This window comes from Gnatocerus cornutus, chromosome 1 (genome assembly GCF_029298725.1).
Source record: "Gnatocerus cornutus isolate USDA-ARS CGAHR chromosome 1, icGnaCorn1.1, whole genome shotgun sequence".
Classification (NCBI taxonomy): Eukaryota; Metazoa; Arthropoda; class Insecta; order Coleoptera; family Tenebrionidae; genus Gnatocerus; species Gnatocerus cornutus.
Window position 1 is genome coordinate 24040333 of NC_142233.1, and position 72089 is coordinate 24112421.

At 31.7% G+C, this 72089-nt stretch overlaps 1 protein-coding gene across 1 annotated transcript; it reads left to right on the plus strand.

Annotated features, from left to right (window-relative positions):
- Nucleotides 1-9212: 9212 nt before the first annotated feature.
- LOC148180889 (uncharacterized) lies at nucleotides 9213-51484 on the plus strand. Its single transcript, XM_088042516.1, has 2 exons — nucleotides 9213-9709; nucleotides 50961-51484. The coding sequence occupies exons 1-2, from the start codon at nucleotides 9690-9692 to the stop codon at nucleotides 51250-51252; spliced, it is 312 nt and encodes a 103-aa protein (XP_087898642.1). The 5' UTR covers nucleotides 9213-9689; the 3' UTR covers nucleotides 51253-51484.
- Nucleotides 51485-72089: the final 20605 nt, after the last annotated feature.

Consider the following 72089-nt stretch of genomic DNA (forward strand, 5'->3'; position numbering starts at 1 on the left):
CATAAGGTTTTTTTTCAGGGTTATGATTTCTGGGACACCTGTATAGATGATGTTTTTAAAATGCATGTACAAAAGAGGGTGGTAATTTTTTGTCACATATTGAGCCTATTAAGAAAAAAGTTTTGGTAAAAGTCTCTTTGTTTTTGAGAAAAAATTACTCAAAAATTTCAATACATTTGCTTGTACTCTATCACTTATCAGTTTTTGATTTAAAAATAGGTTTTTTATACTTCAAACTCTTTCTGGAATAGCGCAAAACTGTTTATACATGCATTTCAAAAACACTCTGTATAGAAAGTGGCCTTACTTAAAATTTTCTAGTTCAATATCTTTGTTATTTATGAATAAATTTTATTGAAATTTAAAACCAAGATAGCTAAAGAGATAAAAATATGTATACGTATACATTTAACCAATCAGACAAATTTTTGAATCATTTTATGTAGTTATCTATTCTGAATCTAATGAGACCCTTCGTAGTTCAAGGCGGTTATTCGTTTTCGCGAAATTTTTTCCGTATTTTGTCTATTTCGCCCCACACTGTGTGGCGTTGCATCAATAGAATCCTAAACAATTAACACTAGTTATAAGTTTCATATTCAGTTTCTCTCACTTTAAAAGAGAGAAACCTTAAATCTTAAGTTAAAAATGCAACTAAAATGCATCATTATCACTTATGTGCCATTAAACTTAACTTTAGTCTTTGGAAAAATTTTCTACTGTCGACGCTTATGACGGCGGCTATTCTTTTTCATCCGCGTATTTGGTGGTTATTTAGTTTTCACGGATAACACCTATTTAATTGTTGACGTTGAAATAGTTATTAATTTTTATTTATTTCTCTAAAGTCTACCTTGTATTTATTTAATGCTGGTTACGCTTTAGATTACCTAATTATGTAAAAGCGCAATTGAAAGCTTTTGCTAACGAGCCGTTCAGTTACGACTACGTTTCTTCAAGATTTGCTTGTATTGCGGTTTTACTCATGTTGGATAAATCTTTTCATGACGTTAAAGTTTACAAACCGCTCTTTTATATTTCATGTGAAGGCATTTCTTTTGTCAATCCAACAATAAACCATAATAACTACGTACAGCAGTGGTATTAGCATAGGGTTGACAAATCATATCATTATTGTTCTCAAACCACCACATGCCACGTCATTCTTACTTCACCCTCACCGACGCAACATGTGCATCAACCCACATCAAGAATTTCCGAACGGATTCCGTCCGTCGATTCCAAATCAAAGAAATCCTCCACGCAAAACCAACCAACAAAGAGCAAAAAATCCGCAGTTCCACGCTCTTAATGATACCATTCGAATGTGGTATCGTTTTTTTCCCCACACAGCGTCGGCAAGTGTACAGCAGTTGCTGTTTATGATGCAAAAGTAAATGTAAGACCGGTTGGGTAACCCTACGGCCCCGATAACATGGCCGTCTCTACCACACTGCCGCGGGTATGGGCGGTACCATAACCTGGTACCATAACGTGGTACCACTCGCTAACTCACATGATGTTCGAAAATCGAGCATAGAGACGTCAGGGGCCACCAACAGATTATCTATACGCATAAAAACAGTTACGCACGATGGAAAAATGTCGCGCTTTTATCAGAAGCATAAATCATAAGGGATATGGTAATCGGTGGGAACAGATTACATCTCAGGCTTATGGAAAGGTGTTTGAGGCTTTTATAAAAATCGACGCTTGCAAATAGCCATAAACACTGCTACTATCTAATTATGGTATGGTAATTAGTGACTAGAGCTGTGACCGCAATACTTGGACAGGGTAATTAGTGTGACGAGGACGGGAGCTTTGGTCCAGCGATTGCGAATATGTTAATACAAACTTGGGTTTGAAATGGTAATGACATTTCGTGAATTGTAAATTATCAATTAGGCAATTTGTCATAAGCAATTATAACATTCTTAGCTTTTCGTGAAAAATAGTAAGAGATAACAGTAAATGCTTTAAATTCATGGAAATTATTATACCCGTACAATATTCTTTCTCAACTGAAACATTAGCTTTTGATGAAGAAAAGAAAAATAAAAATATAAATTTGATCACATTAGTTTATAATTTTGTTGGATGGGTTTATAACGAGTGTCTAAATAAAAATCTGGTCAAGAATGTAATGCCACCAGCTTTTGTTTTTTTCCGTATGTCGTCTCCTAAATCAGTTTTGACAGCCGTCATTCGTTGAACGTGATTATTATTGTTCAAAAATGGCATTCTCTAGTGAACAAAAAGCCTTTATGGTTGAATGCTAGCACAAAATGTTATTTTGGAGAAATAACCTATAATGTGTGACAACGTGTTGACAGCCGTTGAGTTTGGAACCGACATACGGAAAAAAACAAAAGCTGGTGGCATTACGCTCTTGACCAGATTTTTATTTAAACACCCGTTATTAAAGGAACTAGATGTAGATTGGATGCGGTTTCAACCACGAACGTCCAAATATTGTGTTGTCAGCACCTGAAATTATTTCTTTTCCTGCACGTTGCAAAAAAATTTAATCATTTTCAAATAAAAAATCTAATTTTGATAATACATAGATATGTACTTTGAGGTAGGTATAGTATCATGCGGCAAAGCACTGACAATTTCTGGCCGCTTCTTTTACATATTGGAAAGTTCCGAATTTCAGTTATATGTAGATAGAATTAAATTTGGTTTTATAGTTCCGTTTTGCATTAAAGTTTTATTTTTAGTACCTTTCTAGTCATTGTATTCATTTTCCCAAATTGGTGTAATTAAAATGGAAATTCGAAATTGTTATGTTGTTTCTTTGATCAAATTATAATTTAAGGGAGGGAGTTGCATGTAAACAGCACAGAATTTCAGAACAGTTGCGGGCTCTTTTAAAATCGGTTTTAATTTAAAAATACAAATTAAAAAATTTGCATAGAGTTACAGTTAAAGAAGCTCTAGAATCTGATCAAAACTTTATTATTATCATGGATAGTTTGGCGTCACAACACCTAAAAATTGTACTTTTAGCAATTTTCGAGTTTTTCTGCAAGTACAGTACAACCTCGATTATCCGTGCTTCTCCGGACCAGAGCCTGCACGGATAATAATAGAGTTGTTAAATAATACGTGTAAGGCAACAAAATTATGAAGGTTTTCATTGCAAAAGAATTAATTTCAAGCATTTTTAAGTTTGTTTTTATTCTCTGCACTGATTTAAATCTTATTAAACTACCCCAATCGTCACTCCTGAAATTCCAAATTTTCTAGCATTCGAAGCAAAAGTCCAAAGTAGTTGGTTTTCGATTTGTGTGTTTTTTGTAATGCACGAATAATCGAGGCACGGATAATCGAACGAACTCTCTTGCACGGATAATCAGCACCCGGATAATCGAGGTTTTACTGTAGTTGCTAACTTAAATTATTTTCGATATATCTACTTAATTGTATTTCTCAGTTTTTATTTTAAATTTTATTCAAATTGTGCATAAAATTTCAGGAAAAACGCGCTTTTATTAAGTTGATCATAAAGTAAAATTTGGGAATTACACCTAAATGTCACAAGTCACTCATAGCATTCTTATGAAGGTTAATTTTTGATTAAATTGGCGGTTTTTACGTTTTGAACACGAATAACTGTCTGAAGTGAATTAAAGAACATGACATTTTGACATAAATAGAAAACTGGTGTAATCGTAGTGTTAGACTGTCATGAGTTTGGAAACTAACTTGATAAGACGTATTTTTTTCAACACAATTCGCACAAAATTTCAAATAAAAACTGAGATATTTTTAAAGTAGCTAGTTATATTGAAATAAATTTGGGATTACGATTGTTTTCACAAAAATCAAAAACTTTATTAGAGAACCTTATTATTTCACATATGTTTTGTCGTGAAAAATAATAAAACATTTCTAAATCCTGAAATAATAACGCATACAAGAATCCAACGTTGTACATTTTTTTTGTTTTTGTTATTATAAAATTGGAAAAGCATTTTGTTCAAAAATAGACTTAGCATTTTGACAACTTTGCTACACATCCCGACGTCAAACGGTAATAAAAAAAATGCGTTACATTCTAGAGTTTTGTCAGCTGTAAGCGTGAGCAAATTTTTTATTTTGAAACAAATTTTTTATTTTTAAAATTACGTATGAATTTGAGGGTGGCGACAAGTGTTGTTGAATTTTGTACCAACATATTGTGTTATTTTCTCTAGGGAATATTTTTTAAACCTGAAATAGTGTTGATTCGATAGCAATCTCACTTTTTATAGCGTTTTAATAAACTTTACGGTTCAGTAGTTGGCAAAAATGTCGCTCGCGCCTTCCGAGCTGAAATTCGTTATCATTCCAATCTTTCCGCGTTTTATTTATCGAACAATGAGACTAATAAATCTATTACAATTTATTAGGGGCAGTCCTCAGTCCGATACAATCAAAATATACCCACACCATGGGCACTCAATAATTCATCTGTCAATGAATTCATGAATAATACAATACGACCACGATACATTCTGCGTGTTTTTATTTCGTATCTTAATCATTGTAATTCCAAATATATAATTATAAGTCTCCTGAATATTTCTTATATTATACATGCTACTGTGTAGAGATATGCATTAACAATCACCCAGCTCGTTCTTCTGAATTAATAACAGTGGTGGCACTCCTCGCAACATTCCCATTATTCACTTGCATATTCAGACGCCTGGAGTAATGGTCCTGTTTTATGGTTTATGCTTTGGAATGGGGCTCGACATGGAAAATACGGACTTTGCCTGGGGGACTACTTACCATTTCACTAGTGCTGCAACGAGTAGGAATTAAATTAGGAAAAATTACTTATTATACTCGAATTTATTTGCATCTAATTTTCTATTTATTATGGGAATAAATTAAATTTCAGTCCTTTCTTACTATTTTACACGTAATTAAAATAATTACAAACTCTTTTACATCTATAATTGTGTTCCATCGTCGTTCTTTACTGCAGACATTTTTCAATGTGAAGGTTACTGTTTACCACCCAAGAGATGGTGTCTATACAACATTCTGAATAAAAACTTATGAAAATGAATGTAAAGAGGTGAAAAACGCGTAGGTCATTTATTATAAAAGCTTCCGCATTCAGTTAGTTTTATTAAGTGGATGATTAATGGTTGTCATTACTTAAAAATGATGACAATTTCTTTGCAAGCCACTTCATATAATATGTGTAATTTCTCTAATTTTCCGTAACAGCAATTTTGTGATAAAAGCAGAGTTAGTTCAATTTCCAATTCTTTTTGATAAAAAAATTGTACCTCTTACTAAAGCCATGTGGAAGCAACCCCTATAATAAAGCTAGTAAAATTGGCAATTTTGAGTAAAAACAAGTAAAACGCTATCACGTTACACCAGAGTGCGCGTACTCAATTACAAGCCAAGCCGTAAAACCGTAAAATTCCCGTTTTAGTAAACGTCTCATTACACCATCTATGTTCACCCTCATTCATCCCCATTGCGATTGATCGTCCATTTATTCCGTTGAATCGTTGACAAAACAAAAGAACCAGTCATTTTAGCAATACTCTCAATTGTACGTTCAATGTAGGTATATATAACAGTGTTTAGCTTCTCTTTTTCTTTTATAAAATATCAGTTCGAGGAAAATAGGTGATATTCTCTTGTACCCCTTCTACATACAATATACGATTATTATAATGGCGTAATTGACTCAAATTATCCCGACCGCATGAAAAAAGTTAATTCTGCTGTGGCTGTGTGCCAACAACGCGGACTTTCTTCGCTTCGATTTTCGTAGCAGAGTCGGACTGTAAAAAGGTAATTGCGAGATCTCGGCAAATCAAACGTATCACGGTGTTTCGTTTTCTCTGGGCAGACAAATACCTTTGTATGTTCTCCTATGCACACGAATAGCGTGAGAAAGATTTATCAATAATAAAATAAGCGGTAGAATGGTTTCACTTTGTTTAATTATTCACAATTCCCTGAAAGGTATGTTTGAGTTCGTGTTTTGGATTAAATTTTAAGTGAAAGGAAGGCACCGGTAACTGTCGGAAGGACGTCGGGGAGCTTTTTTCCTCGCCTTTTAGCGTTTTTATGTTATTGACAAAGTTTGATTTTTCAACACTCATATCTAGGTTGTAGTTTCTTATATGTTGTTGTTTTTTATGGTTCTTTTTGATAGTAATGAATGAGGCTTAAAACATGGTGTTACAGTTGACACCTGTTGAAACAGACGTTAAAGAAAATTAATTCTTTTTGAGCTAAACTAATTTTTCTGACATGCTAGATAAAAAATTGTTCAAAATTAAATCAAATTCATAACTTTAGTAAAACATTTGTTATCATTTTTAATTATTTTATAGTAGTATTTTTCTGATTAGAATTTAGAAATGAGATAGTAAATTTAAATTCTGCATGTGTGTCTAATTAGAGTAATAATTATTTATTTTAATAGACCAAAAAAGTTGTTTCTTTCAGTGAGCAAAACTAATTCCTGAATTTTTCTTAAGTCCTTTTTTTGTATTACCTTCTCTAAGGGGTCAATTCTAATTCAGTGCCGCAAATCGACTACAAAGTTGGGGCACTGTCAATTGCAAAATAAAATCAAGCAAAAATTTTTAAACAAGGGGTACTTGCACCATCTCATTTTGTGCTAACTTTATTTTTACCCAAATTTTGGAGTTAAATCTTGCTCAATTAATTAGCAATACAAGAATAAGATTGTGCAAGTTGTTTGGTCAACTGCTTGTCTACCCCATATTAAAAAAAATATCGCCGTTCGACACCGCTTTAGCCCCTTTTGCATCATTTTATTTTGCACTTGACAATGCGACAACTTTGCCGCTGCGTAACCGATTTACGGTACTGAATTAGAATTAACCCCTAATAAGTAAACAAAAACGACATTAATTTGCACTAATATTCGCACAAATCTCCACATCGCAATTAACGATAGCTATTGTTAGTGTTTGCACCATTCACTCTATGTTCTTTTCAGTACTTATTTTGCATATTATCTTTAGTTAATATCAGTCATAAAAAGTCGTCGTTAAAAACACATAAATTTTAAATACTTCAACTTAACTAGCACATAACACACACTTTTATCAAATGCATTAAAAACTGGCACTTCGTTAACTCGTTTTATTGTTAGAACAAATGATGTTTTGCTCTCTCTAAATATAGCTAAATAACAAGTAAATAGTATATTGTACAACGAGCATGCAATGGTATTAAATTCTCACGAGTATGAACATTCATACGAGTGAGAAATGAACATTCCAAGCGAGTTTTACCCAGTACTTTTTTTACGACTGTACATCTTTATTCATGCGCGCAAAAAAAACATACAACATACATATTATTCAATTTACTACATTTACTAACTACATATACCTAAATTGATTCACAAACATAAACACTTTTCAAAACAGTCGTAGATATTAACACAATTAAAAATTTTTGTTGTTTACTAATATTCGGGATACAATATTTAATTCTGTTCATTAAATAACGAATAAAAAAAATGCAAAATAAAATGGAAAAAATAAAGAAGAATAAATTAAAGTGCTTGAACAAAAACGAATAAGAATATCCTCTACAAAAGAAATGAATGAATGAAAGAATGACACGATTAACACCATAACAAATACGATGTGGATTTATAAAGATTAATATAAAGTGCTCTTAGGTGAGAAGATTAAAAAATGTTTTCACTAAAGAAAAGACTTCTGAAAAATGGACTTGTCATAACTTGGGGTCGATTTTTGAGCTTACGGGAAAAATTTCTACATAAATTGTCTCTCCATTTTGTCTTCCTTCTTGGAAATCTATTTTTAAAATAGCAAAAAAGTGGATAGAAAAAAATCGAACAAAAAAACTTAAAACTTAAAACTTGTGAATGGTAGAAAAACGTAAAAATTATAGAAAAGATAGGAAGTTAAAATAATTATACAAAGAAAAAGAAAAAACAAGACAACTAAAGCTTTATTTATACTATATCGAATTCGTTTTTTTCTACCATCACAGAATATTGACGTTCTGTAGCGATTTTGGGTTAGCCACTAGTGAAGCATATTGCAAAAGTCAACCAAACTACATTTAATGTCAATTTGCATAATTTGCCACCAGAAAAACGACAAGTAGAGCATTTATTGGAGGTCAAGCGCACTACATTTATTAACGATTTGCACTGTTATCGTCAAAATTTTGCATAGTTATTAAATGTCAACAAAAATGTTAGTCTAATAAAAATGTATCGTTGATTATAGAAGAAGTATGGTTTGCAAACTCGTTTGAAATAGGTATTCTGCATTCGTGCTCGCCAAGGGCAAAAATATGGGATATTCCAAGCTTCTTACAAAATATAATATTCTTTAACATTTTTACAAAATATAATATTCTGTATTCAGAGAAAGAAAGTATTTATATAAAGCGTTTTCAGAGCTAAATACAATATTAGATAAAATTCAGTTAATATTTTTAGAATTTAGTGCATAAAGTAAATGACCGATTGCGCCTTCTTCAGAAATCCCACATATTTTTTTAATAGTTCGACTAAGAGCACCACCTTTGCCTTTGCTTTTAAGATCCAGGTGCTGAAAAGTGAATCGATTTACCTCAAAAAGTTACCTGGCTTACCAAAAACATATAATTTTAGCAACAATCTTCGTTTTGAAAAATCTCTTAAATGCTCTTGAGTCAAGTCAAGATAACTATCTAACTACCTACCATTCATCAACGAATTTTTAATACTTGCGCGCTTGGAATCACACAAACAAGTGGCACAGAGATCTGCCAGAACGGAAATCTGTGTTTTGCACAAAAACGTGCGAGAAAAGCACCAAAAGAGTTCACTAACTCCGTTTACGTAGAACTTTATTTGAACACTAAATTAATTTGAAAATTTTTAGTTCTTTTGCGACAAGAAGCGTCCACATACAAAAATCTGTTTTCTTTCATTTTTAAAATACTGAGATTTAAATATTTTAGTTACGTATTATAAACCATACGGAAGAAAGATAAGTTTTCATCGCGTCTGTTTACCGGTAAATCTCTATCTCATCGATCGTCCACGTCGCCGCTCTATCGAACCCGAGAGTTGGCACACAGCCTGAAATAAAGAGTGTAGTTTAAGCGAGCAATGTAATTTTATAATTTTCCCCTTATTTCGTCACAAATTACTCTGGGAGCATGTTTAGCAGCCTACTTTAGTTCGATCGTGGCGGCTGTGGCGACAACAATGTCCCCGTTACAAAATTTAAATTTGGTCCTTGCAAAATTCCCCCAAATCCCATTTTATCAAAAACCGCCAATTTCCGCGCTCGTCCGAGTGAAAACAGTGTTGTAAACTATCCTAACCTATAAACATTATTCATCTGTCAATTGACGTCAGTGCAAACCTCTTAATTCGCTTTTAATAATTCTTTGTGTAGAGCGAAAACCCGCCAACCGTGCCCTCTAAAACCATAAAGTTAAGAAGTAGTAATATATCTAAGCACCGAGACTATAATTGTCGGTTACCGAATGCGCCCGCAGCAAGATGGCGCCAAAAACAAAACAAAGAAACAACGCTGCAGCGGTTACCGGAGCGGCCCTCTGGTGGTGTGCACAGTGAACTAATGATTAGCTTAAATGTTAAACGCAGTGTTTAATTACTGGCTATCTGCTAAGCTACCGATGGTTTGGGGATGCTGATGCCAAATACAGGGTGAGGCGAAAAAGGATTATATACAGCACATGAGCTTTTGTAAGCTTGCACCGGATTCCAGTATTGTCCAACATGCTTCTTGTCAACACATACTATTCTAGTACATGCAAACACGACATTCTATGAATTCGCTTAAGGGAATAGATAAAATTATGTTCTTTCAAAAATATTTTCTCGAACCAGAAACTAGGTAGAGTTAGATCGAAATTGGCATTGCAACATTAGGCGAAAGGCTAGTAAAGTTAGCATTTTTATTATTAAAGGTGTTTCTTTTTCTCCTCGCCCTGTATCTGCTTCTAATTTATAATTAGCACCTTTCCGGGTGCGCTTTTTTCCTTCTGTTCTAATTACCGACTGTCAAGAGATCACCGGACCTAATTAATATTCCCTTTGATAGATTTCGGGAAACGGAGGTTTTAATTTCGGGGGTGAGAGAACCCGATGTTTAATAATAAGGGAGCGGTAGGCTTAACGAAAATTATTGTTTTCACCGTTTTCTCAAACACCAATTAAAAATATTGTCATAAATTTTACGGACAAATCTAAGGCCTTGTGGATAATGAGTGGGTACGACTTTTACTCGGTGATACAGGTAGTTCGTAATTAGTAGCGTCGTGATGGTTGTGCATTTCAGACAGGATGCTCTTTTACAATAAATAATTATTTTTTAGTTGGTGGAGATGGGAGTTTTTGTACGTTGTCGAGGACATCCACTTGGCGTGAATTTATCGACGTTTTCAATTTATTTACTGAGTTTTATTATTTTGTTGTATAACGACGGAAGATAGGATCTAACAAGTCGTAAAATGACAACGTAGTGATTAAATGGGAATTTAAAACGAAATTATGTTCTTAATTATGTGGAATAATCGATAAGTCAGCACTAATGTCGGGAAACATCACAGTTTTTTTAGATGTCATGTGGTTTTATTATGCTATGATAACACGCAATTTTCATACTTTTATCATTGTTTTATTGCATTATGTTTTCATATAATAGTTTTGTAAATGCATTTGTGTTATATTGAATTAATTAGAAAAGTATTTTTTTGGCACTATTTGTTGGAATGCAAAAAATTACTTACTTACTTAATTACTTACATACTTACAATATTTTTTTTACTTCAAATCATGTTACTAAAATTATCCAATAAACCAATCACTGAACGCGGCTTAAATCCCGGAGAGGAAATTTGACTACAACGGTACCTTCAAATTGAGGAAATAGCAAATTTATTCATAATTCTTTCACTGATATTTCACCTGAACTAACTACAGTTATTGCAACATGAAATTTCATATCTAAATGACAACTAATCTCTTTTTCATCGAAACTGGTTCATGGACCTGAAAATTGTAATTGTTTTTTACAAAAAATTACCATAGTATTTTATTTAAAATATAGACCGTTAATCTAAAATTTCGCACCATAAACTAACTCAAAAAACAATTCATATTTAGTAGGGTATTTAGTATTTGAATTTGAATATAAGCCCAATTAGCGGGGTTTAATTAATTTTTTGTAACAATGAGCGTGATTTTGTAGTTCGTGTTCTGACATCTTAATCGTGGATTTATTGACTTGAAACAATGAAAGTTTTATGGTGGAGGTAAGCGACGGATAGTTGGTCGGTTTGAATTTTCTAGAGGAACAGCTTTGTTAAAACTGAAAATAAAATTCTAAAAAACAGAATTTTTAAAAAGTATTTTATATATACCTACTTACATAAAAGTCACATTACTAAAGAGGAACTGTAAATAGTAGAAATACGAGACAATTTGTACCGAATATTTTAAAACTCCGAGTCAAGTTGGACATTACCGTCAAAGGTTTGTATTAAAATTTTCCGGATATCGTAAAAAAATCGAAATTTTCAAACAAAATGTAGCAGTGTTTAAGTGTCACTTTGTAAACCTAAAATTTATATGTTGACAAGTCACTAGTAAAAACTTTACAGTACAATGGTAGGAAAATTCAATTTTACTGTGGATGAATAGACATAGAAACGTAGTTTATATAACCATCTTTGGATAACTAACTTACAGAACTGTAGAGTTTAGGCAAGAATGAATGAGAAATAAATCACAATTAAAAAACATTTATATACAGCCGCGGACACAAAATCTTAGACGTCTTACATTTTTCTGGCGTTTCAAAAATTTGAGTGTAGTCTGTGGTTTACTGTCATTGCCATTACTGACGTTTAAAACATCAAAGTATTGACAAGTTGACAATTAAAAATTATCGAGACTGAAGTATTTAAAACGAATAAAATTTGAATAGTATTTTTAGCACCAGAGCGGTATGAACTACAGTCAGTTCCTTGCAATATTATTAGAAATACCGAAAATTCTGAAATTAAAAAATTATAACTTAAAATTAACAATACAAAAAAGTAAGGTTACAAATTCTAGGTGGGGTTTTACACCATGCGACAATTAAATGACATTGACGTCTAAGATTCCGTCCGCGGCTGTATAAAAATGGCCATTATCAAGTAGCAACATTGTATGTATGTATTGATAAACTTAAAATAAATTAACATTTAATCTGAAGAACGTATAATTTAAGCTTAAGGTATTATTAATTGTCATTAAAAATTTGTTTTAATTAACCAGGCTGAGATTTATAGCTAGTGAAAATTCATGATGCAGAAAGGATTATAAACATTAATTAAGCCGATTTTTATTTATTTGCTTGGAATAAACTAGTTTATTCAGTTACAAACTCTACCTATTACAAAATTTCAGTGTAATAAAACAGCAAAATTTGATTCGTTTTTTAATACTTCCTTTTGTATCTAAACGATTATATTATTATTGATACTAATAATTGAAATTATCTTAATTTATACATTCTAGAAATTTTTATCATGTACTTTTTACATAATTTTTGAAATGCAGTATTTTATATGTTCAGTAGATTTAACTTCATTTATATTTAGGCAATATTGAAAAGTTTTTGTCAATTGAGTAATAATAGAAACTGTGCGTATAGTTTATAAATTGTCAACATTTAATTTTTGAGTTGGTCTAGTTCTTATTGCCCACCGCAAATAATTGCACATCAAACGGTACCTGCAGCCTCTCGAAGAAAATCTTCGTAACAAAACACAAGTAAAAAATCAAAAGGCCTCAGCGGCGCCGTGATCGTTTGTACAAAACACAAATTTGGGCCTAAAATGATAGAGCGCAACTGTATAGCGGCTCGTAGCCCCTGGCCCGAAGGCAGGCGAGCCAACTCAACAGACATATAATTATTACTTGTGTTCCGACGTCTACAGACGTACATATATTATTATATATTTTTTATGCCGGAAACGATGGGCATTCGGTTTTTCTAAATGTGACTGAAATTTCATTGTTTTAGAGGCGACCATCTCGCATGTCCATCATCCTCGACAGATGTTCGCGTCCGTCGGCTCGAAATTTATTTACTACAATTCTTTGGATTAGAACGACTTCGTGGTGATGGCTGGATGTCGTGTTTTGCCTTACTTAATCCTTGGGGGTTTGCTAAACCGGAAACCATGACTCCTCCAGTTCCTTTTCCTGCCGCAGGAGCGTGCACGGGTGTATAACGCGATTTTAGACGAAATTTATACTTTGCGGGAAACGACAAGTTTATGCTTTATACGCGGTGGAATATACCAACAATGCATACTGATACTAGAATTATCTATTTGGTATTTATAGCGCTTATAAACAAGGGTTTTCAATTTTCCATAATGAAGTTATAATGGACGACCACGTTCTAGCTACTTAGCACCAATGACAATGCTAGAATTACTGTACATATGTAGTTTTAAGTTCTTATTGAAGAATTTCTACATAAATTTAAGGACAAAATATGCGAATTGAGACATAATTACTGGTCATATCCTAAAATAAAACATTTCATATTTTTTGACGTCACTGTTGTAAGTTTAATAACGCAATTTTTATTGATTTTCACGTATTCAGATATTCACATTTACTTTATGAGTACCTACTTCTTAATTATTTTCAGATTTGGATCATTATAATAAAACTGTTTAAATTAATTTTAAGAATATTAAAAAAATTCTTATGTTCTTATTTTCTAAATTTGTTTCGAATACATTTTGTTGCATTTTAACTGAAATTCTTTAGTCAATTGATTGTAAATATTAAATGGTTTTTGAAATGATTCGAAATTCTGTTGTTTTTAAAAATTATACCAACGTATCTGATCATTCACGTCAGTTACCTACATATTTTTTGGTTTTTGCAAAAGTTGAGTTTTTTTTAATTCCATAGTCTTTAAGATTTAATTTCACCGAAAAATCATTTTCAGATTTATTGAAACTAAAAGAACCAAAATAAACTTAGATTAAAACCGTTTTCGTATGTTCATTACAGGCAGGCCTATACAAAAAATTGACGGTTGAACCAAGTTCTATTAAAAAAATTATAGTTATGATCATTTTGCTACAATTTCCAAAAGAATATTTTTGAATGGAAATTTTGTATATTCATATACCTAATTTATTTCCAACGTTTCCAAATTTTTGATGCAGAATTCGCATGCAGAAAGAGATATTATTCGCTTCTTTATGTGGTACAACTAGAATGATCATCAATACTTTTAATTTAAATAATAAATTTTTACCATGTAGGCAATTTAATTTGGTTGGTGTTGAAAAAATTTAGTTTAGCTTCCTGGCATTTCTGCATTTTTTCCAATCTTTAAAAATTCTGTGTTTTACAAAACATATTCTTAATAAGATGAACTTTCTTCAACATTTTTTTTTAAATCATAACGTAGATGCGTTTTTACACACAAGTTTTCGAATTCAATTTTCAATTTTTTAATTTGGATTAAATATTTAACTGCCATCTTAAAGTGAAATGTGACCATTTTTCAAAATCAGTTGTGATATAAGCTTAATTTTAGTCAAATTATTGAGCAAACTCTTCTCTTCAATATTATTTACAAAATTGAGTTTCTTTAATTGCCGGTCTTGATAACTTTTGATCTTTTTAAAACAAATTGTATTTAAGTCTGGTTAAACTTAATTAACTGAAAATACTGAAGTTGTCTAGTATTTCTCAATTTTTTTCTCATTGTTTTCAATATTTAAATTTACAGAATCAAAATTGAGAATTTAAAAAATTTTTGAAAATTTTTATTTGATCAAGTTTTGGAATGTTTAGAATCTAGCTTTATAACTACATATCTTATTAAACCTTTTATGAAATGTGGAAAATTCTAAACATTTACAACATTAAAAGTTTTTTAATTTCTTAGTTCTTTTAACTTTTACCTATTTATTTTATTAGCAAATTTGCAACATTTACTAAAACCGTAAAGTTTATTATTTATTATTTATTATCTCGGATTATCTCATTTTAGTGTACAACCTACAAAATTAACTAAATTCAAAAACTAATATAATTCATTTCTTTGATTGACTAAATTAATTTTTACAGAGAGCAAACCACGTGGAAACATTTTCAACTTTTATACGAAATTTGTGCATTGTTTAAAACGTATATGTAGTAAATTACGCAAAAAATAACTGAACTGGCAAAATATGTTGACATTGCTTTTCATAGCTCACTTTGTTCTTTTTAAAAAACCGTTCTACTATGGTCATTATTAAACGGATTTTAGACAATCAGAGCCGACAAATTCCATTATTGCATTGGATCAAATTATATATCAAATTATTAGGTGGTCATAGAGAAAGTAATTTACATTTGCACTAATTTATTAGATAACGATTTATTCCAATACATGAAAGATCAAAATAAACTGTTTTTATAAAATATTGTTTTCTGTACACCTGTGATTTCTAATTTATTAACCAACTTTAAATAAGTGTTTTCGTCTTTTTCCTTCTTAGAAAAATTCCTATGATTAATAATACGTTTATAATAACAAACATCATTTCTTATATTGATCGTTCGCTGAATAATGAATATTTTTTCATTGAGTATAGATAACTGCATCCAACCTTAAAGAAACATCGATAATGTTTGGAAAAGGTCATTTCAAAAACAATATTATTGTGCAAAAATTGAAAAATCCGTAAAAATAAAGGACTCAAATTCAGCGTATCACTGCCACAGTGTAAACTTCAATTTTTATTTGTAATAAATAATAATTATTCAGGAGGAAAAAACTCGCAAATTTAAAGATTTGCATGTTAGAAAAGGGAAAATGGATGTCATGTCGTATTTCCCATTCGCTGGCTTGTGACAACGTTAAATACACGTATGCACGGAAAAATCAATTTTACTTACTTACATCCTCCCTCGACTTTTTACTTTGTCGTTGAAACTGTCGGTATGAAAACAAACATTCGTGAAACGGTTGTAGAATTCCGATCTCCAACTTTATCTATCTAAACCGCAACGTGATACTAATAAACCCAAATAGAATAAAATGATTTATGTATAGTAGGTGAAATTAAATTAGACACCGCATGTCTTTCGCAATTTGTATCCATGGGAAAAAACAACCAAAACAGCAGTCCTGCCTCCGGATGAATTTATAAATGCAAAAATATTCTACTAGATTTTTATGGTGCCGCCACATGGCTCAAAAACCCAAAAAAAAACATTTTTTTGAACAAAGAGCTAGAAAATATTCCGGGGGAGGTTCGAGCAAAAAATGTTCCTGTTTTTCCTTTATAAATTAGTTACATTTTGACGCAGCTTTCATAAATCTTACTCAGAAAACTCCTCATACCTTATTCATAAATGTGATATGAAATCTACGGTTGGCCAGGGGAGTGGTCGTCGAAAAAACATTGATTTCATGTGATAAAGTCGTTGGTTGTTTGTAATAAAATGTGGGTGTGGCAGAAATATATTAACAAAATTTATTATCTGTCCGAACTTACCGAATACCGGGACGCGAAGAAAAAAACAAAAGAAAGAAGAAAAAGGTTGCAAATATGTGGAAAATAACATGCTTTGGTCCTGTTATCAACGATAAGTATAGCAATTTGTACTTAGTTTATGAAATAATAATGCCACTGAAAAATGTCCGCGTTTACACAGCGTTACTGCCCTAATCGTGCGTTATGAATGGGCAGTCATTAAATATTGACGAGGTTTTTGGGGACGGAAATAGTGGATTTTTACTGAAAACGATGGGAGTTTATTTCTTGATAAAAAGTTGATCGAAATCACTGTGAAGTAAGTGTCCTCTGGGAACTTCCCGACGGCAAAGATCACTGCTCTTGGAGTTTTAACCATTGACCCCAAACAAATTAAAAGTAAAAGCATACTCAACATTTCCAATTGTCACCTTCAAATGAATTATTAGTACCATTACAGACGTGTGCTCAATAATTAATTACGTCCAAGAAATCTAAAATCAATCATTCATTTACTATAATTTCGCAGTGCTTTTAAGAATGACGTAAAACATTCAATTCTGCAACATTAACTAAGATTTGTAATCGTTTTTAATTTATGCGCGCAATTGATTTTTCGATCATTTGAATAGCTTCCAGACAAATTCAGACAACGATCATGAGATGGCGCCTCGATTCGTATTTCGAACCAAATTCATTTCTAGCTGCTGGTCCTTGGTTTTCGCGTCTGTTAAAAATTAATGGAAACATTATTAATGTACATTGAGATAACGATTATTTTACTTTTAGTTCATAAATAAATCACGAATATTTAGTACACTTTGAGTGTGATTGTTGTATCTGATCTAAATTATTTTCAATTATGTTTATAGAGGGTGTCAAAACAAGGTTGTTTATAAATTTTTAAACTGAGATTAAATTGATTTGGGAAAGTCATGGTTGAAAGCAATTATTCTCATGCTAGCGATGATTTGTGTTTAGTTTTTTAGTCAATTGTTAAATACGAATGTTTTATTTGTTTGTCCAATGAATGACGTTCAATTTTGTAGTACACAAAAGATATTGAAATAGATGAATCAGTTTTGATCTGTATTAGTTACAGGTATTATGTATCTATTTAATTAGAAAAGAATAATTTGGCAAAGTCGACTTATTTACCTAAATTTTAAGTAGGTTGCCAGTAAAAATGGATTATTGATTTTATATTTTTAAACAGAATAAACGCATTTAATTAGCTACTGGTTTATTTTAAAATTCAAATGATCGTCTACTTCGTTCCAATAATAGTGCTTAATGGAAAAAAAAACATAAATAATTATCTACCTATAGAAAGACGTTGGGCATGTTGCACAAGTATAAATTTTGTAAATTTCGACGTTGATATGTTATGGTTATATAAATTACGTATAGTAAGAACATTACTAAACATTCTAAAAATTTTAAATCAAAGACATCCCCAAGTAATTAATTAAATTAGGTATTTTTACTTTACTTTACTTTCAGAACTAGGAAATTAGCCTAATTTGAAGATATGAATTAAAAACAACTATGTATTTTGAGATATGAAACGTTGACTTATATCTGATTTCAAATCTGAGTCTAATTTGACTTATTAATCTGGGTCAGCTAAACTAAAAATAAAAAATATCTTTGGGTTTACGTATTATTTTGTTTACTTTAACTGAAAATCGCCAAAAATAATTAAATTGCCAGTTAAGTTTTATTCATAAACTATGATAAATGAGACAGTTTTCATCGTTAGATTTAAATAGTAGATTTTGTTGTATGGCAGAAAAGTGGTACTTTTTGTCGAGCAATTAAATTGCAGTAGCGAAGCGAAGCATAGCGTGTGCAAAATTGCGAGATAGCAAAAGCCACTTTTCGGTCAAATAACAAATATGTACTATTTTTTCTCTAAACGAAAGATTTAATTCCACGACCGACAATGAGTGAACGCATATTGAATTATAAATATAGACGGCTAAGCATGTAGTTGGCATTGTGACATTTAATGTGAAAAATATTGGTTTCAAAGAATTTCAAAGCTAAGATCGTGCAAGTGCTATACAAAATGTAAATCTCAAATAGTAACTGTCACAAAAAGAACTTCTGCCTAGACAGAAAAAGTGTTGTCTTAACAACAAGCGCTTTTCATTACTTATAAAAAATTTGCCTACTTTATTGTCTAAAAACGACTAAATAATAATGAGTTTTTGTGACGTTTGGAAATAATAGTACATTATGTCATTAAGAGTAAAAATGTCTTTGTGTGCTGAGCCTGTTCGTGTGTTTGCCAAACCTAGTGACGTTTGAAAGTCAATTTTTTGACGATGTTTTATTTTTAGCATGTGCTAAGTTTTAAAAGTCTGCTATAGTCTTTACATGTTTTTAAGTATAAAAGTGTGTACGATCAGGTCTGAAAGTAAAAAATGAGGTAAGATCTGAAAACTGATTAAACTAATTTAAATTAACAAAAAATTGGCAATGAATTTTTATAATTTTAGAATTTTATTATTGAATGGTTCAAATGCACACCAAGATTTTAATTTTGCCATTTAAAGATTTATTATAATTTATTATTTATTACCGTCAGAAAACGTTTAGCAAAATTTTTTAAAAATAATGACCTTTGAAAATCTTTTATTAAAATCTTTATAAAATTCTCAGTTTAGCGTTAAATTGCTTCACATAAACAAAAGATTGATCAATCAAAGGCATGACTTTAAATTTCAAAGTCAAATGAGGATGGGATTTTATTTAATCGCGTGTATGCATTTGCATGTTTGTTTCTCTATTTGTGTATTGTAGAACGTGTGATTCATTAAATTTCCATTCGCAGTTGGAAAACAATTATGACGTAACTAACACCACCACAGCAGTTTTGACTTTTGAAAACTTTTTCACAGATTTGAAAGTTTTTTATGCATTCTGTTTACGATCAAAATTTAATGAATCACGCTACAAAAATTATTTATTAAATACAGGGAAATCTCTCTTATTTCTTTCGACAGGGAAAAATTGTCAAATTAGGTACCCCTGATCATAAAAAACTAGTAACTTAACCATAAATATAACGGAGAAGAAATACTGCACCAGTTTAAAAGTTCTTTGCACAAATATTCCACAAACAAAAAGTGAAACATATTTTTGAAAACAAATTATGTCTTTTTTAAATAAAAGTGTTGCTTACATAATAAGGAAAATGAGTTTCAGGTGTGTGATCAAGAGAAATGTGAAATATTAATCAATCTGATAAAAAAAACAGATAATTCATTGTGCCAGAAAATTAACACAAAATTTAATATTTCCGGATCTGGTCTTAAATACATTATTGTTTATTAATAGTATATTAAAGAACGTGTTTTATAATGGCCAACTTGGTGCACGAGGTCCCGGTGTACAAAACGAGCCGTAGGCGAGTTTTGTATGGGACGAGTGCACCAATGCCATTATAAAACAAGTCCTTTATACTATTTTTTCGAATTTGCACCCCTTTTTTAATAATAATATTAAATTTTAGAATTCTAAGAGTTTTCGTGTTACACGATTGGTAATAGTTTTGTAACCACGACTTGCCACTTGATTTTCAAATTTAATTTAAAATTTGACATTTATTGAGTTTCACTGTCACTGAATTTTGACATAACGTAACCTAACCTCACAGCCAGTATTCATATCTATTATATTTAGGTACAATTATTGTTGGCCGCAAAGGACAGTTCAATTATATTCATACATTTTTATTCACGCAGCAATTTATTAAACACAAATCGTAAAAATCAAATTGACCAAGAACTTGACAGGAGACAGGTGACAGCCAGACTAATTAGTTCTGCCAATTCTTAAAAAACAAAATTTCCTACTTTGAGTTCTTTTATAGATACCTATAAACGACTCCAAATTGAGTACTCTAATGGACCTATTAAAGCGGCAAATTCGAAAAAGGAATTTTCACAATTTAAAATCAAAACTTTTTCAAAAACATTACCCTTGTTCCAAAAAATTGCATAAAAAGAAAGTGGGGAAAGTTATACGAAAAAAATACAATTTGATTCGCGGGATAAGACGAACACTATTCCGAAATCGCTAAAATTTCAAAAGTTTAAACAAAATTACAGCCGTTCTAATTAATAAATTGACTTTTTTCTTGCGCCAATCGGTTTGTTGTAGCGTTGTTACTAAGTTAAATTTTCATAACGAAAAATAAAATTTTCTAAAATCGGAAAAAATATTTATAAAACCACGATATAATCTCATAGGCTAGCGTCACTGCTCTTTCAAACACAAAAAACCCCATGTAAATAGCTTTTTTCGTTTTCGTGCTATTTTGAATGAACTTTTACATTGAAACGCCATATTCTTAAATATTGATAGTTCAACCTTATAAACTTATATGAGTTATTAAGAATTATGTAATTTTTTATGTTTTTATTAGCAGATTATTGCTGCTCGTTTAGAAGAGATTTTACTTTACTGTATATTTGTACTCAAACTGATACATTCATTTTTGGAATAAGCCTCAAACAGGGTTAGTTTTTGCGAGTTTTTAATTTTGTACATTTTTGAAAAATGTAGATATTTGGCTAAAACGGTTTGACAATAAAAGGATTAAAGAAATAAAATTAAATATCTGCCTACATATTACCTATTTACAAGGAGTTTATAAATGTTTCAAGCATCAAGGGGGGCTCTGGAATTCCTGTCATGCAGTATTTTGCCGCTTTGTTTTCATAAAAAATATAACTATGTTCAAAATTATTTAAAATGTCACTTACGTCAACGACTTTTCAGTTACGGTTTTATCTCAAAGTTCTAGAATTTCAGGCTTCAAATCACAACTTGAACGTTTTTTTTTTCAAAATTGAATTTGTTCTACGATTGAGGTTAACTACAAAAGTCAGTTCAAAAACCTAAGCCCACATTTGTAATAAACGCCAAATTTATTTAAAATTTTATAGCCACCCTTGTGCTAGAAACATTTATAAACATTTTGTAAATGGTTAGCACTAGATTAAAACTGATTCCTACGTCAATTTCAAGCGCTCTGTTTCCTCTACATTTTTCCTGTTTCCTCTGCATGATATAAATTTTGTAGGTACATTAGAAAAATGACCTGACATAGGACAGATATAGGTTTTAATAAAGAGTTTTAGGCGGTTTTAGGCATGTAAAATTAAACATCCAAACTATTTTTATGCAAAATGTTTTAGGCAATGAGCTGATTCAAATTTTTGATAACTATTGTCATAGAAAATTTACCGCAAGTTAATCAACCACTGTCGTCACTTAATTCTGTTTTGTTTGATTTTTAAATTTTATTTAATTACAAATTTTAATGCGTAAAATATGAAAGAAAAACCAATACGAACAGTTAAGCGTAATAAAAATTTAGTTCATTTCTTGGCACTCAAGTGCAATCAAGTTTATAAAAAAATTGATAAAATAACTAGCAGGTACTTTTAGTAGTATTTCTTCACTTTATTCCGATCAACATGTAATTTCGCAAACCTGAATATCGATTTTAATTCAACTACATTATATCATTAAATAGCTGTGTAAACCTGCTGTTCCGGAGCTTTCCCGTTCATTATTAATACGAAAAAGCTAGTGCCCGTTCACATCAATAATTTACACCTTACCGGCTTTACCATCCGTCGTAAGTTTTAATCATAGGTGAATAGTATCGTGAAAGATGTAATTAAACAGGTCATAATTTCGTATATTCTTAACACTTGACTCAGATTCACTCTACCAAAAGCAATAAATTTTATAAAACCGATGAGGGTAAAAAATAATTAAAACGCTTCATTCCATCTAATTAATAGGAATTTTGTAATATTTCAAATATCAAATTTTAATTAATAGCGGTTGGTTATTTATGAATACACCAAACACACGATTCGTAAATTAATGACGCCATTATCATTATGGCGATTTTTGTGATGTGTTTAAATTAAGACCGCCATAACACAGGTTCAATATTTATTTTTGATGCTATGTAGTCATTTATATTTCATGGATATAATTTTAAGGGGAAAATAACAAAAATTTACACTTGAATAACAATAAATAACGCTCGCATTTCTGGCGGCCATAGTGCCCAAATAGTCGTGTTCTAAAAACGTTCTCTTCACATTCAAAGTTTTCATCTCTATCTTTTCATATTTCTATATGCGAATCGGAGAAGGAAAGGAAATTTTCGTAATCGTGTGTCCGATTCTGGTGAAAAAAAGTAATTACGATAACTTGATATAACACTACATCATACGTGATGTGCTAAGTACAGGCTCTGGGGTTATGATGGGGAATGATTTATTATATTATAGATGGTGCACCAATGTAATTTTATCGGACCGTTCCTACTAGCAATGCGGACCTCCATCAAAAAATAAAATATATCCTTGTTGCCGTTGTACGGACGTTCATGCCGATGAAACATGCAGTAATGGAGGATATAAGCGTTCTTTCGTAGCATTTTATTTTCATTTGTTTGGCGTGTTGTATGAATGCCGATAATTTAATTACTTTCCTTTGAGCTCATTTTGGTTACAGAAGCTAATAATTAAAAAAAAAACGTAGAAACTTTCAAGAACTATGAAAATTATTATCTTTGTATGCTAAAAATACATTCATAAAGAGGAAGAATAAAAGTATTTGTTGTCTTATGTCTGGCAATTAGGTACGTGGACAATGAATATCTAGAATCAATAACAAGAACTTGTAATAATACCACCGATGCCGCATCCTGTAATTACATGTCATCTAGTGTCTCTGTGTGTGACGAAGTTAATTATTGTTGTTATATTGCAATGAAAATTTGATAATTTTCCTTCAATCTCGTATCGATTATCTAATTCTCTACGTCATAACCACGGTTACCACAACAAGAAAGACATCATGCAGCAATTACATTTTTTCAAGAAATTGCCCGAGAGTGTTGATAAATCGTCGTTTTCTACCAACACCACATCCTTGTTATATAACATTTAGTTAACGAGCGGATTACAGGTGCTAATCCATTTATTGTTTAATTCAAAAATAATTGCACATGTGCTGTAATAAATTTTCTTTTGAAATAATGTATTTCTTTACGTTAAACGTTGCGTCTATGAACCGTGTAATCAAAACAGAATTAAAATGTCTTAATTACAACGCATGTTCGAAGAAGTCTAGCCTCACCAACCACGGTCTCATAGGTATATTTTCACATGCAGATCATTACAGACTTATGTAAATGCAAGAGAGGAATCTCGATTGGATGCTTGAGGCGCGCCAGAAGAACAGCCAATGACTTCAGAAACCGACACAAGTAAAAACATTCACAGACCCACCCATTTATAAAGCAAGAAAAAATAATCATTAAAAATACATCAGGTCCAGACTGTGCTGTACCCACTCTTATAATTAACATTGTTTTTGTTCCATAAGGCCTTGGTGGTGTCTCACGATTCGCCCATCACCCCCAAAATGATGTGGACAACCCTCAATTAAAGTAACTTTGAATTTATGAAAGTCAAATTTGATGCAAACGCTAAGAGAGATGCCGCCATTGTATGGTATATCTAAATGTTCAAGAATGCAGATTTTGTAAAATAAACACGCCATTACCTCTAAAAATCAACCTGTCGAATCTTACATGTAAATCACTTTCAATATAAATAAAAATGAGAGTAACTAACTAATACGTAAAAAGAATATTACGGCTATTAGCAATAATAGCTAGTAATTACGTTGCAGTTATTTATTTAGAAGTCAATACATACTTAATTATAGTAATATAAAACCTAGAAAAACATTTTCTTCTAGATAAAAACCATGTAGGTACTTATTCACCATCGTGAGAAATCCGGTTGTATCATGAATATGTATTCTTTCATTTTATAGCCATAAAGTTAGTTTATGCGTTTTATTAGCACAAAATAGCAATATTTTTTAATTATTGTGACTAAAAGGTAAATTATAATACATATTATAAATTTATCAGCTACATTTGCGATGGTAATCTGGAATTTAAATAAAATAACTACGTGAAGACAATTGCCGTTCTTGTAAGTGCTAACAATGTAGATTCCACCTCAAATCGACCACTTTTGACCCCGACGTTTTTAGATTTGGCTGAATGTTTTTCATCTTTTTCTACCCGATGAAAAACAGTTCCCAGAATTTTTTTCAAATTTTTTTACCCAAGCCAAAAAAGTTAAGAATTTTTACAAAAAATGTCTTTTTTATTTTCAAATAGCTATAACTTTTTCAAAATAGTAGATTTTGTTATACGGCAGAAAAGTGGTACTTTTTGTCGAGCAATTAAATTGCAGTAGCAAGGCGAAGCGTAGCGTAGCCGAGCGTATGCAAAATTGCGAGACAGCAAAGCCACTTTTCGGCCAAATAAAAAATACTACTTTTTCTCCAAACGTTAAATTCAGTTCCACGACCGACAATGAGTGAACGCAAATTGAACTAAAAACATGGATGGCTATGCATGTAGTTGTCATTGATGACATTTACTGTGAAAAATATTAGTTTCATAGAGTTTCAAAGTTAAGATCGTGCAAGTGGAAGTGCAAAATGTAAGTCTCAAATAGTACCCGTCACACAAAGTACTTTTTCTGCCTAGGCAGCAAAAGTGTTTCCATGTCAATGAGCGCTTTTCATTACTTATAACAAAATTGCCTACTTTACTGTCTAAAAACGACTAAAAAATAGTGACTTTTTGTGACGTTTGGAGAAAAAATAACTTATTGAAACTTTTTTTTTTCAAAATTTTTGTTGTGAAATGTGCTTTTCAGTCAAAAATACAAAAAAATAATTTATTGATAAACTCAATAAAGTTTTAGTTTTTTTTTGAGAAAAAAACGTTATTTTCTCGAAGTTCGCCATTTTTTATTTTATTTTCTCAAAAAAACTTCAATTAATTCTGCGATTATTCCCGCATATCCGAGACTGGATCAATTTTTTTTTATTTTTTTGTATTCAATTGATTTTTTTTTAAGTGCAATACAATAAAATGAATGCAATTGAACGATTCTTTGCAGAGAAAGAAGAAAAAGAATGAACTACTAAGTAAATATTAATTAATTGGTATTTGGAAAATTGAAGAAAAATATTTACCATCAAACTCTAAAATGTAATCTCAAAAAATCTTCTTTGGCTCCATTCAAATTACTATATATATAAAACGTGTACAGGCGGAACGCTTCTAATACCGGCGAACGAGTTACGTAGTTTTGCGCGAGTACCTTCATTCACCGATTTTTTCTCGACACTTTCGCCGAGCTTTCCCAAACGTACACTTTCCCGAGATTCCGGTGGTTGTGGTTTGGTCCTTTTCCGATTTTTGCTTTTCGCGTGAGAGACTTTTGAAAGTCGTTTTCGTTCGTCCGCCTTTGCTGACGTGGTAGATGTTTCAAAATGCTATAATGTTCGTGGGGACAAAACCATAACCATTAAGTCGAGAGACTCAGTTATAAACATCTCAAAAGGGTCTGATTTTTTGTACACACAACATGTACGGTAGGAAACATTAGCGGAGATTGATTTATTAATCGAATTCGACTTATTTTTAATACAGGATCTCTTTGACCATCAAGGTGTGTTTTGGGTATGTATGCGTAACTTACACATGAAAATCTTTAAGCATATTTCAAAACTTCAATTTACAAGCGCGAATTCATTATTTAATCACAGATTATTATCATTTGATGGACAAACATTTCTTGATACTCTGTATAAAAAATTTGCATAAATACCAAGTATCTAAGAGGCTATTTTTAAGGATACTTATGCGAAAGTTCAACAGATAAATGAAATGAACGTGACGATTATCGAATTTTATTACGACTCCGTCGATTTTTAATCGTTGATATTAGAGAGACTAAAAATGCGGGAAATCTTTACACAAAAGGAGTGGTTTAATGCTTTTGTATAGTGAGTTCTGCAATTAAGCCATGAAATCACTATTTGGTACCTGCTGTAACTTGACAGCGAAGCTTCAAATACTACTGTATTTTTTACCTCCTCTGTTGGGATCTGAAGTGGTAAACAAACTGGACCGCCGCTTTCGGGTGACGAAGACTTTATTACTTAAAGCATAATCAAAGAAACGAACGTGTAATCAATTTCGTTTTTTTAAATTTTAATCCATTCCCGACCTACAAAGTCGTACTTTATTATCTCTCGAAACCGTAGCGTATCATTTTTCATTAATTTTTCGCATATTGGGATATTTCTCAAAACAGTTACCGATGGAAATTTTATTCCAAGCGTGTGAATTTGGTACGGGGAGAAGTTACAAAAAAAACATATCTACAAATAAATCCTAACTTATTCTGTTCTGACGATATAAATAAAATATTCTTTATAATTTAATTCTTAATTCTAAATCGACATCACTGCATTCCTGTTCACACAACTAAAACAACGACCATCACACAGCGATAGTCGCGATAAACAAATATGAACTGGACGAAAACAATAAATTAACAAGGGATTAAGAAGTCCTGATGGTCGTTTTATTGTAGTTTAACAAAAAAAGAAAAGGGAACCGTTCATCATAAATAGGTACCCCAAAACGCAAGTACCATTTACGACTCGGCCAACTTATAATCGTTCTAAAGCAGTAAATAGATATTAGACGAGACTAAAAGTGCAAGTGTGTAAAGTTTTGCAGATAGAAATTGGTTTTTATGGTAGGGTCCCATTGTGCCGCAGTTAAGTATGCCAACAATGGAGCAATACCGCAAATATTACCCTGTCATAAATAATATGCTGAAGCGTAATATTAACGCAAAATTTTAAAATTCACCTACTTTGAAAAAATAAGTAACTTTTTGTAATCTTGGATCATTCATACAGTCTGATCTTTGGATATGTGATATGTAGCTACTTTAGACTACCTACTTATATTTATTATTGGTTCTTAATGATCTGATAATGCATTTAGAAATATTAAATATTGTCGTCATTAATCTGTAGCAGAATTTATTGTGACAAATTTTTGCCGTTTCACTTTTATCTGTTGAATGATGGTACCAACCCTTACTATTACAACGTAGCTCGCAGGTAGTACTCTCAGCGTGTAAACAATCCCGGCCCTGTGGAATATCGGAACAATATGATTTATTGTGGGTACGGTCAGCTCTCGGAGGGCTGTGGTAATGACTAGATAATTTTTATTTCGCTGCCATAAAACCAATTTCTATCTGCAAAACTGTATGACTTAATAAGGTACTTATTACACAAAAAGAGTACATCATCTGAGTTAGTTTTGTTATTTATGAGTATTTATAAGTACCGACATCCACTCCACACCCTTTGTCACCAGAAAAAAAACGACCATCAGACAGGGATAGTCGGGTGGCACATTTTACCGATGTTTTTCATCAATAACAAAATCTGCTATTCGGTAAATTGGTACTATTGTGTAGTGAGTTTTAAAGTAATGCCGACAACTGTTCAAGCGGAGATAAGAAGGAGGTATATGAGAATTGGATAAATAAAAGTGACTTTGCTGTTCGCAATTTTGCATACGCTACGCTTCGCCTTGCTACTACAATTTAATTGCTCGACAAAAAGTAGCACTTTTCTGCCGTCTAAAAAAATCTATTTTTTCAAACGTCAAAAATTTGACAGTTTTCACGACCGAACTATTCTATTCTATACTATTCTCGCTCCTTTTGCCCTTTTGCCGACGAGTTTCCAAACTAACAAAGTGGCGGGTTTTCGTCCTCTTCGGCCGTTTGATTTTAGCAAAATCAATTTTTAAATATCGCGGTACGTCGGTCGTCGCGGGGACAAAACCATAACCATAATGTGGAGAGAGTCATAAAGATCTATCACCGTTCCAAAAAAGGGTCTGATTTTTTGTATACATAACAAGTACGGTAGCTGCTTTTTTTCTCGGCACTTATTTCAATCGGTCCGAGCAACGAAGAAAACATCGGCGGAGATTGATTTATTAATCGAGTTCGGCTTATTTTTAATACAGAATCTTTTTGACCGTCAAGGTATGTATGTGTATCTTACACTTGAACATCTGAAAGCATGTTTCGAAACTCCTCTTTACAAGCGCGAATTAATTGTTCATTTGATGAACAAACATTTGTCGACACTCTGTATAAAAAATTTGCATAGATAGCAAGTATCTAACCAGGTCTTTTTTGAAATTTCGACTATCAAAAAATAGATTGCCGTGATTTTATCGAAAGTCAAGGCAGATCTCCACGGTCCACACCCATCCTCACCTGAAAAAACGACCATCAGACAAGCGACTGGTGAATTTTACCGAATTTGCTAATTTACCGGTTTAATGCTTTTGTGAAGTGAGTACTCTAATTAAGCCATAAAATCACTATTTGGTACCTGCTGTAACTGTAACTTGACAGCGGAGCTTCAAGTGTTGCCCGAGTATTATGACCAGTATTTTTTACCTCTTTTCTTGGGATTTGAAGTGGTATAAACAAACTTGACCGCCCTTTCTCGGTGACGAAGACTTTATTACTTAAAGCATAATCAAAGAACCGAACCTGTAGTGAATTTCGTTTTTCTAAATTTTAATCCATTCCCGACCCACTACAACAAAGTCGTACTTTATTATCTCTGGAAACCGTAGCGTATCGAGACAAATACGATTTTTCATTCATTTTTCGCATATTGGGATATTTCTCGAAACAGTTACCGATGGAAATTTTATTGCAAGCGTGTGATTTTGGTACGAGGAGAAGTTACAAAAAAAAATCTTCAAATGAATCCTAACTTATTCTGTTCTGATGATATAAAAAAATATTCTTCATTGTATAATAATGAATGAACGGATAAACAACTCGAAGAAAACAAAAAATTCTCAAGGAGCCTGTTCGGCGCTTATTTTTAATATGTAGTACACAATATTGATACATTTTCAATGCCAAGTAGCAAGCTATTTTTTTCAAAGTGTCAATTCCGACTAAATATCAACAAACAGATTTGCACAATCTTATCGAAAGTCAAAGCAGACGTAAAAAGGATACTATATACTTGCAGTTAACAATATTTCAACAGATAAATTAAATTGACGCGACGAGTTCAAATTTTGGTGAACATTTACGATTCGGTCAAATTTTTAATCGTTGTGAGACAGCAGATATTAGAGGGATTAAACAAATTAAGCGAATTTTACCGATGTCTTTAACAATGAGAAAATTTTAGAATCTGCTATTTGGTGGTTTTGTTCTATTGGGTAGTGACTACCCCAATTAAGCCATAAAATCATTATTTGGTACCGACAACTAGAAGTTCATAGCCGAGCTTCGAATGTTGTTCGATTCTTTCGCGGGGTCTGTAGTAATTTGAGAGGAACTGATGGAATTAATGATGTACGATCGAATAAAATAATGTTCATTACGATTGAACTGATAAACAAATATGAACTCCAAGAAAACAATAAAATAACAAGAGATAAAGAATGCTAAACCTATATAAAAAATGCGATCGGACGTCCTGATAGTCGTTTTATTTTAGTTTAAAAAAAACAGAATCGTTGAACATAAATACCCCAAAACTAAGTACTATTTACGACTCGGCCGATTTTTAATCGTTCTAAAGCAGTAGATATTAGGGAGACTAAAAATGCAAGTATGTATGGCTTAATTGGGGTACTCATTACACAAAAAGAGTAAACCATCACACTACATGATTCTTAATTAGTTTTGTTATTTACGACAAGTATCGAGATCACTCCACACCCTTTCTCACCAGAAAAAACTGACCATCTTGATGGTCGTTTTATTGTAGTTCAACAAAAAAAAAACAGAACCTTTGGACAAACCCCAAACCGTACATCTACAATTACACGATGTTTATACAAAATGTTTAAATACATAAAATATAGTTTACGGTAGCGGCTTCTTTTCTTTGAAAGAATCTCCACTTATTAAAATCAGTCCGAGCTCTGAAAAAAACATAATTTGACATTAATTAATTACGAAACCGTACTCTCAATTTACAAGAAAATACGATTTTTCATGCATGTTTCGGATACAATTATTTGCTTTGGGTGTGCTAAATGAGTTCTTTAGGTCCTTATTTCGGTAAAAAAAAAGAATATTTTGGAAGGTACAGGCGATTTCTGAGTTGGTGTCCTCTAAACCATAAAATGGAGCTGCTGTAAATCAGTAATAATCACATCCTATTTACCCTTTTCTTTTGTGAATGTGGTACGGGTACGACTCTCGATTAAGTGTTTTTCATCTTCGTTCATAACTTATGATAACAGGGGTTGGAAAAGGAAAACAATAAACCACCTAAACGGTATTGATAATAGAACAGCAGTAACAAAACTTATCCAAAAAAGGTTGTCAAGAATAACAGAATTCGCCTTCTGCCTACATTTTCATATAAACATAGAAATAAAATAATACAAAATAAATAGAATATTGAAGTAGCAATGATGTTATCGGGGATAATTGAAGTTACAAAATTTGTTCAATTTTTTGCTGTCGGTTTTGCGTTTGAGAAGGTGTGAGACCTGTCATGGGTTCCAACCATTTTATGACTTAGCGGACACTAACTTAGAAATCGCCTTAATTACTGTGGAATTCTATGAATTGAACTGTCGTCATAAACAAAAATTATCAACAGCGTAGTACTGTTAAATTTTTAATAGCGAAGTCCGTTGGTTATTTTTTTTAAACCTTTCAGTCTGTTTTTTCTCTAATATTTTCAGAAAATTCTTCATTTTGCCATGCGTAGTTATTTGTATCAGAGTTTCAAAAATCAAAAAACAAAAAATATTTTTAAAACTTTCTTTGCTAAATGTTAAATGACAAAATACAATTAAAATTTTACAAAATGGCCCTCGGAATTCTGTAAAACTCGCCTTTTTTGTTTCTTAATCTAACAAATAAACAATTTCAAATTAATATGCAACGCCACGGAAAAGCGAGGTCCACGAAAAAAGCGAGTCTACAGAATTTCGAGGGCCACCTAGTTAAAATGTTAAAACTTGACGCTAAATATCCATCTATACCGCTTACAAAACCTTTACTACAAAATTAACTGTAAAAAATTGTTTAATTTCACTAAATTACAAACTACCGAACCAGCTTTGACATGCTACTGTTAGGAAATTAACATTTTGACGGTAAAATATTAGATCGAAATTGTTGAAGGTTGTCTTCAATTTCCGTTTTAAACCTGTTTTCTTGGTGACTATTTTTATGGCCGATAGGTAGGTATTAAATGAGCGCAAAATAGTGTTTGGCTAATAGGTACAAAGGCTATTTTAAATCTTTTGGAGATGAATGTCGAAAATTTATTGTTCACGATATGGACGTCGAAAATTATTTTTCTCAAAGAATATTAAATTTAATGGTGTTAGAGCTGATATATATATTTTATAAAATTAATAACTTTTTTGTCACAACGATCATTTAACTTTCATGGTATTGACATACACCTAGTAAATTTTATGGCACATTATGAGAGGACCCGGCGGTTGGGACCATAAAAGTAGACGCACGCCTATTCAACCATCGGTTAATCCTCTACCTAGACATTTGTCGGCTGCAGTTTACAACACCCAGTTTTATTTTTAAGGGTGGTTTGACTTAAGCCATAAAATGTTTACTAGGTATATGTCAACTGGGTTTACTATAAGAGTGGTGAATACATTGATTTGCGAAAAATTTGCACTCATCACCGACACTGATCCAATTCTTCAAATACAAATTTTAATTCAGATCTTTCACAAATATTTTCAAAATACATAATTGTATGTCATTTGTTTAGTAACGAAACGACATGTCTTAGGCCAAAAAAAACTTTAGTATTTCGTTTTAGGAAGTAGGTATTAAGTACCTAGAAATTTTACCAGTTCATGAATTGACGTCTATTTGTAAAAAACAGCAGAATGAATTAAAAATGTAGAGTTTAAAATAAAAAGTTTAAAAAGAATCGTAGAACAACAGTACAGTACAAAAGAGAGTTATATCTATGTATTTGTCAAGGAAATTTTTAACTGCAAGCTTTAAAAACAATTTAAAAAATCTAAGACTTCAGTTGAAATCTTAAAAATTTCAAAATACTATATAAAAAAATCAATAATCCGAAAAATTAATCGTAAGCACGCATAAGATGTGCTTGAAAAAGTGCAACCAAATTTAAAATTATTTGGTTAAATAAAAAACTCCGAAGTCAACAAACATTTTAAGGAGTTAATTTAGAGAATTTTACTGTTAAGTTCATTTTGGACTAAATTTAAATTTGATGAGAGATGTGAAAAATTATCTCCGACAAAATAAATAAAACGGACTTAACAACGACTTATATTTTTTATCATGTCTTCAACTTTCTTTATTCTGAATTTTCTCAAATTAGTAACATTGTGTAATTTTTTTGCATCTTACGATATACAGGGAATTTTTGAAATACACTACCAAAAATTAAACACGTTCTTTAGCAGTGTTAAGGAATTAAATTGAATATTTTTTATTTTTTTCTAACGACAAATAAAACACCTTTTACCACTTACTTGGAATACCACTGATAAAAATATCCACCTTAAAGAACAAACCTTGGATTGTTGCTAATTGTCCGGTCAAAATAGACATAAAAATAGTGATCAAATAACATAAACGCCGACAGAGCTGAATTTTGAAAGAGATCTTGAGTACACTAGTAGAAACAAAGTGTCAAAAGTCCCCATAGACTCCATGTGTGCTAAAAAAGTTATTTAAGATCATAGGTCAAAATTTTTGTGTTTTTTTTTATTTCTCTTACAAACTTTAAGTTTTATCAAGAATATAGCTCAGACAAAAATTGTAGAACCTAAAATTATCTACAAAAATGGTTTTTATACCCTTTTCCTCAGAATTACTATTAGAAAAAAAGTATAAGGATCATTTTTGTAGAAAATGTTATGATTAACAATTTTTATCTGATGTGCTATATTTTTGATTAAACTTACCGTTTTTAAGAAAAAGCCAAAAAAACAAAAATGTTGGCTGTTGACAATAAATAACTTTTTTAGCACACATGAGATCTAGAGGGACTTTTGCTATTTTATTTCTACAGGTGTTCCCAAGCTCTCTACCAAAATGCAGCTCTGTCGGAATTTTTATTATTTGAAATGTTTATTTTGACCGGACTATAAGCAATCAAGATTAATTTTGACCAACTACATGTTCGATTAATTTTATCTGTCATATTGTTTAAAGATTTCTAGAAGCAAAATAACCAAAGATGCAAATAAGTTCTCGTTTGTTATAATTTTTTGTTCAAATACACATTTTACTTCAACTCCTTGTGTTCAGTACCATTTCTTTCGCTGATTTGCGTTTAACTTTCCAGACTTTCCGTCCTTGACCTTTCATATTATTACCCCTCATTGTTTTTCTCGCTTCGCTTCTTTTCAGAAATGGCGATGGTCGTGATACTTTTCTCATGGAATGTACGTTCGGGATGTGTCGTGACTGACATGGTTATTTTCGTGCATTTCACTGCTATTGAATGTACATCGCGTGTTTCGTATGCGAGTTTGACCATTTTTCTTGGCTCACTGTGTCAGGTTTCTAGGAATCGTGGGGCTCTGTGAGAAAGTCCGATTTTTTACTCCGATGTAAACATACGTCATGGCCTTTTGCGTCTAGCTGCTGTTTGTTTTCTATTTACGTTGTATGTCGTTCTTGTAATTAACTCTTTTTGCTTTACTTAACAAGCTCGGTTGGGTTGGTATTACGACTTTTTTTCTTGTGCCAACAATTTCTTTTATTGTCGTGGGTACGCTAATTATTTTTAAATAAATTAATTTATCATTGTCTTGTTGGAGTCGAATGAAAAATGGTTCGGAAAAAGAATGAAGAAGATAAATGTTTTCATGTATATTTTGCGACTGCTGCAGCGGTGATTATAAAGTAATTACACTTGAAAAATGACATTGGAAAAGTAAAATGTAGATCCTCTGATACGAATCAGTGACGGTGAAAATTTGAACATTTTTTTGCTAGATTTAAATAGATTACTCTCTATCTGCATATTCACATTTACTTTTCTGTTCAATAAAATACTTACTCTCCTGATTATAAATATTCTTACAATTATAAACCTAATAAGAAAAATTAATTAGAGACTCAAAATTTGACTATAAGTAGTCAAAATTAAAAAATTAATCACAAGTTTCAAATTTTTGTTCTCGTTTTGAATTAGTTAGACAACAAAATTATAAAGCTCTAGATATTCCTTGGCCCAAATTATATTCACACCTGCCAACAAACAACGACAAACCTTAACATCAGAAAGGCGTTCATGTGATTACGTATTGTAATTCGAATTAGAGAAAATATACCTAAAATAAGCGTTTGAAACCCCTTTAATTATCATAAATCAGTATATTTATTTACAAAATAATTTAGTTGTTTTTCAGTCATTGTTTGCAGTGGTCATTCACTCATCAAAAATGTATTACCTGCCTTATCCATAATTTTATGTTTTTATTGACAATACGTCAGAAATTGATCGATTGTATTGTTTTATCGTATATGTAAAAGTAATATAAAATACTAAATGAAATATAAATGGCGTGTATTGTACCTTTTGTAGGTGTGTTTTCTTTAATAAAGTTGTCTTGTAACAAAACCGCATTTTAATCCATTCTCTTCCTTTCAAGTCGTCAAGTCAAAGTGCCACTAGGCATCCAACATTCCTCAAAGAATCCGCAGATGTCCCGAACAGATTGTGTGGAAGAATCAGACCTAAATCTAAAGTATCAAGCGCCTCACATAAAACGCATTCTCCAAGAAGTATGGAAATTGTAATATCGGCTTTTATGGCTAGTGAATCTGTTATTACTATAATTATAGCCTGTGGGCAAGCCCTGTCTGTTTGCCTGGTCTTCTATCGAACTGGTTGCTCTCATAACCATTTGAATCTAAAATATTATTTATCCGTCTCTGATAGATTTATGTTACACTTTTAGATTGAAATTCTGATGAACGACAGATACGTTTCCAACCACAAAATTACAACCTCCTCGCATCATCCGTAATAAAATTTATTATTACCAAGTCGAAAAAAAATTAAATAAAATCCGAAGCAGTGATGCACGAAAACTAATTGAGAAAATGTCCGAACGCGACCTACATATTTGTCTATCTTTATGGTAAGATCTGAAGGGCCATCCATGGAGTGTGGGTGGTAGGCGTGGCGGCTTTTGACCAATGGAAAGGTGTTCGACTATACACTGGAAATGGAAAGAAGGGCCACCATATGGTCACACGATGCGTGCTTGTTTGTGACATGTGTCAAACGCACACACAGCTCGATGTGTTTCGAATAATTGATCAGGTTATTGGACAAATGGCGATAAAAATTAGTTCGTATTTGTATTTGCCAAACATGAAAATTATTTTAACGCCAACGCACGAAAAGTATTGTTTTTACACAAAGTTTGCGTGATTTTTATGCTTTTATAAAGGTTTTAACAAAAAAACTACAACGATCAAAAATTCATTGGAATAAATACGACAAAACAGCTAACGCACATTCGTATCTGAAATACATTTGCTAATTATTAAAACATTATTATTCTACAATAACAATTCAATATTTAGATACACTAATTGTTATATTGTGTACTTTACGTATAGTTTTTTTCTTCAAGTAGCTTCAAAATTCAAAATATCCCTATTTTTTTAATTATTTTTTAGTATCTACTCTTACTTTTTTTAAAACTTTACAACAAAAAGCAAAATTTAAAATTTTTTTAATGTTTTGTTGGCGATTTGTAAAATCTAAAACTTTGACGTCTATAATTTTGCATAACCTAAACGAGGCAAAAGTGACAAGGTAAAATTGAGAAACTCTATCAGTTAGTTCGAAAATGTCTATAAATTTTTTGTTTATTTTATCTAATATAGACTACTGCGTGTGCTTATGAACACTTTTAAAGCAAGTTGCATTGAAATACATTTTTGTTTGTTCTTCATCAATTTTATGGCCGACCGAACAATATTTGCACGTTTTGCCGTCTTATTTTTGTTGTTTTTAGTTAAAATTCTCGAACTAGTTGAGATCCCACAGAAACAATAAAAAATACCTAAATTTTGTTAAAATCCAACAGTAGAAATTTCACAGAAAAAACATTATCAATCAAATATTGTGTGTTGATTTCATGTGCGTTAAAGTGTAGAACAGATGCCAAATTACCACTAATAAGTTTTCTTATTTCTTGAGGCAAGAAGAGAAAATTCTAATTTCGAATTTTGCCACTATTTGTAGCAATTTTGGAACACCCTGTACATATAGGTACTTCAAGGGAAAAAACTGTTAATCTTTGCATTACCTGTATTTTCTCTGTTTTATCTTTCCGGGTTTTATTGTGTTTGTCGAAGAAGATGCATTTCAAGGTATTTTCTTTATTTATTTTTAGATGAATCACTGGCACCCAGCAACTTGATTTTTCCTCAGTCATTTCCTTTCCCACTTAATGCGTTACTACATTAAATATAATTTGCCTACATTATTCAACGTCAAGTGAGCAGTAGCTATAGGTGCCTAGATTCTTCAAAGTATACAGGGTGCTTCAAAATTTCCCACTAAAATTGTTTTTAAAGACACAGGTGCATGAAAAAATATTGAGTCTTAGAAATAAAGAAACTTTGAAGAATAAATATGAATGAACTATAAATTTAAAATTTAGGTTCCGTTTTGATTGTTTTGATTCTATTTGGATTGTCTAGATTCTTCAGTTTTCTTCACATTTTTTTAGCTTCTTTCTACATCCTTTTTAGACGTTTTTTTTTTATTATTTGGTCTTATTTTTTTATTTCTTGTGTATACATTCTTTCTAAATAGTAACTTTTTTAATTCCTTCTGTATTTTTTAGATTTTTGAGATGCTATTATTATATACTCCTATTATCTACTGTTTCAATTCTCTACCGATTATTTCTTCATTTTTGATTTCAGTTGTTTTTTTTTTAGATATTTTTGAACAACTTTTGTTTTTTTTTCTGAAATTTCTCTTACTACTTTCATTAAACTTTTCTGCATATTGTGTTTGTCATTACATTCCTTGGAATCTCGTTACTAATACTTAACGTTTTGTTTAAATTTTATAAACTCTAGCAAACTAATAAGAGTATGAATGCATTGGTGGCACCAGGGAAAATGTAATTTTATATTTGCTTGAATCAATTTACAATATTTGCTCTTATAGTGTAAAATGGCGGCAAACCTTAGTTTAAACCGGTAGTTTATGTAGCACTACATTATACCACACGTGTCGTAAGTTTAAAAAAAACTGTCAATAAATTTTAGTTTTTTAGATATAAGAGTGAATTTATTTTGAACATAGTTAAGGAAACTGTCGCTGTGACCAACGAACTTCTGGTTGGCTGCAAAAAGACTGCAATGTCATAATCACATCTTGTAACTAGTAGTTCTGTAATATCAAATAGATGCAAAAACTACATTTAATAATAAATTTATTATAAATAAAAAGTATACATTGGTAACCACAGAAAGCCTAATTTCGGTTCTAAATAAGAAAGAGGAATAAACATTCCGTTTAGTTTCGTGTCATGCATTTTTTCCGACCCTCTCTTCAGAGCCATTTTTAAAATATTGACATTACAAGAGACTTTAGAAGTTCCTCATTTCCCTCTTCAATATTTGTCTCCTGATGTGCTATCTTTATTGTTTACTTTCCATTTAAATAAAATATGTCTGGTGATTGCAGTTCTTCACAAACAATTTGTATATTTTGCTCCAAATAACTTTCATTTTTAGTAAGTACCGCCATATGCCTTTTCTTGACACCATATTTAACGCTTTCTCTGCTTAGGCAGCTTTCAACTTGTATTTGTATTCGTGGTTTTCTTACAAACTCATGATGTCTATAACTGATTTCCTGTTATGATAACGAGAAATGGGACGAAAAAGACAAAATAATAAAACTTGTATATAGAGAAAAATGGCTTCAATGATTTTCTATAATATACAGGGTCCGGCAACACTTGTGTCCACCCCCAAAATCGTCTTTAATTTTAAAGATAAAATTTTGAAAATTTGCATTCGCTTATAGTTGACAAAGCTCTAGAAGCTGACGCATAAATTTGTTTTTTTATCACGGTATGGTTGGCGTCGCGACGCCTAAGAAGTATAATTTTTAGCGATTTTTGAGTTTTTGCGGAAATATTCGCGAATTTATTTTTTTTTCAACATAACTGTGGTACAAATATCTGAGTTTTTATTTTAAATCTAATGCAAATTGTGTTTAAAATTTGCGAAAAAAACGTTGTTTTATCAAGTTAGTTTTCAAAATTATGACAGTGCAGCGGCAATCTACGTTTACACCAAAATTTCACAAGTCACTTCACTCACTTTTATAAAGGTTAATTTTGATTAACACGGACATGTTGCACTTTATGGACACCAGAAATCGTTAATTAACATCGACAAAGTGACAATTTCACCAAGTAAGACTTTTGTTACAATCTAAAGCGAGCCAAAGGATAGATGTCATTTGTGACACAAGATGTTGACAGATGGGTGTAAACGTAGTTTCCAATTTTGACGTAATGAACTTGGAATCTAACTTGATAAAACAGCATTTTTTTCTCAAATTTTGAAACCAATTTGCATTGAATCTAAAATAACAACTCAGATATTTTTAACATATTTATATTGAAAAAAAATTAAATTAGGGGTTGATATCACAAACCCTCACAATTACCTAACAATTACATTTTTAAGGCGTCGCGACGCCAAAACTATCAGTGATAAAAAACAAATTTTTACGTCAGCTTCTGGAGCTTTGTCAACTGTGAGCGTATGCAAATTTTCAAAATTTTATCTTTAAAAATAAAGACGATTTTGGGGGTGGACACAAGTGTTGCCGGACCCTGTATACCCACTTCCAACCTAGGCGTCGTAAGAATAATAATATTCATCAGTAGATTAATGGTGCTATTCTCTAACTCAAAATATTCTATTAAACCTCTGTTATTGTGAAAATAACAGACTGTTAGCATTTTGATATTCTCTATCCTTTGTTAGCCACTGTTATTAACAATCTAACATTATGTTACTGTAAAATAACAGCCATCCAAAGGGGGCTATTAGCGACTATTATGAGAATTTTTAATAAAAAATGTCATTAGTTTGAAACAAAATGCAATAGCAATAATTTTATAATTGGCATTAATTTATTGAGCTAAAAACAATGATTGACAAATTTATACATATTTTTTCTCTTCCAGTTCAAACTTCATATAAACTTAAGTGTTGATTTCGTGTAAAATGATTTAAAAAAAAATCAAATATTCAAAACTTATTCTTCGATTAAAATTAATCTGCTAGATTTTTTCCACAGCTTCCAAAATGTTGGTGTAATTGCTTCTTCTATTTATTTATGTTATAGTGGTATTTGATAGAATTTCTTTTATGATTATGATGATGAAATGGTTCAATCTTGATCCCTCTATGAAAAAAATGCAAGCGCTATACTCATGTTCAATCTTGATCCTTCTATGGTTACTCATGTTTGTTTTTCATCATTTTTCATAGAGGGATCGAGATTGAATCATTTGGTCGTCTTCCAGTTTGCTTTATTTTGATTTTGAGCTAATTTAACTGCAAAATAGTTGCATCTTCTCTAATCAGACGAATATAACTATTATTCTTCATATTTCTGGTTCGTAGTTCGCTTGTCGATGTTTTTTTACTTTACTCATTTCGGAAAGCCCTTGATAAAATTACAACGATTGAAGTATTACATTTAAATAACACTTCTTATTTCTTCGAATTTCAAACCCATTGCTTCAAATTTTAACATTTTTGGTTCAGTGAAATCTCTGTTATTCATACGATAACAGAGGGCGTTAGAGAATACTAATTTTAGGGTACTCTGTGGCTAACAGAGCTATGTTAGTAACAGTTTGTTAGGTTTACAGTGATTTTAGAGAATAGCACCATAAACTTCGACTGCTACTGTTTTAGTCATGCCTTCCTGTTCGAGCTATTTAATCCTTTCCTGTTTTAACGCGTGTTTCCTGTTTTCAGCTTCTTTATTGCTTTCTTCATTTCTAAGCCCAAAGTCTTCTATTATTGCTTTTTTTTAAGCTCTCAATTTAAGTTATTTCAGTTCTTTAAGTTTAAATTAAAAATTGTTTTAATGATATTCCTTCAATAAAAACAATAATTGAGCTAAATTGATTTTTTTATGATTTAAAACCTAGTGCAATCACCACTTTCCTTGTAACCTTCTAACCTTGGCTATGCTACTATAAAATGCCTTCTTAAGCCCGACTTCGTCTGGATTTTTTTCGATTCTCTCGGATATGGTAAAGAAACAGCCGAATATATCACCCTGCCTGGAGCACAGTGATTACTCTGTCTTGGAGATACATTACAAAAATCAAAACATATAATCAAGACAAGCCTTATAATCGGTCTCAAGTCCGTCCGTCTCGCACAACGTGGCGCACGGTTTGATCTTTATTCGCTCGATAAACGCCTAACCTGTATCATTCATCACGGCAAAGAACATGAGGGTCTTTTTGCAATAATCGACATTATCACGCAAAACTAGTGAGAGATTGTCTGGAAAAATCATAGAGAAGGTAAGTTGTCGGTGAATGAAGGGTACTTTCATGTCGATGTGTCAAGAAAACTGATAGAAATTGATAAGAAACCAAACCTTAAACATATAGTAAGAGCGAAGGAAATTTGCATAAAAAATAAGGTTGGCGTAGGCACTATTGGAGTAAATGGTCAATTATGTAAGACAGTGGCATTATGCTATCGTGCGTGAGCTCATAACAATAGGAAAGGTAATGTGTCTGATTTTGATACAAAATACTAGTATGTAGTTATGGTATTATTAATTTTGCACACGCTTAAAAAAGACTTCTGGAGTAAAGTTAAAAGTTGTAATGATCATTTAATAATATTTTACGTACATGGAAATTGTAGACATTACCGAATTATTCACAAAATTCTAGACAGTTGTTAGGTGAGGGAACTGTACTTACCGCCAAACAGTTCGAAAAATATTATAATAAAATTGAACAATTATAGGAAGTGTCAAAAATTACAACAAAAATAACGTGTAGTCTGAAGCCTCCTTCCGTCCTTCACACGGTATCTTTTTAAATCGATGTTACGTAGCAAATTTAGAAAATGCCACTTTGACTCTTGAGCATTGAGAATTTCAGTTACATCGATAGAAAGTGGTAATAGTAGATTACATACCGAGGTGGGAAGTTCATAATTCCTCTCGAGAGAAAAAGTTTGTCGCCGAGGTGGACAATTTCTCGAGAAATAGGAATCGAACTTCTACCGAGGTTTGTATACTATTTTATTCACAATCACATTAAAAAAAATAATAAAGAAAGTTAAAAGTCCAATATTGTTAAACGTTTATTACCTTCCAAAAACTGTTACCAAATTACTTTCGCCCATGCTCTACATTGGACATGACTCATCTGGAGTGGATATATCTAGACAACCACTTTTTCACACGGCATCAAGAGAATACTCCTCATTTATTTTGAATACCGCATTTCAAGGTCATAATTTGTGACAGTTGTGGAGCTTTACGACAAATTTAAGAGGATTTATGTATTGAAAACAATCACGAACAGGTCTTTGGGTGTTCCAGTACTCGTTTATGTTCAATTCAATGGATAAATCTTCTCAAATTTGCCGTAGAGCTCCACAATTTTCACAAATTATGACCTTGAAATGCGGTATTCAAAATAAATGAGGAGTAAGTAGTTTAACTTGGTTCAACCTCCTACCAAAGTCGCCACTGTCAATTCATGAAGTTTTAGATTAAGAATTTTTGATTTCAATACAACTTTATTAATATAAATATCTTGAATAGTAAGATGAACAATATATTTAACCAACGAAACTTAAAACTCACAAGTTAAATTATATTAGAGGAAACACCTCCTTGAATGTGAACGAAGAGTGATCATAAGCTGCAACATACAGTGTCAGACCTTGTTTCAGTTGTTCACTTGAAAAGTTAAACTCCTGCAGTCAGACAAGACGCGGTTGTTTCTCCTCTTAAAATGTTGACAATCTTCTAATTTTTTGTAAAATTCTCCGGAAAATGTACTAGTGTTAGACGGTATAGAAGCTTCAGCATCCATTCGACGCCATTCGCATCCATTCGAAATAAACTTCGACGTCAAATGACAAGATAGAAATGTCAAATTCAGTAACGCGGCCTACTTCATTTATCAAAATCTAGTTATCTGGCATTTGGAGGTCGGGAAATGGTCACTTCCCAGCGAGTTGGGAAGTGAATTACCGTAGTAACAGCTCACTTTCCACCACGAAAAGTTAGAAAATGAACAATTGTTGACTGATTGTGAATAAAATCCTGAACAACATCTCGAATCTAATGTTCGCTTAGCTCGCATATAAAACTAGCATAATATCTTATATATTACATTACATCCTTAATATGTTAATAGTTACACATGTATTAATAATACTTTTAATAAAATTATTTTTAATGAATACATATATTTAAATTTCCATTAACACTTACAAAATCATTTACTGAGCTATTATTTTTTAATAAAAATGAATACAGGGTGTTTTTGAAATGCATGTATTAAACAGTTCTGCGCTATTCCAGAAGAAATATAAAGTATGAAAAACCAATTTTTTATATCAAAAACTGACAAGGTAAAATTAACCCCAGCACAAAACGTACCTGGAATGACTTCCTAAGCAACCAGCAACTCGATTTTTGTTCACTTTTAAATCAGTGGTGCACAAGCAAATTTAGTAAAATTTTTGTGTAATTTTATTTCGAAAACAAAAAGACTTCCTAAAACTTTTTACTCTTAATAGGTTTAATTTGTGACAAGAAATTACCACACTATTTTTCTACATGCATTTCAAAAACAACCTGTTTCGAAAAAATGAACGATTAAAATAAATTAAGATTCATGTAGATATCCATTGTAAAATTCCGAAATAATAAATTCCATTTAGAAATTATTATTTTCCGTCGACTTTTTATAAATTACATTCATTTATAAACCTTTTTTTGTGGACTACTGTGGACACTTGAGTGGGAATTGAACTTTCAGTTTCAAAAATATTATCATAAAATTAATTTTATTATTTATAGCACTTACTAAATTAACATTGACGACAACTTCTCATTATTTCAGAGTCATCACTTTACAAATATCTTTTTTTAATATCCTCCGGATATTTCTAGAGACTTTGCGATGAATTTTATGCATAAAATTATGTACAGTAATTACCGGAAATTATTACATATTCCAACTATATTTATTAAGGCGATTTAAATGTCACTTTGTTTCCTATTACATAACATTTCAAGTGTTTACAATAACTTCGAGAAGATGTGTCACTGGAAAATAAAATTCAATTTATTGTTAATTATTCGGAGTTAAATACATGATAAAGTGAATAAAACTGATTGTTTGTGAACAAATATCCTGAAGTAAGCAATTAATGAAGAAATGAATTTCACGGATAATTAACGGTGCGGTACGTATCAAAGAATAATCCTTTTTGTTCATTAACGATTTAACGTACATCAAGTTAATTAAAGCCGTAGTTTATCTTAACAATCACAACTGTGGGAGTCTTAAGAACTACAGGAAATGAAGGTAGCAGGTAAATAATATCTTCTTTGCAAAAGATAACCTAATTAAAGTCTACAAAGTAAGTGTTATCAATGCGGGTTGCGGGTTGTTGATGAAAAGAATTTATTAAAAACGTGGAAAAATCTAATTAACTGTGTTCATTTGAGAAAATTAATTTATTTTAATCGTAATTATAATCAATCATAATAATGCCGACGCGACGGTGAGAATATACAGTTCATACTCAACAAAGTCAAAAGTTTTCCTATGATTGTACCAAGTTACGAAATAGAAACTAAATATAAAAATAATAAAACAAGTATTTTTGCAGTATAACTTGCAAAATGGTAATATTTTATAGTGCGTGGTTCGTCTAAAAAGCCGAGTTATTTCAATATTTTTCTCAGAACACATCCCTGTACTTGAATAATAATTTGAATTAATTTAACTCAATACACCATTAAGTTTATTCAGAACAAAATATTATAATTACAATAAACAAAATAATAATATTTATGTGAGATAAGAAATTCACCTATGTTTTTAAAGCATCATAAAAATTTATAGGATAATCTGGTAGAGCAGAGTTTAGAGGCTAAAATTCAGAAAGATATAGTATCGAGATCATGTACTGATTGATTTGACGGATTTGACGCAACAACCTTGTTATAAAAGAAATTATGCTGTAGTTATTCAAATCAAGTTTGTAAGATTCAACTTACCTAAGCATAAACAAAGAAATAATTAGATAAAAATAAACTTACTTGAAGAATCGAGCAGAATTACGAGATAAGATTTCGATTACTAAAATTTTTTCAAAAACTGGTTCACAAAAAGAAAATTTATTGGATCAATTCTTGGTGTTGACAAATTATTAAGTTTAATCATCGCTCTGATGATGATAGCATTGCTATCGAAATGCGCGACAGCATTTTTTGTAAAAATTTGGTGTTTGGGAAAAAATTGTAATTTTAATAATGGTTTACAAAAGTAAAGTTTTTGTATTTCTTTGAAATATTTTCATATTTTCAGTCAACGCGTTTGCAATTTTTGAATTTATATTGTAACTTTTTTATTGACGTTATTAAAATCTTTCTTGACGTGCGACTATAAGTAAGGAAGCTTGTTTCTAACAAAATTAACATTTAAATGTGTACTTCAAAGCATAGAATTGCAATCAATACCTAAATAACAATAATAGCATATAAATATGTATGAAGGTAGAAGAAACTCACTCTAACAAGTTCACATAAAAGAATTTATGTAATTATTTTTTTTGGTCCTACTCAGGCATTTGTGAATACTCAAATGCTAACGATGCTTAACCTCCAAATTATGAGCTTAATCAATTTTCCATTAACATTTCAAAAAAATGAACCAGACTCTCTAGTTGCATTAAAAACCATGAAATTATATAACAATGGTTTAATAACTCAGACTGAAAGACCAAAAATAGAAGCAAATGACACACTTAGGTAATACTCCATAATTTGTCGCTAGAAAAACGTTAATTTGTTTATCTGATATAACATGTGAGGTATCAATCAAAAATGGTGCCATAATTACAATCCTGCCGCTTCTAATATAATTAAACACCGGAAAAAATTACTCCCATTATCGCCTCAGCCGCAAAAACGCTATTTTTTCCACATAGATACGTCAATCAAACTTTCATCAGTGCCATTAAATTTGAGTTTTTTCACCTGCCACCCAAGAACCGCAGACCAAATTAGCGGTTTTTAGACATATTAGACTCAACGTCTGCTCACAATTCCCGCCAAATGACAACTGCATTCAAAATTTAAATCTCGTTAAAACGACGAGTCGTTACCCGGAATGAATGGTTTTGAAATCAAATTGTCCATACATAATACGTGTAATTTGCCCATTACGTCGCGCTATTATTTACACGATGTACCTACTATTTAATAAAATAGCATCTATGCTAATGGGCTTTTAACGCAACAATTACGAAATTAATGTAAACATTCAAACGTAATAGGATAATGACAGATAAGCGAAGAAAAAACTCAATGTCTCTCAGATTAGCATGTCTAATTGCCCAATTTCGCTCTCACTAAGTGTGATATAATATGTTCACCGATATACCCATTAATGTATAATTAAACTACAAATTGCTGTAATTTTGATCAATTACCACCATTATGATCTATAGGACGCGGAATCTGCTTTACCGGCCCGGAATCCCACGGGCGCCACAACAGTCTTCGACTATCAGAACACAGAGAGCGCTTCTAGCTTCGAAGTAATACAGTGACCGAAGTAATTTCTGTTCACATTCGCTTTTTTGATAAATCAGCCTTGAAACCTTGTTACGTAAATCAAAACAAAAACTAGTTGCAAAAGTGTGTTTCATTGGGAAAAAACACACTTTTTAATTGGACGTTTTTTCTTAAAATGTCAAAACGTTAGTTTCGATCTTTGCTCAGGTTTTTCTATTTGGCTTGCATGTCTCGTATCTGTCCCGAGTCACGCATGTTCAGTGATATTTATGAAAAAAACTAAATTGTACCGAAAATTAGTGACAAATGTAATTACTAGAGGACAATCGTTATTAAAAATTTGGTAACACATTTGATTGCCAGCAACTCCAATGTCATTGGTGATCTCTGTCTGCGGTCATTTTTTTCTTGTAGTTTGATGGCATGAAATTTAGGTTACCTCTATTCCCGCGCTAAAATAATACTTAATAATTAGTTTATTAACACATGTTATTATTACTATTGTCGTGTCTTCATAATATAAGATCTTGAATTCATTATCATGATTCGCCGTGATCAAAGCAAATGAAAAATGTATTTTTAAAGCAGCACAATTAAATCGTAATAACAGACGAGTAAAATGAGCTGCGGCTACTTGTCTTAATGACTTCAACACCTCTGTAACGAAAGAATGCAATTAGAAAGAAGAGCACAAAGAGGAACGTAGCCACATCCTTAAATAATCATGTATGACTCATATAATTTGCATTTTGTAAATGTACCTAGAATTAAATTAAAAATGTAATATTATATTTCTGCATTTTCTTCGCATTTTCAATTTAATGAGTCATTTATGCAAACAGTACTAATAAGCAACGGTGCACGTTTTTATTTGTGTTTTAATAAGTGAAATAAGCATTAACAATTTGCTTTAGAAGTAATTACGATGAAGTAAGTCATTAGTACAAGCAAAAAATAATAATATTATTGTGCGAATTCCGCAATTCTTAGGCTGCGATCCTGTATCAACTTTTTATTTTCAACATTCTCTTCAAATGAGCTAAAATAAAACTTGATAATTAATTGAATTAGATGATAATAATGTCTGAAAATAATTGAAAAAAAACGTTTTATAGCCTTTGCTTTTTAAAATTCTCTTTTGCTTGTGATGTTTACTCTGATTTCTACGACAGTGCTGTTAAAATATTCCTTCTTTCTTCTTGTTTTAAAACATATTCTTTATACATACTTCTTATTTCTTTTTTTACATCTTGTGTGTTATATATGTTATACAAATATATACAATCTGACTTTTTAGTGTTTAGGGTTTATTCAAGCAAAGAGAAAAGTGTGTAGGGAGAACAGAGATGTATGTTAGTTTTCTTGCAGAGAATTTACCAATTTAAAAAGAGCTATTTTAAATCATCAGGATTTGAAAGAGATAAGTTAGATAATCTGTATCTTTATTATGTATCCATATCAATTTTGATTAATAGATGGCTTTACAAGCAATTAACAAGTTCTTTAGCAATTACAAAATATAATGATGAAGAAAAATGAAGCTATAATGAAATCTCTGTTAATCTTCAATAAAAATAACAAAACCAAGTTTATTGCTAATGCTTCTACAATTTAGAAACAATATGACAAAAGTGGCAGTTTTTGTTTGAAATTGCGCAGAAATTGCAGGAGTTTAAAAGTCAGCATGTGTAACTCGCTCTACTGAACTATTAATCATAGGATCGCATTTTAAATTTGGCGCCTTTTTGAATGTTTTTGGAGACATATAAATAGGCCGGAACACAGCGTTTGGCGACCAAGGCCTCCAAAAAAAATAGATATTTTTTTTCGGTTGGTATCGCATTTTGTCAATGAGACTGAAGTGTGTTGAAGTATCTTAAACGAGGTTAGAATGTTTTGTTTACAAAATAGTTACTAGGAGAGCAATCTTAAAGAGTAAAAGTCACTAGATCAGAATTTTTTGTGATTCTTTAAAGTTTGTTGACCTAAAAAATAGTGCTTATGCATTTTCCGGTCTTGTGATCCAAATTACTATCAAGTACCTACATTTATTACACAGGAAAATAATAACTTTGCACATCAATACAAAAAGCACCAGGTTAATTATCATTAATTTAACACAAATTATTAACACAAAATTATTAACACAAATTGTACACAAGAAAACGCGTAGATCTAAGTAATGATAAAATCAAAGTAGGTATAAAATGAATTACATAGTTTCAAAAAACACAATTTATGTAATTACTTTACCGGTTTCTCATGTGCGATCGGAGTAGGTTTTTATGGATTTGTCAATTTGATTGAGAACTTATACACTTCCTCAAAGGATTAAATGTTTAAGTATTCCTGAGAATATTTTCAAACATTTTCTGTTAATATTTTTGTGTTATTATTTTCTTATGATATGTTAACTCTGTTAAATTTGTACAATTTGAGGTGTTAAAAATTACAACAAAATTGACCTCCTTCCGTCCTTAACCCGGTATCTTGTAAATCGATTTTACGTAGTAAATTTTGAAAATGTCACTTTGACTCGAGCATTGAAAATTTCGGTTACATCGACAGAAAGCGGTAAAATCCTAAACAACATCTCGAATGTAATGTTCGCTTCGCTCGCATATCAAACTAACATAATATGTTCTAAATTACATTACATTACATCTTTAGTATGTTAATAGGTACCTATGTATTAATAATACTCTTAATAAAATTATTTTTAATGAATACTGACTGAATCAGTGGTGCACAGGCAAATTTAGTAAAATTTTTGTGTAATTTTATTTCGAAAACAAAAAACACTTACTAAAACTTTTTTTCTTAATACGTTCAATTTGTGATAAGAAATTACCACACTCTTTTTTTAAATGCTTTGCAAAAACAATCTGTATCAAAAAAATTAACGATTTAAAAAATAAATTAAGATTCATGTAGATATCCATTATAAAATTCCGAAATAATAAATTCCATTTAGAAATTATTATTTTCCGTCGCCTGTTTATTAATGACATTCATTAATAAACCTTTTTTTGTGGACTACTATGGTCACTTAAGTGGAAATTGAACCCGGAACTTTCAGTTTCGGACACAAAATGTTCTCACCTTTAAGTTATTTAGCTCATGAAGCCAATTTTTTTATTTTTACAATTTTCTTAATTTTCCAAAAATACGTTTGACGGAAAAGTTTTGTAAGTAAATCGAAATCTCACATCACCGATCTCAGCGTAATGCTAAATATACAGGGTGTCCCAGAACTCGCGCCCCAGAGAAAAAGGGCTTATGGAGGCAACAATTCTGAACCAAAATTTCGAAACTATAATTTTTTAACTGAAAAAATAACCGAGATAAGACAAAAAAACTGTAGCCAATCCTGAAGCTGAACAAAATTTGAAAATTGGTAACTATGGACACATACTATCATCTATTGGTCAGATGAAAATTAGACTCTTTTGTTGCCTAGGAAATTGTGATGACCTTTTACTCCACTTCTCGAATAAGCTTTCGGGATTGGTTATTAACTTTTTATCAGTTCTTGAATAGTATTAATCTTAGTCAATTTTTGTTTTGAAATTTACCATCTGTATTGCTGTCGGCACCCTCTCTTGCTCTCTGGGGCGCGAGTTCTGGGACACCCTGTATAGTTTATCTTCTTCAGTTCACATATTCCACAACAAAATACTTTGTTCAGTCTAAATTATTTTTGTGGTTGTGCTTGCAAAAAACTGACAAATTTTAATCTATATTTTTCTTTAATTTATTGATTGTTCTGAAAATATTGGGTTGGAAAATGCAAAAACAGCCATTTAGTTTGCCCCTAACACAAATTTTAACCTCCCATATGAAATATTAATATTTAAATATTTAGTGTCTTTACCTACCTAAGTATATACCTGAATATAAAAATCTACTTATGCAAAAAATGCCATCGATACGCGCGTCAGCATTTTTTGACGAAATTTGGTGTTTGAGAATAAGTTGTATTTTTGATAATATGTACTTGATTTCAGATTTATACGCTGTTCAAATTTGTCTCAGTTTTTTTTTGAGCAGCCATGGTACATATCGGGTGTTCATTTTAATTAATTTCGTGTCTAGTTTTTAGCTTTCTCGTTACGTGAAAAAAAAATTGAAAATCGTAACTTGCTTCAGACGTTGTCCAGTGAGTGTGTCAATTTGTCAAAACAGTTTTACCTTATTTACGGTTTTTTGCTTTCCCGGGTATTTTTCCATTTGAACACCTGATATTTTATTGATTTTTGGCAACTTTAGAAAGGTTAGAAAATAATTTCCTAGAGGACTTAACTAGAGGAGAAATTTATCTGAACACTCCTTAGTTATTTGCGTATCAAGATTCATTTTAATGTTTAAAAAAAAAATAGTTTAAAGATAATTTTTGAGCGTAACTGCACCTTTTACATACCTACATTTATGCATATTTCAAATGTCAAAAATCATGAAAAACATGCCATTTTATCAGTAAAAACTGAGATTCTAATCATCGTACTAGAAAACTCGCATCAAACATAACTTGTTCTTTTTCTTTTCAGCTTTGTTCCTCTTCCATCTTTGGCTTCGTCGTTCCACATGAAGAAACGTTCGTCTCTGGATTTTTACTTCTCGGCAACGGGATACGTCATGCCGAACATTGCATACCTGGTGAGCGGTCTCTTCAAAGACAGAATGCGGTCTCGGCGATGTGCCATTGTTTTCACACACCGGATCGTCGCAAAAACAAGGGCGGCTGTGGCCAGCGCACTCTTTGATACCGGGACGCTTATGCCGGGCGATTGTCATTTGTTAGCGGACAAACGAGTATCGCTCTCGGTTCCCGAGAAGTGAGTTATTGCACAGACTTACCGTATGTCGTTATATGGTTCGGTTGCTAACGAACACTCGGAGATTGACAGGCCAATCACAACAAGATTATTATTTTTTAACAGATGGCACATGGGAAATGGTACATGCTACATCTTTTGTTCAAGCGCCATTATCAGGATTTTTATACATCTCACATCAATTTTGTATATAAAATTTATAATCAATGGTTTGTAACAATAAAAAGTTTATTATGAATTTTGTTATTTTATCACCACAACAAAGTTAAAAATAAAATCCCCCAGCTTTTATAGAAGTAAAGAATATATGGGAATATTTTGACATAAAAGCCTTTATTCCTTTGATTTTCCGATTGTCTCTTCAGCTTTGCCGCCGCTCTGTGACACTTGAAAGAGTGCGCTTCCGGTCTGTAGAACAATCGCGGACGCATCGGTGCGAGGAAGATTGCGCCAAGCCCGTGTATGCCGACTTCCTTACCCCCCAAACCTCCCCAAAGCACGCACAATACAATAAAACAAATTAAGAGCAGTTCATTGACGTAGTCAAGTTGAATTCTGAACGCCCTAAAATTTCACTCGCAAACTCAGCGACGAATTTCTTTGATTAAGCCAAGCGTGGGTTTTGATTTAGTGCCGTTAATGGAAGACTCTCACGCTGTCCTTTGGCCACTGACCGGCACTTCCGCCAACCACACAGACAAGAAAATAACCATGAGGGCTCTCCCTTCCTGATGCGTTGACAAGATAGACGCTGACAAGTACAGGTAAGCAAGTTCTTGCACGAACTTTGCTAAAAACGTTAATGTGATGAGCAAAAAGCAAAAAGATAAAAAGGTAAGAACGGAAAAGCTAGGTAAAAAAAAAAATCAAAATTTACCTGAAAATTTAAATTATTTCAACACTTTAATAGAGATTTTTTTGATTAGTCATTCTGAATTAGATAACAGATCTATATCAGTGTTAGATATTTTTGAGCCACATTGTGTCGTTAATATTACAGTTACACGATTAGATGGATACTCTTATTACTACTTTAAAGCGTGGCCATAATTACGTTAATTGTCGTCTATTGTGTAAAAATCAGTGGAAGGAACAAGGGCATGTTTAATGTATTGACTATGATGTAAGTCACACTTCACTTCTCTAGAATTAAAGGGGAGCTACAAGTTGGAATATTCAGATTATCGTTTCGGAAGGCTGATCTTGAACATTCACAGTCTTCTTACAAAGTAATCGTATCGACAAGTACAAAATTCAAAGGTTTATAAAGATGGAGTAGAAGCAACAAAAGAGTAAATTAATCGAAGTTATAGAGAAAGTTAAATTAATAGTATCTAGTCGTATTTTTATATCATTAGGAGCAAAATGTACTGAACCCAGACAATTGCGGCCAAGGCAATGCAATATGGATGAAATACAATACAAAAAGCAATTCTGTTTAGAATAATATACCTATTGTGTCCTATTATTTTTAAACATGTTTTAAAGAAACTTTTATTACTTTTTTCTAACACTATTAATATGTTATACTGTTTCTATGGTGCATAAGAACTCACCCTTTATATTGCTCTTAAAATACGCTTTTTTTTATAAAGTACGTCGTCAATGGCAACGTATCTTATAGAGTTATAAAATACGATTCAAAAATTCACTTTATTCATTTTGCTTACATTTTTCATAAAAGTTAAAAGTACAGTAATTGAAATTGTTAGAACTAGCACATTTCTCCCGTAACATCGTTAATGTGTTTTCAGCTTCTTCTGCAAATATTTCATTCACAGTTGCTCTTGTAATAGCCGTTTCATTCTTAAACTCTCTTCCAGCATATTCTTCTACTTCGACTTCTTCATTCCCAATGGCGCTCGTAGTATTAGATGTTCCATTCCCAAAAACTTGTCTAGCTATCTTTAATCTTTCTCCCAGCGACTCTTCAATATAAGATTCTGCTACTTTTGCAGATTCCCATCCTCCATGTTTCTTCAAGGACGTAATATCTCCCCCTACATTGTAAATTTTATTATATGTTCTGAATAATGAACTGACTACTCACCAGCATTAACAAAAAGAGTCGCCGAAGTACGGCGAAAACAATGCCCAGTGTAACTCGATGGATTTTCTAGTTTATGATATGTTGCGATTTTCTTAGGAATTGGCCCAAAGGTGTTGATTCCCACACATTGGCAGCTGCACTTTCCTTTATTGTAATGTAAGAAAAATCTTGTAGGTGATTTTCTTGGGCGCAAAACAATATAACGTCTATATAATTCGATGGGATTAACCCCAAAACCTTCACTAACAATGGTGAATCGTCGTTCCTTATGAGTTTTAGAATCCGGAATAATGACATTTATTGTGTCACCACAATCATGTACGTCACTGAATTCCATAGCGGCCAATTCGGCTTTTCTACAGGCTCCAGCAACTCCGAAGATCAGTGCATCCTGAAAAATTTCATAAAATTTATGTCTAAGTATAATTTATTGTTTACTTTGACAAATAAATATTCCCCTTCATTCGCTTGTTGTAAAAATGTTCTAATTTCCTCTTGTGTCAAGACCTTGGACTTTTTACTGCGATAACCAACATTTAAATTTTTTAAGAAAGGAAAAACAGCACCAAACTTGTCAATTTGTATGTTGTCTTTGGCTTTTAGTGTAGCCTTGAGCATGGAATACTCTGGCCACAATGAGGCTGGTCACAACTTTTGCGACTAAAAAGTAAATGTGTTAGTTTTTCAAAAATGTTCCATTTCTATTTACGCACTTACCCTCATATCCAGGAATGTCAAAATGACATCTTCCGTTACTTCTGTGATACCATTCTTATTTTTCCAGTCATGAAATGATTGATACACTTTCTCGTAGGCGGGTTTTGATTTTGCAGGTAACAAATTGCCCCTTAATTCCTTACCTTCTTCCTTCATTTTGTGAGGAACACTCTCGCACATTTTAACGGATGCAAATTGTTTTTTTCACAATTTGTTTACTGTTACTATAGGAAACCTACCACCGCACCCTTTACCCACCACACTTTGACACATTTTGCTACAACTAAGAATTTTTTAATCAAACAAGATTTTTCATAAAACAAGCATTAGTGTTAGAAAAAATCTTGAAGACAACTCGTGTTTTATAGTTAAAAAATACGAACTCGATTTTTAAACTCTCTATAAAACACTAGTTGTCTTAATAGCTATTAACAATATTTCGCGACCTGAGAACTATAAGGTTCTAACTAACTTTTGTATTAAATTGATCAGTGTTCACGATGTCAGTAATATCTCTTTAATTTATTAAGCATTTATTTAAAAAAAATAGCAGAATCTATTAAAATCTTTTTGGCTTGTTAAAATATTAACTCACTTCTTTTTTATGCATGATAGAAAATGTTTAAAAAATCGCAAAACAGACAATTGAAATTTTCACAAAAATCACTTAAAACCTCATAATTCTCACGTCGCGATTTATGCACTGATTAACATGCAACTTAATGTCATCACTTTTATCTACATTTGGGATTGAATTATAATAATTATATAGGGATAAAAGTGTAAAATGAATGTGAAACATAAAATGGCTGTCAATTCTTAAAAATTTTGTTTATACAATATAGAACCTAAAGTCCACCACATTTTCTGGTTATAAAATTAAATAGGTTAGTTGTCTAATTAAGAATTTGATTACACTTGACGGCCTTTCAGGCTGTGCCAAGTTTTTTCACTAATAATCCTTTAATTTACAATTCAACAGAAAGTACCTATAAAAGAGACGTTTTTAACGGAAAGGGGCGTGATTTTCAGAAATGTCACTAATTTATTACTTGTTTTTTCACCAGAAAATTTCTCTACGCAACGTTGCCGGTTGTAAAGATTGCGGTGTTGATGATTAAAAAAAAGAACTGTAAATTAGTCATTACTCGCATTTGAAAAATCTCAAAAGAAGCTAAAACAGACTTATACTTACGAGTTATTTTTCAAAATAAATGTATATTTTAGTTTACGTATGAACAATTCGTAAATGTAAACAAGGCTTGTTTTAATTAGTTCACACTATCGCGAGACTACTGTATTAGAAAATTTGATAATTGCAAGTGACGGAATCAATCAGTTGTCAGGTGTTTCATATCAACAGTTTTAATTCAGTTTTAGATGATTTATCGGCGAAGACATTTTTTACAAATTTCAGACAGTTACACTGTATAGTGTGTCAATATTTTGACGTTTTATTGTCACACGTTCGCAAAGTGTCAGTCGACTAAATAAATAAATTTAATTGATCTCTTCATTTTTCATTAGTAAATACATTAATATAATTCGTCAGATAAATGTTTTAAGTTTGACAAATGATAGACCTGTGACAGATAAACTATGTTATACAGTATCAAGGTGGTGCCCGATTTTCCGGACCCTCTGTATGTACCTATATGTAAATTGTTATCGCCATCTTAGATTAAATAAGATACATAATGATCTCAATTTTAAAAATTAGATTTTTTTTTTAAATTAAATAATTAGTGAGAAAATTAAATTAATGAAATCAAATGAAAACCACCGATTATTGAAATTAAAAGCGAAAAAGAAACATGATTGGGTAATAGATAACATTCTTTTGCATATAATAATAATTAATAATTATCTATTTTTGCTGCGTGTTAGATGACATCACGGAGAGTATCATTATTATCATTACACTAAAATCTATAAAGATATCTTATAAACGTCAAATTACATGCAAAATAGAACACTAAGTGGCAGTTCGATTCTCAAAATTAACCAATTAAACTCAAACATTCAACATCTGGCACTTCTGACGTGATTTGATTCAATTAACCATATTTGCATATTTTAAATTAGAATTTTTTGCTCTGCATTACGTTAGATAACATGCTTACCTGCACTAATTAAATAATAATCAAAGCAATAAATTTTGTGTCGACAATAAATCTCTTTATATCTTTGATTTATTAGCACAAATCGACACTAAGAGATTTTTTCCTGAATTTTTGATAGGTAATTGTGAGCATTAAATGAATTGATCACAAATCAAACAAGAGTTAGATTCTATAGTCAGTCACTTTGCTCAACGACCTCGCAGGAATGAAATGAAGACAAAAGGAGGACCATATCTGGCCACTACGTTTCGTGAATAAAAAACCTTCTATTGAATACATCACAAAAAGCCGTTAGCTTGTCAATATTGTCTCTAATTGAATTCTTGTGGTCACACTACGATGTCTTTTTTTCTCCACAATCAAAACCGTTTGCGAAAAAATTCCGCCCACGATGTGCTCTTCGAGAGTCCTATTCTTAGTATAATGCAGCGCCACTTCAACGAGATACAGTTACCCATGACTGTGCTCCTTGTCATATCCACTTTTTTTTGTTTGAGAAAGAGCCACAATTAAAGAAACTCCTTCAGTCAAAACAAAAGGGAGAAAATGGCTTGGCGATCCCAGATATGAAGAGGTAGTGAAGAGGCTGCCGGAGATAGAAGACAAAACGGCTTCGCAGAGTACAGTAGTTGAAGTAGTGGCCATGGGAAAATACCAAGTGTTTTAACATTCTTTTCTTTATTATCTTGATGCGTCATTCATCGTAACGATTGTATGTTGGACGCGGTGCCAATCAGAGCACTATCTGTTGGCTTGATGATGGACGAGAGAAAAAATACAGACGTGTGATGGTTCGCAATGGATAAAAAGTTTCTATTACGCGAGGAAATCGTAACAATTTACATAATTATACCCAAAAGTTTTTTGGGCGTAATAAATTGGGGATTTGCTGAAATTGGTGCTAGAAATAAATGGTAAAAATAAGCTTTATACCTAATAGCAGATTAGAGGGTGTTTTTTTTTCTACTTTATTATTTGGTGGTAGAAAAAGTATAGTTTGTTAACTCGTTTAGAATGGCTATTTTAGATGTTTAACCTATTCGGCAAGTGTCGTAAAATAATCTACTTGCTCCATAAATATCTATTACACAATTTCTGTAGAAAAAATTATTTCAATACGACTATTTGAAGGCTTACGGAAAGATTGATATAAATTATTTAAAAAGTCAAAGCCATAAACGCAGTAAAAGCTTGACTTCACTATAATAATTTCTTATTACAGCTCTAGATTAAACGGTCTAAGTACAACCGGTAGTCATTGTAACTTAAAACATTCAAAAATTGTAATAATAAATAACGTAATACATAGTCAAATTGCCGATTCAATTACACCTTGATAGCCGGATACAAAGTAACTCTTTATGAGACATTCCGCTAAATAATAACAGTAATATTATACGATTCAAAAATTGATGGTCGTCTTTTAAAAAAGAAATTTTACGAAAAAGCAATTTATTCATAACCAGACCGTATAATTTTATTTCGTATATTGAAGTAGCTTAATTTATTTAGCGGTGTTCAAGAGATTATAGCTGGTTCCATTTTGCGGTAATATACAGGTTTTAAATGAGAAACTTCTACAATTTCAAAGTCAAATAATCGTTTGGGTAGTCTAAATGCAGGCAGCATTATTAATTTTGGAATCAAACTATTTGGTAGTAGTTATTTACAGTCGCGTGTGGTAACTTACATTTTACAGCGCGAAATCAGTTTGAAGCACGACGGCGTAGCCGGAGTGCTTTAATGATTGAGCGCTGTAAAATGGTTAACGCACAAGAGTTTTTGGCCAAAAACTTTTAATTTAAATAATTCGATTTTTCAAAATTCATGAGAACTGTCACATCTGACATTTAGAAATTTCGGCATCTGTCAATTCTGTCAATTCCGTAGTTAGTGCACAAAAAGTACACAAGATGGCGCTGTATAAAAAATGTTTCAATATGACTTTAAAAATAGAAATATTATCTTAATTCAGATAATAATTTAGGTAGATACCACTTTGGTGATCAATCTTCATTATGGTGAAGTGATTTTAATTTATAAACGCATCTGAAGAGCAGACGATTTGGGCAATTTTTACCGCACGGCGTGTGTAAACGTCCAGGGCGCTTGTAAATATAATGTTTCCGAAGATGTCATTTGAATGTTAATTTGACGTTTACAATTTATGAGGCCAAAATAGTTATTTACAGTACAAAAGCCCAAAAAACCTTATAGTGAAACCAACGGTAATATGAATAGCCGAAAATATCGATCTATGCTTTTAAGGAAATGATGTTTTTATATCAATAACAACTAATCTTGGCATGTTTACGTATATTATATTTGCATTTCACACTTTGCCGCTCTAGATTTTTCAAAAAAATATTACGCTTCTTCGGGGTCAAACGTTAATTGTCAATTTTTGTAAGTTTGGTTTAACTCCAACTACCATTTAAGCCGATGAAATTCAAAAATATCATTGAGATTTCAATCTCACAATCATTATGTATTTGGTTAGAAAAATCCAACTATAGTAACGACCTAAGAATGAAATAATAATACATTTAATTTTATCTTAAATTTCTCAGCATTGCGATAAAACAAACCGTTTTTCCTCCAATTCACAACACCGCACCCCATCTTCATTTCATAAGTAATATTTCTATGAAAAGTTAAAGTTAAAAGAAGCCTTAAATCACTGTCTTCAACAACCATACAAAATTGTAATATTTACCTCAAAAGATTTAGCCCAAGGTGTAAACCGTTCAAGTTAACTAAGTACCATTTATTTCCAACAGAACCCAGAAAACAAAGCTTACCAAGCCCGCCATGAATAATGATTATTACACCCATTTCATTATTCAGCACTCTGTATTGTTGTTAAATAATACACCTCAAGCAACGTATCAGTTCTCGCCGCATATGTCATAGCAATGTGCACATTTCACCAACAATTTAACCTCTTAAACGTCGTACAATTGCCAAACGAAACAGTGAAAAAGTCACTATTTTTTGCAACTGTTCCACCAACCGACGTTTTCTTTCGACAGTTGTAGATTGATTTCAAGCAATTTAACGGCCTAAGTGTCCTAAAGAAGCCGTAATTGTTCTTGGCTTCACTTATTTTTTGTGCGTGCTCACTGTCACCGAAGAATTCTTACATAATTAAAATGATGTGTCTATAGTGACGTTGAATGGGATAATGTTGAATTGGAATTTCAGGACAAGGTCGTTGGAAATTTATAGTAAAATTGCACAACGTGGATCGAAAATGATCAACTCTTTTAGATTTACAACCGTCGCTTTACCACTTCCAGTCACTATTCCCATAAGCGGTGATTGGCCACAAAGAATTATTAATTATTAAAATAATTACGACGCTTCCGTAGTTTTAGTGTGTGTTCAACACCTTCGGTGAATTATCTAACTGAGAATATGATTCTGCTGATTTACAAAGACGTCGTCGGTGCTTTTTTGCTTGAGTAATGTGTATAATTAAACAGTAGTTCGCAACGGGGGCTCCAGCTTATTGATGGACCACCTGCTGGGGAGCATAAAGCCCGGAATATGCCCCCCTAGTGACTAACTTATTATGGATTTTTAAATCTACCTGCTGCTGAAATTGGATACAACATAATATCGTTGATACGGGTGATGTTAGGTGTTGTTCAGGTGATCTATCGACAAGGAAGTTCTAGCTTTCTTTATAGTAGTTTAAAATGTTTCAGTTAAGTACCTAATATAATATGTACTCACATTCAGAAAAATTTTACAGAGATATTTTTGATTTATTTTATATGGTATTTATTTTTTTATGCTTTTTTTCTACTTGCATTCTATAATTATTGATACATTAAATGTCTTCTTTAGTCTAATTTTTTCAAAAATCTATCATTCTATACTGTACCCTTTCTGCATAATAACCGCTAACGTCGCTTTTCACTATAAATTCTTTGACTTGCAATCCAACAGACATAATGCAAAAAAAAATGTTTTTAAAGAAAAAACTGTGTAATTTTCAGAAATTTTACTAATTTGACTAGCTTCTAACTTCAGATCTGCCATTAATTGATTAATGAACTTGGGTGAAAAGAATATAACATTTTTTATTCATTCCTTCGTTAGAAAAATAGTGTGTACAACTCCTATTGTATAATTGCTATTAAGACACCTGTATACTTCAAATATCTTCTCATTTATTTCATAATGGTTGTCATTAAAATTTGATTGTTGTAGAAAAAACATAGATACCTACTGCTTTAAAATTGCCTCAAAAAGAATGACCATAAATGATAAACTGATTTTAATTTCATTTTGTTGTCTAGTTCAAAAAAATTGAACATTTATCCGAGATAATTTGACAACATTGTAACAATTCTTACATTCATGAAATTAAAATACAACAATTAAGCAAACTTTAGTGATGGTCCTCATTCTCATCGTACAGCATAACCATTTTGATACTTTGGGCAATATGTTACTAAATAGAAATAAAACAAAATTTAAAAAAAAATACTCATAAAAATAGCATAGAAACCAAAAAATAGAGAATATTATAAATGAAATTCGTTAACAGCTCTATTGTATAAATTTTTTTTTTCTTTTTTTTTAGATAGATAGGTGCAGTAGACTCTTGATTATCCGAGTCACGGTTATTCGAGTCTCCGCGTTATCCGATCTAATCCGGAATTTTATCCGAGTTTTTCCAGAAAATAAATAATTTACACAAAAAACGCCGTATTTGTTCTGATGTCTTGATTGTTCTTGAAATTGCAGTTCTGTGTATGTATGCAAATCTAAAACTGCGATGAAACTGATGGTAGCCCAGCCAACAAAGATAATAAAATCGACATAATTTCAGAAGTTTTTAAATTTTTGGGAATTGTACAACAAACAAATACAATAATAAGTTGTTTTTTTGTGTAACATTTTTTATTTCAAACAATCATTGTATTATTGGAGTTTGTTCTTATCCGAGCAAGAACTAGTCCACATTAGCTAGTCTAATATAGTGTCTAATGTAATATATATATGAATTATGTAATATAACGAGTATAGTCTACTGTATAAGTAAAAGAAAATGTTTAGTGTGTAACCCAAGAATAAATAATTTATTGAATACCAATTTAATTTAAATCAAATGACAAATGTCAAAGTACTGTCAATACCCTAAATAAAAATTTTGTGGATCACACGTTATAATAACATTGTTTTTTAATTGTTTTTAATGCTTTAAGAAACTCATCAAAAGGCAGTTTTGTGATTTGGAACTTCTGTCACTTGCTTGTCAAAACTATGGAATTCGTTCGATAACAAACGTCATTTGATGGCAGTGGACACTTGAATGACATTTCACAAACTTCACAGTTCTTACTTTTTTTCTAAAAAACGTTATAATAATGGATTAACAGAAAACAGTATAAAACACACGTTTTATGTGCATTGAAGCTAACATAAAATTAAAAAACATTACAAATAATTATAAATTTTAGTAGGTATCTACCTAATATTGGCGACACCGATATGTGAACGACTTTTTCTTTGAATTTTTCTCTGAATTTCCATAATGTAAATCAGACTTTGAGCAGTGGCGTTCTTTTTGACTTTTCTCTAAACATTTTATTTTACCTGTAAACTACTACTATGGGGGACACAGAATCTTGAACAGTACTTTCCTGTCATTTCAAAAAGTCTCGATGTAATCCTAGCTTTATTGTCATTATGATTAACGTTAATACAAAAGTCAAACAAATTTTGAAAACGTATTTCTGCTATATACCACCAATAACAATTGATGTGCGGCCACAAGGAAGCCAGAATTGGTTTTGCGCTACAACACTTGGTCATGGGCGAAGAGTTTTGGAGTCGAGTGGTTTTATTATTGCTAAAAGTCAAGATGACATTGAATCAAAAATTAAAAGTTTGGTTATGAACAAACGTCCTTCGTAAAGCCCGGTTTACCAACTTTGACAATCAAATGACAATTCTGTCCAAGATTCAATGTCCACCACTGTACTAATCAGCAGCCACTGCTCTTAGCGACCGATTTTCATCAAATTTTGCAAAAGCTCTTGGTTTTTCGACTAAAGTTTGATGTTTAGCCGATTTTAACTAACTACTGTCATCAATTGTCATAAATGACAATTTGAAGTGCGCCTATAATTTATAGTGAAAATTACGCTAGACAATTTAGCCATACACATTTTGTTGTCGTCGATAGTACATAATTTACTATTCAAAATTTATTTTTATAAACAGTTAAGTAATTAGTTAAAAATACATTCTACGTTTAGAGAAAAAGCATAATTTCATGTTGAAACCTAAGTGCGACTTTATCACGCATGTTTGTTGGCTGGAATATTAATTATTTCCTGAGAAATAACAGAACTGTCTCGAATTAACATCTAATTAAGATCTCTGCTCTCATCAATCCCAGACTAATAACCCACAAGAGAAAAACCACGACAACAAAGAAATCCAATGATCCCATAGAAAAAATATACTTACTTATGTTTCTCATGACTAATAATTCTACAATAACGTATGATTTACTAATGGCTCTCTGTGTTTGTTGATGTTTCCTAATTAATTACCTGATATATTTATAATTATCAATCTCACAATCTCACGCAAACTCTATGCAAACAGAAGCTTGGAACATTACGCTCCATTGCCCATTTTTCTTCTTCTAACGAACAACCAATTAAATAGCCCATTGTCGAGCATCGTTAATAATTTTGTGTTGAAGTTATTTATTGATTGGAGAATAAAAAGGAAGAAAACAACCGGTAATACCACAGGTTAAGTAATTGAATTTATAAAAAATTAACAAAACGCTAGCGTAGACGCTTTTATTACGTCGCCATATGAAAAATATATAATAAAAAGTGAAGTTTCGACTTGATAATTTTTTCATGGTCGTCCATTTTGGTTGGATTATAACGAACGATTAACTGCAGACACAAGGTGAGGTGTATCACAGAGTTTGTGGGTGTGTATGTATAGAAAATTATATAGCTGTACCATGCATACAGTCGCCCAAATAAATTGCTCCTTCTTGTAACTGTTAGTGAGTTACACATTTATTGATTGGACTCTTGTTATTGCTTCAACGCATAAGTTGATAAAACTGCCGTAGTATGACTGGCTGTTTTCTTTACTTAATTTAACAAAGCGATCCCATTGGCTGTCAATAACCGGGATTTTTAATGGAATTTCATGAATTAATGGCGTGCTTGTTTGGTTCGGATTTAGAAGCGCCTTGGCTAAAAGGTTTTTCCGCTTTTCACATTCACCAAACGACGACTAAATTTAAAGTTTGTAGAAAAGATATTGAATACTTTATGTCACTCGCTGTTAAAAAATAAACTCATTCCTATCTTCTGATGAAATATCTAAAACATAAAACGAGGTTTTATAAACGAGAAGATTGATATGCGAACATCTGGCAAATAAAAACATTTTCCCCGATAAAACATTTAAATTAATGCCTCAACTGTCACAAATATAGAATTAGAAAACGAAAGCATCAATAGAAAATATCTCGTAAAAGCAATTAATGTAAACACACGGTTGCAACCATCGACAAATTAATAATTTACAGTACATGATTACATCGAGTGCGGTGGCTCCTTAATAATTTTCCCGGTCCCTACCTTCCCAGAACGAGAAAAGTTTAATTGATAAGCATCACGCACTTTCCACGTACGAAACATTTAAAGTTTTAAGTAAGTTAAAAGCGCATTTCATGACTGTAACAATGAGAATTTGCATAGTCGAAAACATGTAATTTCGAGATCTTTTACCACCCCACATCTGCAATACGATTTATTCAAATATTCATGGCTTCGTGTCAAATAAACATTTGGCGAATTTATGCATTTCATCGTGACTCTAACTAGCACGTAAAAAGTCGACGGATAAAGACAAGCAACGCCAAATAATTACAAACCGCATTTAAAACGGGGAAAAATACCTAATGATGGTAATAACAATGCGAGAGCTGCATTTCTATCCATAGAAATAGAATAGCTTCATTAGTATTTTATAACTCATTCTTAAACAGACAGTTGTAATTAGTTTTATTACTGTTTCCAATACTCGGGGTGTCTTTTATTTTACCAACAAACCCCACCATTACATTTTAGATTAAGTTTCTGAAGGACTATACTTGGTCGCGGTATAATTTCGAAAATGATTATTTTTTCGCTCTTTAAACCGACAATTTGCTCGAAATTTTATTAAAACGGCCATCACGCTTTTATTAAGAGCGGCAAAAGACACATCTTATCACCAATCGATCGGAAATTAATCACGACCGCTCGATTGCAACGCTGGACACGAGTCTGCTTTTACGCAAAAATTTAAATCGAGCGCACGTTTGTTCCCGAAATTACCATAATTTTGCTAAAATCGATTACAATCCTAACTATGGTGTTTGATATCAGCTGTACAATTAATATAAAACGTGTGTTTAAGCTTAGCGCACAATGGCGGTCTGTGAAATTATGCCGTTCAGGTTGATTTTTTTTTTGTTTTTGGAGGTAATTGTGGTATTTTGCAAGATTTTTGTGCTAATGTCGTGTTTTGCAGACCGGAAATTTCTGGGGATTTTGTTTATGGTCGGAATACCAGAACCATTATGGAGGCGGAGGACGATAAAATATTCAAAAAAAGACCACCATGATGGAAAATACGAAAAAATCTCATTATGTTTTACTTTGTTGAAAATTACCAAAATTTAGTAAATACCATGTTGCTGTGCTTTAATCACTATTTTTATCCTTTAGCTTAAAAACGGCGAATCTACGATATTAAATTAACAAAGCTGAATTTTGTGTGAACTTTACAAGCCATCTGCTATTTTTGATTTGCTTTTGGTTTCCACAAATTAATTTACATATCATTATCATTCGAACGTCGGCTTTAACTTAATTTGTAGACCTTTATCTATGGAATAAATATTCCATAAGAAAACTACTGAATTGTCGAACATCAGAAGCTCTATAATGATAGGGAAAGCGCGCTTTACCTAAAAAGAACTAACGTCAAAAGTATGATAATGAATGCAAATGATCCAAGTCTACGACGAAAAAAAACGTATTTTAATAAACATGAGTAAACCTAAGTAGCATGTTCAAAAAATTTTTTTGGAATAATTTAATAAGTAATATGGCGCTTCGGCGCCGGTAAATAAACTTTAGAGCGGTAAATGAGTCATTGTCTAGACATAAACACCTTCGTTAAAGAGATAATTTCAGATCACATAAGTAATTTAATAACAATAATAAAATTGTTATTGACGGTGTCCTTTGAACTTATGTTGAAGAATTTTTAGTTGATGTTTCAGTAAGTTGCATATACGCAATTTAATCAATAATTTACTTTGCCAAGGCCTCCAAAAAAGAAACTAGTTAGTTTTACTGTTTAACTGTTGATATGGCACTGTCATCAATGGAGAGCTGAAAAGAAATACATTGTTTTATTTCCAATATAGTCGTTAGACGAGCAACCTGTCAAAATAAGTCACTATAGATCAGATTTTTTTTTTTAATTTTGTTGTCTTCAAAAATAGTGTGGATTACACCTCCAAAAGTCTACATGTTGCTATGACTCGGCTCCGCAATTTCACTCGTCTAAGTGAATTCCAAAACAGCATTTTCCGGCCTTGTGGTCCAAACAACTATTGATGTTCGAATTTTTAATTTGAACCATGCAGAGTAAAGTGATGATAAAAAAATTGGTATTCATAATAAAAATAATAATACAGGCTGTAATTATGTAAATAACCTGCCAGTGTCTAACAGTAATTAGAGTTTTTTAAAATTCTCTTACTTTTTGTAAAGAATAAAAGATTTTAAAGGCACTTATTTTTGTATCAGTGCAATAGATTTTTTGAGATTTGGAAAAAATACGACTCAGATTTAGATATTTTAGAATTGGTTGACGAAAATTCCAAATTGTCGTGTTTTTTTTTGTTCCGCTCGCTACTGAGTTGTTACTTCAAATGTGAGGTTTTTTCGAATAATAACTTTTGGATTTTTTAATTATTGTAAATTGAATCCTATCAACTTTAAAGCCATCTATATCTCTTAGGAAGAAAAAAAAGAAAACTATGTACACAAGCTGTCACAGAAGTCTCACGTATTTTAATCACAATCAAAATTTAAGGTAATTTTAAATCACACAAAGTTCAACCATTTATAGTTTTTGAGTTCTAAGCAGTTTAAGGGTGGAATTTATAGACGTCATTTGACGCTAAACTTGTGCTAACTTGACCGTTTGGTATTTATAGACGTTTCTTAGCAGCTCGCTAAGTAAAAAGTTAGGAAAACTTAAGAAAAATTTAAGGTAAGCGAATCCGGCGACTAACTTTTAACTTAAGACAAAAATTGGTTCTTTTCTTTGAAATTCTGTCAAGTATGACTTCAATTTTTGATCGAATATGCTATTACTGGGCAGTTTCTTCGATTAATAAATTGTCAAATTGATAAATTTGAGTATTTTACCCACACATTAATAGTCTGATTGATTAATTGTAAATATAATTCATAATTTGGTATTTGCAAAACACTGTATATTTATTTTTGATATTTTTGATAATTTTTGTCAACACCAAGATTTGTTTCCGCAATTTTCTTTGATAAAAACAATATGTTTTATATACAGGGTTCTGAACACCTGTCTTAAATCGTCTTAAATTTTAAAGATAAAATTTTGAAAATTTACTATTTTTTCTAATTTGTTTTTGTAACAGCTATTTTCGCTATTTCCTCACTTGTTTTAAGTGCTATAATATCCCATTTCGATACGCGATGCTATAGTAGCTTTGTTTCCATAGCAACTTGAGAATCTTTAAAATACAAATTAGGAAATAATAATAATTAAAGTGCAAAAACTTCTCAATATTAAATTCACAACATTTGCACTACTTTTTTTTATTGACCGTGGGGTGTTAATGTCTATTAGCGATAATTAATTAGTGTAATTACAAGTAATGGTTGACTGAATTATTCATAAGTAAATTACTTAGAATAAAGGGTTCTGTATAAAACCATGAAAAAACGGAAATATGGGTAGGTATTTTATGCATGTAGACACTTAGCATGTAGCATGTCTTGCATTCCAAATTATTTTTATGGCAGAATGGTAAAAACTGTTATGTGCTCATTACTACAACCCTCTGCGGGTTAAAATTATTCGTTGTAAATCAATCAATGAACATCACTATACAGGACTATACATTTTATTTGCAAATATTTTCTACTTTCAGGGTTTTACCCCTGATTATTTATGTGCTTATTTATGTGTTTTATTGGTTTTTCAACGAGTGGTTTTAACACACTCAAAACCCGTCACAATTAAAAATTAAAACGTTTTCATTTTTATTGACTTCTCAACTTTTGCATTGGTGCTGGAATGCTGACCACATGAGTGTTCTACTTCTGGAAACAGAAATATCTGTCTCAGCTGCAACAATCTCATGGCATTAAAACTGAAAATTAATTAGAGTCGTCCGTCGGTGGAATGTCCCTTAGGTCTCGTTATCCAACTCTCCTCGCAGCTTTAGAAATAAGTGCTTCCTTTAATTACCGTCAGGACTTGTTCATCCAGTTCGCCAGCGATGAACTTCTTCCAAGGCCGTTGAAACGAAGAAAAATTGTGTCAATGCTATCCGTTCCACGTTTTGAAATTGTCAGTATTGACGTCGATTAAAATGGATGCAAATTGCAGAATCGCCTCGTAATGAAGGGTTTGGATGTATTTAATCCCCGAGATGCAGTTGTAAAATGTAAATCTGTCTAAATAATCGTTAATCGCTTCATTGTTCGATACAATTGCGATAACTGACCACATTTTTAGTCACGCCAATTTATAAGTTTAACAACTGTAACTACACGATGACGGATTAGCCGAGGGGAGAAAAAGTCGATGATTGTTAGTGAAACCGATGTAAAATCGAAGTTTTTTAAGAGAATTGAAAGTCGATTGTGTTGAAGATTATTGCTGGTCAATTAGTCGGAACAGGAGCTGAAGAACGTGAATGTCATAATGCAAAATAATAAAATGAAGAGTTTGCAAGAATGGATAATGAGAAGTCGGCGACGTCTGCACGGATCAGTGGATTGGTTCGAGTTATTGCACTTGATTTCGTTTGTACAAACAAAGTCATCTTAATTGAATAGCTTGGAGAAGATTGTGACGAGTGTTGTTTACCGCATGTTCTTGCAAATAATTAGAGAAGACTGTGGCATAATTGGTTGACAATTTGAATATTTCATTGGACTTGCAAGTACCCACTCACGCAGGCATTTCAACTTGTAAACGTGATGTTGCGAATACTGAACTTCCAATAAATACACCTTCAAAATTAAACTTATTTATGTAGGTATTGACGTATAAAAAGTTTTAACTTTAATTATCTTGTATGACTGTTAACCCTATGGGACTACCGCCTTCCTAGTTAACTTGCCTCATAATAAGAACCATAAATTATGCTTTAACGTTCCAGAAGCTTTCAAAGTTGAAATGACTTCAGACTTGCCACACTTTTTATCACCAACGCTAATTGTGAACAATATTAAAACCAAACAAGGACAAACAAGAAGGTTTTTCTTTGATAAATTCAAACATTCAAAAGTCACTAACACAGTTTTTTTTTTTTGAAACCATTATTTAACCTTTATTTAAGCATTTCAAGATTAGTTTTTTAATTAATAAAACATTATAATGTAAATGAAATGTAAATTTATCAATTTTAAACAAATAAACATCTCTGATCTTGAATAAGCTTGTTAGGTATGTAACCTTTAAATGTAAAGTCATTAATTTATATAGATTACTGCTTTGAGATGGAAATATCTTCCGCCTCCGCAAAAATCTTCCCGTGTAGATTCTTAATCTAAAAAATTAACACTTTCTTTCTCCGATTGAAGTCTTCATAAAGTGCTTCACAGCGATTATACTTGCAGATCCGTCTATTTGTACTTTACAAAGACCTAGGCGGAAGATTAATCGTGGAAGAATCGCAAATTGCATCAATTCAGTAGCGTAAAGCGTCTGTTAATTGAATGAATGGCATTAGTCGTCCAAGTTGAGAACTGGAACTTTCTTTCTAACGGCCACATATAAAACACGAAAAATGCAAAATGTTCGTTTCTTTAAACGGATATGCAAGCCAGTTCTTACGGCATAATGCTATCATTTAATCCTTTAATGAATTGCTCGGCAACTACTAATTTAGCGAGAAAACCGTGTTGTTCGCTAAAAAATTAAATCAAAATTAATGCATAAAAATACAGATGCCCCTCCTTCAAGTCGTCGAAGAGCCAATCAGAATGTCGTGTTAAAGCAGAGATTATCACAGAGGTTCAGACGGCTATTATTATAGGTTAGGATCGGTCTATAAATATGTATGATCTGTAAAGAACACGCTATACAAAGCCAACATCGGTGCTTGGATACATACATAAGGATATTATGTACGTGAATTGCTTTCTTATTTTTACAAGGCTTTATGATAACTTCCTTACGTAGAGACGAGTTCTAGTGATGTCCTTTAATAGGATGTAAGCAAAAAGGCAAATGCGCTTTTTGTCCAGTCGCCATTTTAATACGTCGATAAGTTTCAGGGGACTGAAAGTGGATGAACAGAATACCAATTAGCTTATTTCAGAGAGATGCTTTGTGTTAACTGAATGTTCCACAATTTTGATCAAAAGTGCAAATACACATATTCTCAAAAACTAACTAACTTTTGTACAACAAATTGTTAAGGTACATAACTAAATTTATTGTTTACGCTTATAGTTACAAAATATGCTAATCTTAAACTGCAACTGCATTAGTTGTCAATTTTATTATGTATTAACGTTGTTCTGACTATAAACTCCTCTAAGTTTTTTCGCAATTATTGTATTTAAATTCATCATCATTACGTTCTGCACTGAACTAACATCTTTTTTTAGGTACCTATAATTTACACTTTACCTATAAGAGGTAAAAAAAATTGCAACACGCAACAAGAAGTTTTATTTGAAAATGAGTACAAAAAGTGTGAACCGTTCATTTCGAAGATAATAGTTCTTTTATCAGGAAATCATTTATATACAGTAGAACCTATTGTGCTAACAACCTCAAATGTATCGTTAATTCTGTGAGAACATACTTATTTAATATGGCTTAGCATTTATCTTTCTTAGCCGATTGTGGTGTCAACGAATTTTTTGTAATGATTTTTGCTTAAAATAATTCTGTGGCTTAGTGCAAGAAAGGCCAATCTCAAAATTTTGAGATTTTTTGTTTTATAGCGGAAATAAACTGTCATTACAATGCTGTTTTATTGCTTTAAGGTCAAAACTAAAAAATTCCATATTTTGAAAGTTACAGATTTTTTGAGGGGCCAATCTCATAAGATGATATAATTTATTTTATGCAAGAAGGGCTGCAGTGTTAATGCGACTTAACGTGAATTGAATTGCCTAAAAACTAATTAGCTTTAAGTAATTTACCTTAATTAGGAGCATCAACAGGAAATATCCCATAGATAACGCACATTAAAAAATTGGCATTTTATTAAATGGCTTCAATTTTATACTGCAAGTCTAAGTAAAATAAATTAAAAAGTATCCATTCATAGGAAAGAAACTTTTAAAATTCTATATCTACAAAGATTACATTAAAAAAACTTTGCGGGCACCTGAATTAAAACTTTAATTTAGTTTCTGTAATCTTGTATCTACTCATTCAATAAGAATTATTTTTTAAACTTGAATCTTAAACAACTATAATGTTTTGAATATTGCATGTTAAATAAAAATAAAAAAATTGAAATCTTTCAGTCGAATCAATGCTAATTTGATGCCTGGTTAACAACTCTTTTTATAACAGTAACTGTAATTTATTAGAGTAATGAGTTTTGAGAATTATTTTGTAATGCAATAATCCCTCTTAACAATGTATTTCTATGATTATTTTATCTGGGCTGTACATCGTACCCTAGAACACAAAAGGCAATAAAAATTAAAATTTAATTAATGGCTTTTTTATTATTTTGATGAGTTATACTAATTTCTAGTGATTTTTTAGCAGTTTTACTTTTTTACCTGGGAATGGTTCATTATCATTGTTCTCTGTAAAAATATGCAACTTTAATCACTTGAGACAAACTTCTTTTAATTTGTTATGCACCTACAATCTAAACATTTTTTTAATATAAAATTGTTGTCATTAAATTATTCGTTCTTGAAATATACAGGCTGTCCCAGAACTCATGCTTAGCCAAAAACCGGGTATATCGGGAAAAGCTGTAAATGTGTAAATTGCTGAAAAAAAGTTTTAGCTCCAGCAGAATTTAAGAAAAGACATGACAAAGTTGATAATCTGGTCCACTGCAAATTTGTTTGACATTAGAATGACGCTTCAATAAATCTAACTCATATTGAGCTTAATGTGCAGAAACGGCTCAGCGTACTTTAGGGATTGACTAGTGGTTGACGAGCGTTGAACGACAAGTGACACGGCGGTAGGACAATTGACACAGTGGAAAGCCAAGTGGAGTGTGTCAACGGCGTTTCTTTCGGTTTCCCTCGCTTGCTGGTTTATTTCTCGGGATAGACAGTTATTAACAGTTGGTGGAGCACCGAGATAAGCCAGAACTGTTAAAAATGAAGAAGCCGTTTTGGAAGTGGTTGATGAAGACCCTACGCAAAGTATCCGAATTGTGACACGCCAGTTAGACTACGGAGGATCTTCTGTACAAAGAATCCTCGAGACTGATCACAGGCATTCGTACCACTATATCAGGGTTTAACATTTACTCCCGGAGGATTATCCGGCCAGAAGAGCTTTTGCAAATTGCTTATCAACGTAAGCTGCAAGACTTCTTCCTCTGGGATCATTTCAAAAATGAATGTCAAAGTTTGGTTAGAAAAGCTTATCTGTGTGCCCACAAATCGTAATAATCAATTT

Excerpts from the sequence above, each read along its gene's own strand:
- LOC148180889 (XM_088042516.1), top strand. The coding sequence starts at position 9,690 with ATGCTGATGCCAAATACAGG. Across the intron at positions 9,710-50,960 it reads ATGCTGATGCCAAATACAGG|CTTTGTTCCTCTTCCATCTT; the intron begins GTGAGGCGAAAA and ends TTTTCTTTTCAG.